This window comes from Ruditapes philippinarum, unplaced genomic scaffold, assembly GCF_026571515.1.
Source record: "Ruditapes philippinarum isolate M1 unplaced genomic scaffold, ASM2657151v2 ctg859_1_1_1_1, whole genome shotgun sequence".
In the NCBI taxonomy this organism is placed as follows: domain Eukaryota; kingdom Metazoa; phylum Mollusca; class Bivalvia; order Venerida; family Veneridae; genus Ruditapes; species Ruditapes philippinarum.
This window is the reverse complement of record NW_026862944.1, coordinates 186,437-249,276: the sequence shown is the minus strand read 5'-3', so window position 1 is coordinate 249,276 and position 62,840 is coordinate 186,437. Positions and strand designations below refer to the sequence as shown.

Here is a 62,840-nt window from a genome sequence, read left to right as displayed (position 1 = left end):
CCGTCAACACTGTCCCTTAATTGTCACATTTTACAGTTTACATGAGGCATATTATCTTGTTCTGAATAATCTACCAATATTTATCGCCTTTAAGGTTGACAGGACAAACGTTGTCGGCTAACTGTAACATATATTATCGTCTTTACTATCGGCGAATTACAACAGCATTTATTATTGTTAGATAGTATCTATCCTCTGTGTGGTCTTGTCACAGCGTCTTCATAACATACATGTTTTCAAAAATTATTATTTTAAGAATCTCGTTTTTTTTTTTTTTTTTTTTTTTTTTTTTTTTTTGTATATCCTGCAATGTGTGTTATAGTAGCTTTAATCATATCATTTCATCATTAGACGGCGGCACGCGCCGTCTAGTAGATATGCATTTGTCCGTATAGCAATGGGGAAAATTTTAGACTTGATTTTGTGCATTTTTTTTGTTTTATCAAAATCACATTGTTTTCAAATTTTCTAATAAAAATAGCTTTTCTGATGTACAACATGTCACAGAGCTTTAAGGGATTAAAATAAACGTTTAACTGAAGTGATAGTGTCATGTTTGAATATCAAATTCTTTTTATTACTATCTAATTTTATCTACCTAATAAATAACATGCCAATGAGCCAGTCTTTAGTCGATCGTTCTAAAGCTTAACCGTTGAGAGAGGTAACGACTGAAGCAGTGTTACTCACTTCATTTGCTCCGCCTCTGTTGAAGTTCGTCTCCGCCTGAAAGTGTCGCCAAATTCAATATGCTAGCATTAAGTCTTCGTTGACGGGGGTGGGGGGAGGAAACCAGAACAATTATGATCAATATAACTTGGCGAATTATTAAATTACAAGTTACAAAGCCTTAACTACGCCTACTATCAGAGAGGCGGTTCTGTTCAACACAGACCCGTCTATAATCTAATGACGGGCAGAGAACAAGAGGTATCACTAAAATACGTAACGGAGATTATTTTTACCATACCTAGATTCTAGGCGAATATGCAATCTTTTATTTATTCAAGTAGTTTAATCTTTTATAAATAAATACACAATACGTAACAAAGAATTGATTATATATATCAATTTATTCTCAACTATTATTTGATATTACAGACATATTTTCGCTATTTGTAAAATAACAGACAGGTCGTCCTCAAAATCATTCGAACATTATGCCATTCGAACCAATATTTAAATGGCCATATTCTCGGCACATATTGTCTTGAATTTATTTTGATTTTACCAATCATTTCAATTTCACTTGTTATCCAACTCATTTTGCTTCGACCAGACGTTTCAATCTTTGTTGCAACAGACAAACATTTAGAATTTCAGACACATACCAAGAATATGGAGAAAAAATTAATTAGTGCTTTGGATATTCAGCTGTAATATAGAACGATTTTCAATTCTGATTTTGTACATTAGCTGTGACTGTTCACGTCATTTGGCGGCGTCTTTGATGTGCAGCATCAACATTTAACTTGTTATATATTTTCATCACTTTTCTGTACATATACAGTGGAAAGTCAAATATGAGTCAGACAAAACAAATAGTCTATGTGCAGAATCTTGATGATATATGATGTATATTCTAAATTGATACATTGGTTATTATTCCCTGATTGAAATAGTTTAACTCGATTTACCGCTTTGATTACCGTAGGCGAAAAATAACTGTCGTCAATTATTGAGATCCGTGCCATTATAAAGATTGTCCTTTTAATTCTGGTTTATAAACATATCGGTATCAAAGTTTTATCAGTTTCTACTACCTTGTTAAGAAACATGTCATCCTAATCTTGGTACCTTTTAAGCAACCAATTAGGTACATCCATTCCTACTTTAATTTGTTCAGTGTTCTGTATATTGGGTAGCCTCCCCCCAGTATTATGAAGCATGGAATTGTATTAACTTACCTATTTATCGCAATCAAATAGGCGTTTTTTATTTGTCTATCTGTTTTTCTTTCGTGGGGGTAGGGTTGTTTTATTTTTTTTGCATGTGTATATATTTTATCAGTCTCTGGTGCCGCCTTTTAGTTGTTGGGATGTTTTAATGTTTGAATAAAATTCAACATATAATTCTGTTAGATTTTTCAAGATTCAAACTTTTATTGGCAATGACATTTCACAATATCCATCGCAATGTTCGGCGGTTCATTAAACAAATAATTAAAAATGTATGTATATAAAAAATAAATGAAATAATGATGTAAAAATTATTTATTATTTTTATATAGATTAATATACCATTTATCTTTTATTCAGTCAGCTTGAGAACTGGTGAATGGTTTTGTTTGTTTGTCTGTTTGTTTCATTTTACGCCTTTTCTCAACAGTATTTCAGTCATATAGGCGGGTAGTTTCCTAACCATCGTTCCTGGAGAGTTACATTAGTACTAGACTACCTTCCTCCGCGCTAAACTACCGAAGAATCTCCCGGGGATCGAACCCATGGTGAATGGTACATTGGGGAAAAAAACATATGAAAAAAATGCGTTCTATTTTTATTTTTATATTTACTTGAATTATACACATGTTGTATTGGATTGATCAGAATATTGACTTCATTGGCACGCCCTTTTATTAAATGCCAAGGTATACATGAAATATGTGATTATGTTTTATTTTTAGGGAATATTTTGTCATCTTGTACAATCATACAATAATATTTTGAATGTGAACATGTGTATTATTTATCTTAAAGATAAAGAAGACAAGAGTTAACAGAACTGAACAGATCTTTTTTTATTTCTGATTTGTACATAGTACATCATCATATACATAACATTATAATATTCAAGTAACATGTACTTTTCAGTGCAATCAATATAAAGAAATTAATATTATAAATAATATAAAGAGATTTATAATTGTAATTGTAACAATTGTAATTGTTCAGATATTAAGCCTCAGTTAAGTGAGGATGAACAGATTTAAGAAGAAAAATCAATATCAAAACTAATTTTTAATCTATCATTTAACTTTATTTTTAATAAACTAAATTTTGATCATTGAACATTATTTAACACTGTAGTTCTAACAGTCATAGCATTTTTGTAATATAGTGCTAATTTACATAGCTCATTTCTATTATTACTTTGCAGCAATGCAATAAATTTGTACATACTTGGGTTAACAAAATAATATCTTTTAATATAAAGGGTACGAATATTTGTATAACAAGGACATATAAGAACAAAATGAAATTCGAATTAACCCAAGCCTTCGTACACATGACCTTACTTGATCAGATGATAAATTTGACCGGTCAATGTGATTAAAAAGATCGTTTTAAAAAGTATAAAAATAACTGTTAAGTCAGCAAAAAAACATTTATCCATGCTACTATAATATGCAAACAACACTGACCTAACATGAACTTTAAATTATATAGTTCGACCGCTAATTCATTGACCAAAGCAGAATACTTCGTAGAATATCATATTGCATAAAGCAGACGTCAATACCAAGCGTTTATTGCGCCATATCTCGTACAGTGAACCCGGAGAGCACGGATTTCTTTAGAGTTGATAGCGTTCTTTAGCGTTTTAATATGAAATAATCTTATTATATGTAAAGATTTAGTTTCATTTTCACTGAATTTAAGCTATTGTACAATATGTTTACAGTTATTGTGACAAGAGTTATCTGACATGTTCCATATAAGACACAATTAATTTTATAACACAGTTCGCTTTCCATAATTTTATAATCAATAAAGAGAGAAACAAATTTTAGGCATGCTGGATTTTTTTTTGTCTGTTGGAGTGAACTATTTCAAAGTATTACATTCATATAAAGATATCTGTTTTATTTTGCTAATGTATATTTTATCAGTACAATCAGTTAATGAAGCACGCTGTAATAGAACATCTTGATAATAGTAACAGTTTTATCATGTATATAAAATTCACCATTTAAAAGACGATAACACATTGCACGCTGATAATAATGATACTATTCTGTGATATTAATCACCCAGAATTTCAAAGGAAAAAGTAATAATTGGAAAAGCAGAAACATTTAGTGTAAACACCCGTTTGTTCACAAAATCTCGGTCAGTGTGCTATCGGTAATAAAAACTGGGTTAATGTTATTAACGTAAGGTTAGGGTATACCATTAGTATTATATTAGTTTTAAATTTGTAACAAAAAACAGAGTTTTTTTCTGGGCGGGGGCGGACGGTGAGTGTGGGGATAAAGGGGTTGTTATGTTAAACTGACATTGTCAATGTTTTAAAAGACGGTCTCAGATGCTACTTTGTGTTATATGACTCCGGCAATGAGGTACTTTAGAGGCGCAACTTCTCTTTCGTATAGTTAAGCCTTCACTTTGCTTCGATTTGTAGAAGTGTGCGAGTATGCGTGCGAGCGTGTGCGTGTTATATATATGTTAGGGACTTGAAGGGCAAGTGATTCTAGGTTTTTTCATATCCAAATTAATACGTTGTACTGTTCTCTTTATATTTTTTCAAATATTTTCTAGTTTTTTTTCAGCGTTATATCCTTTCTGGAATTCTAATTTCTGTGAAGCGATTTTTTTTAAAATTCTAACGAGACTAAATAATCAAGAATTACATGGAACATGATTGCAGGAATTATAGTAGACCACATGTTCACTTTCTAAAGCTTACATACAAAAGTTAAGTATTTAATTTCCTAGATAAAAATTTTAATTTCAAGACGCCAGTTGTTCAATGAGGGTAATAACAGTTCTAGAATTTGATTCAGTGGATTTTAATTTCAATCAAATCGTAAACAAAATATGTGCTAGTGGCAGAAGCTTGTGTAAAACAGAATCATATCTGTAGAAATATCCTCTATTTTTGGATATCGTTATCACACTTTTGAGTGTTATTTCATTTCATATACGTATTTTAGCGAAGAATAGCTGTAACTGAACAAAATAACAAACATACAATGGAGGGTACAAGGATCGGTTTTGGTGCATTGACATCTGCAGATTTAAAGTTTAAGGATTTGATATTTTATTTAAGTAAAGTGTTTAAGATGTAACTTTTCAGCAAATATAACAAGCAACATAAAAAGAAATAATAAAAGGTTTTAAAAAATGAAAATATTAACATTATTGAGGCTTAATGTGTCTTTTAAAATCCTGTAACACAAATTTTTTTATTGTTTTATATCATAAATATGATGCTCAAATTAAGATTTATTAATTTTGTAAGTTCCAAAAAGCATTGTTTATAAAGATAGATCCCTAAATCTCCTGAACCTTTCAATCACAGCATATTTGAGATATTCCGGGCTGGTAATTTTTAAAACTTTTTTTAACTAAAATTAAATGTTAATTAAGATGTATATCCAGTTGAAGAAATGTAAAATTGTTATTTACTTATTTTAACAGGCAATCTTTGCCAAAGGCCAAAACAAAGAATTAGCTTGCATTTCTTTCTCCAGGCATTTTGATTTTATATATAATTGTTTTGATGACTATTTTATCTCAGTTTGTTTTAAGAAAATGCTGAATAAAGAAGATTTCATATAATTTTATGATTGTATATGGATTGTGCGTTTAGATAACGCAGAAAGTTTGCTCTATTAATATTAGAATGCGCCCTCTCTGTTTTCAGATCATAATAAAAAACATTTTAACATTATAACTGCAAACATATCTTTCAATAATGCATATTAATTTTTTCTCTGTATAGAGTAATTATCTCAGCACATCTAGCATATGTTTTATATACATACAATTTTTTATGAGTTTTATGTTCATTGTATATGTAATTGTAACTATCATTATCACATTCTCTTATATTATCATATAATAAATACGTTATATTAACATATGTATTGTACATTATTCTGCGTGATGCTATGATAAACCATCAGTACTTTTGCATACATTAATAAATGCCTACAATCTTGTCTCGTGCAGTTCGTAAATAATCACTACGTTTATATTTTTTATATTTTGACCGGGTCACACCGATCACTTACTTATTATGATAATATGGCGTTTTTCCCATTTTAATAATGGATAAAGTTCTCACGTGCCCCTCCGTGCATTATTTCAGGCACGAGCGGGGTAACTAAGAAGGACCACTGATCTTCCGTACGCTACCTTTCTCATATAAAAGAATCCAAAGTGAGGGATTTGAATTCAAAACGATTAGGGGCAAGTGGCTCACAGTCAACGACTTTTACTACTCGGCCACGGAGGCCCATTTACTTTTTTCTGTTTTTTGATGAAAACTATTAAAGGGGCTTCACTGAGGTAAAAAAAAAGCCTCAGGAATAAAATTTGAAATAAAGAAATATACTCAGAATTAAATAGAATATCGGTTTTTGTGTAATTCTTAGTCCGCATTAGTTTTGAAAGCGTATACATGTACAACCATTTCATTTTAGATCAATTTGCAAATAACAATAATTATTATGCCATGGGAAAACGGGTCGAGGGGATGAAGTGAAAAATTGCTCAAATGGTACACGGGAAAACCCATATCCTGGTCACACGTATATCCATAATCAGGGACAATATACATGTATATCATTGCATAGATCCCTGACCTGTCTAATGCTAATTATCAGATTAGTGGATACAATAAGAATTTCACCACAACATTTTGTTACATGTCAATGTTTGTAGTTAAATAAAAGGTCAGAGGGTAAGTTTATATATGGTCAGATATAGAGTCTATCAATGGTGTTATAGAAAATGTATATTTACAAACTGGTCATTCTTTGTATATTCCTGGTTTAAAATGGAAAATAGAAAAAAATAGAAAAAAGTGCATCATCGTGGTCATAGATAAAGTATATCTATGGTCATGTATAAAGTAAACCCATGGTCATGTATAAAGTAAACCCATGGTCATGTATAAAGAATATCTATCTTGATTATATCTTGTTCAATTTTTATTTAAACTGAAAGTTCTTTTTTTATTTCTGTTTATAGTATTCATTTGGTCATACCACTAATGAAACTATAACATTTGGTCGGTGAGATATATATTTCGATGTTACACGGAAACTGGTATACACTTTAACAAACAACATAGTTTTTATTTCAACTTTAGATACAGAATTTTAAGAGGGAAAAATCTAAATGCATAGCAGCTGCATACTTCTAATAGTGATAATCTTGTGCACATTATCTTATCATGTTATAATATGTTAACATTGTACTGATTTACACCCAGATACCGCAAATATGTCATGTGATTTTAAGTGTTAACGACTTTCCAAACTGGGTCATCACCATCCTTAATCCGCGTTTTTGAAATGTATAAAAAGAAACATTAACTGTTCGTTATAGTCAAATGTATTTGATTAGTAAATAAAAAAAACAAGCTGTATTGTGTTCGCGTTGGTTGTTGGTCTCATTTATTGATTTAAAGTTTACTGAACATCATTTAGTTAACCGTTAGTTATTTATTCATTTTATTTCATTTATGAAATCGTAAAGCTTGCATCTGCAGTTATTAAAGTGGATGTGTTACGTCATATTGTCGTAGTAGATTATTACGTGAGATGTTTGATAGTTATACATTATAACCTGCAGATTCACGTGCTTTTACATGTAGATGATAGAACAGCTGTGTGGGGTATTTGAGAAATAACAAATTTTCTCTGTTTATCATTCCATAAGCGTTTACAACAGAAAAAAAAAACAGTTTATACGTGAACGTGTTTATATTAATTACTACATGTGCAATAGGTGACAATCTCAAGGTCTGCGGATTGCAGCAAAATTTGCTGAGAGGACTGTTTATCGATTATCAATAAACAAAAAAATATCTTAGCGAAAACTGAATTGGGATAGTGAAAATATTCAAGTTCATATTAACCTAAATTTGGAAGACGAAGATTATCGTAACATAAAACATTAATTGCTGCGTCAAAAAGTTTCGATGGCGCCAAAGATTTTTCTGGGATTATTGTTGTTGGTGACTTTAGGACAAGCAGTAAATGTTCGGCCTCATATTTTGTTCATTGTGGCAGATGATTTAGGTGGGTACTGTTACATTTATGTTTACATATTTCAATATTTAAATGTATGCAGAGATGTTGTATTGACTTATATGATTAATCACTTTCCCTCGCCGCCTCAGGTTCGAATCCCAAAAAGGGCGCGTATATCTTTTGTGTATGTTTGTTTGTTTGTTTGTGAGGTTTTTGTTGTTCCTGTTATTGTTGTTGTTGTTGTTCTAGATGTTTCTTTTTCTTTCTTCTGCTTTATTATTTACGTACTCAGTGTATTACCTTTATATTTTGACTACTTAGTGGATCAACCTAGATTCTGTCTGTAAAGAACCTGTTCTTACTTGAAGCCGCCAGTAATCTATTGATCACTATTATAATTTACTAAATAGATCATTTTACTTTGCGTTTTATGTAGGATTATCTGATTGTATTGTAATATACAATTCTTTGTTAGATTTTTTTTGGAATTTCATGTACATTGTACATATAATATATAAAATTGCATAGAAAAGCCAGGAAATGTAGCAGATATCACACGTGGCCCCCGATCCTTCAAACATAAAATCAATTATTACGTTCAATTTAACAAGTGTTATGGTTTTACTATGTTACATAATATCCTTCACTGAAAGTTATATATTATCTTCGTGTTATCTTTAAAAGTCGTAAATTATCTTACTTTAATCATTTAACGTACGATAAATGGCATGTTATAGCGGGTTAATACCTTGTTACTAACTGCCTACAAACATTATACTAATACAGTCACCTGATTAGATTTCTTGTGACCGCTATTGACCTTAATTATAAGGTCATTTATAACGAAAGCGTCCTCTATTACTGTAACATTAATTTTGTTGGTTATTGAATTAAAAAATCATATTTACACTATATAATATATACATATGCTCTAACTAATTGCTCTTTATATGTATACTCTATCATAATGGTTACAATTAAGATAAAAAAAACTTGTACTTAAGCTATCATGAATTTTTCTCTGTCATGTTGACCCCTTAAGGTGCCATCAACGGGAAAGATAAAATGGTCTGCCAAATTAATAGTACTGAAATATGCATTGTAGAATGACGTCCTTATTATGCAAATATGAAATGTATATATATATTGCTCTGTTCTATTCTATCAGTCTTGTTTAAATATAACGCAAAGTTATCAAAAAAAAAATGCAAATTTGTCAGCATTTGTATACTGCTGCACGTCTGTCGGCTTTTATTGGGAAATCATAAAGTTAATATCTAATTACACTGCTGCTAAAAAATTCATTTAACTTATCTTTTCAATTAAAGGCACATTATGCCTCAGAAATCCATATTTATAAAATTATTTAGAAATGTCAAATATGTGTTTAATAATGTTTTAATAATTGATTAAGGGTATATTAGATGTTTCACAGCTGAAGAAGGTAGCGCTGATTGTGCATTAATGTTCCCTTAATGTAGCAAAATGTAAACAATGTAGTATTTTTTACTTCCATATCGAAATACGTATTCACTGTAATTATACCAATTGCCAATTAAGCAAAAGGAGCAAAGATAATTCATCTATATAGCAAAATTGTTTTGTTTTTTTTTGTTTTTTTTGGATACCAAAAACTGAAAAGTTTTTGAGAAATAAAAATTATAGCATTTCTGTTTAAAGAACAATATATTGGACAGTATTTCGACTACTGATATGAAATATGACCGTTTATATAAAAATATACGAGGTATTTATACAGTCGTTTATTCCGTCCTATACAAATCTAATCATATATTTTAAACATTGATTAAAGTCACATAAACTGCCTATAATAGAATAAATCTTTTATATCTGTAATAATATCTTCAAGAACCGATTATTTTCAGACTGTTTGACTATTTTAATCTTGTTTCGTTCTTACATTTACTGAGTTATAAATAATTGTGATACTTATTCCAAGTTCAAGTTCAGAACTTTGTATTTATTCGATTTCAATAACGATATTTTTTTTGTTTCATTTATTTCAAAATACTTATAAGATCATACTTTTGTGTTACTTAAATAACTTGATGTTTCTAGTATAACTTATTCGCACGGGCTATGGTAGGGATGGTTGGGACGTTAGTATGTCTATATGAAGTTTTTTTACCCTGTAAGCATGAATAAAAAAAATTGAATTCGAATACAGAAATTTGAATTATTTTTTGTTCTTCAATTTACAGTTATCTCGGTATCAATCAAAATAGAAGTGTATCAAATAAAACCTGACTTTCCCATTTTTTCCAAGATTTGAAAAAAAGGTTTTGTGTAATTATATATAACAATGACTTTTTTTTGCAAAAATGATATTTGTCTTCAATGCTTTTATTGTCACAGTGTATACATTATTTATTCTTTCTTAATTTAATAAGTGTTCAGAGCCATGCTTGTGTTTTCTACATGAGTAGTTTGTATATTCTACATGAAAACATTTTCTTATATAACAAGAATATATCTCAACTGGTTGTAACATTTTTCTGTAGGTTGGAATGACGTTTCTTGGAACAACCCGGACATAATGATGCCAACTCTTGATAAATTGGCTCGAAAAGGTGTCATCCTAAACTCCTCATATACACAACCCACATGTAGTCCGTAAGTTATAAAATTAGTGTGTGTGCAAATATTTTCAATATTGATAGCTTAAATAAGTTTACTCTATGTTTCGTCTTCTAATACATTGAGTACATGAGCCCCCATTTCTGTTTTTTTTTCCTGAAGAAAAAATACTTTTTTTTGTATACAAAATTATTGTGTTTTTTTTTTCTTTTTCAAATACATGTTTGTTTCTGATTTGTTATCTAAAGACAATTAAACATAAAAAGAGCTGACTGCAAAAAAGACTAGTAAATTGTGATGTATCTTAATTAAAGACGAGTGTGTTTAGCATTTTTCAGATTTTAAAGCAAGTAACTATGGTGGCGTAAAGGGGCCATCAGAAATATTTTATGTACCACGTGCGCACGCGATAGCTACTACGTGCGAACACGATAGCTACTACGTGTGCACAAGATAGCTACTACGTGCGTACGCGATAGCTACTACGTGCGCACGTACAGGCTATAACTTGCGCAGACGAAAACTTTTACGTGCGCGCGTAATGATTGACCAACGTTTGGTCTATCGCATGTGTTGCATGTAGTACCTATTGTGTGCGCCTGTAGTACCTATCGCGCGCGCACGTAGTATCCATCGCGTGCGTGATAGATAAAATATTTCCGATGTCCCCTCTATGCAACTGTACAATTAGTTTGCTGAAAAGTGTATTAATGATTATGGATGTACTATCACATTGGAATAAAAATGTCCATTTGTTTATATAACACTATGAGAATAATTAAGAGAAACGTCAAAATTCATTAGAGGTCTGAGAAACGAGTCTATTTAATGATTTTGTTTGGCCTTAAAGATCATCGCTGACTTTTATTCAAATTATAGCATCAATATAAATAAAAAAGAAACAATATGTAAACATATTATATAAAAGAAACACGGCATGATATTTGTTATAGGTCATATTATATTTATACTACAAGAAACATATCTTCTACAGAAGTCGAACACCAGATGTATCATTTACTTGATTTATGTTTTACTTTAAACTGCAGAAACATTCCTATAGCATTACAACCCCAGCAGGAACAAATGTAAACACTTTAACAGATAAAAAAACGTTTTTGTAACAAATACAGATAACGCTATATGGGTTATCTCGACATAGCTTTGACATACAGTGTGTGCGGTATGTTCGGATCTATTTATAAATCTTGTAGCATTTTGATTACTTTGTTTGATCAATGAACTACGAGTGTGTGCTATTGTTTTCAAAGATGATAAATAATTCATTAGATAGTATCAATTATGAGCAATTAAACATGCATTATCTTGTATGAAGTTTTATTATAATAGGTTTTGATGGGTGTACAAAAATATAAACTAAATAAAAAAAAGAAAAGTAGTTCTATAATTTTTCTAATTCCATGTATTTTGGTCAATGATTCATGCTTAAGGATCTGCATGAAGCTCCTATCTCATCCCCTGTGCCACACAAGAAGAATGCCAAACCTTCTTTTCAATATATTTCTTACCCTTGATAATATTGTACAGTATGACATGTGTTTTCGCGATATTTACACCCTTATTATGATTAACAGATCTCGTGGTGCCCTAATGACAGGATATTATCCATATCACATCGGCATGCAACATGGTATTGTTAACAGATATCAACCTAAGTTTATGCCAAAAGACAAAGAGACGCTACCGGAAGCACTGAAGAAAGTTGGTTATGCGACACATATGGTAGGAAAGTAAGTATATGATGTAATATTATTCATATTTTAATCAAACCATTGAAGTACATTTTGTACACATGGACTGGTTATTGATGTCAATACATCTGTACTGCCCTAAAAGCAGGTATTTGGAAACATTATCAAATGTGTATGCTGACATGAGCTGTAGATTGCCAGAGAAAATGGCACTACTGTTATAACTATAGTCAAGCAATTTCACGATCCCGAGACCAGGAATGACTTCAACTGACATCTAAGTACCTTCTCAAAAGATGGGTTAAATAAAAACATAAAACGAGATGAGTACACATATATAATTGCAATTTATTTATAACATAATACGTATATAAATGTTATGTTATGAACATTTATATATAAGATCGTGTGTGTAATAAAATATTAAGATTTATGTTATTAAATAAAATAACATATACAGGGATGTTTTTTCTTCTTCTGTTTTTCTCCGTTGATTTGGGTGTGTTGTTGTGGGTGCTAAATCACAGGATTTTCGTTAAAATTATTTAATTCTTTTACTGAATGTCCAAAATACTACTTATGCTGCTAGTGTTGTTGTTGTTGTTGTTGCTGCTACTGTTGCTTCTGTCGCCGCCGCAACTACTACTACTATTACTACCACTTTTCCTACTACTGCTGCTGCTGCTATTGATGATGATGATGATAATGATGACAATGAAGCTGCTGTTGATGATAATATGATGATAATAAAGATGACCACGATGATGATATTATAAGAAAACGAGTATCAGTAGAATACAATATTTTCATTACCTGCAACGTTTACGTTTTCCTTCTTTTATGATATAACCCTTTATTATTTTATTCTCTACTACATGGTTTCAGGTGGCATTTGGGATTTTGTAATTGGAATTATACACCGACGTATCGAGGGTTTGACAGTTTCTATGGGTTCTACTCCGGGGCCCAGGATTACTACACGCATAAACATTGTAAGTTTATTGAAAACATGTTTAAGAATTATTTCCTTCGGTACATACATGTACTTCATTTGTGGTTGCTATAGTTTTTGTCAGCTTATCAAATCTTTTTCAAGTGCTATACTAAAATGTTTTACTTTAATATTAAAATTAGATCATGTATTGAGATTTCTTGAGAGATAGTGAAAAGAATAAGGCCATTGTCTTATAAGCTTTTTTATCTGTCATCACACATGTAATTACACATGTGCTTGAGTTAAATGTTTACATACCTCCCTATTCTTTAACTAATGTTAATTGCTTTTAATACAAATAAAAAGTGCTTTATTTCATCAGGTATATAATAGTTCAATTGTCTTTCATACTTCTTTGGTCTGTCTGTTTTTTTGTTGTTGTTGTTGTTTTTGTTGGGTTTTTTTTTATTAAAAACAAAATACCAGGAATAAAAGATTTTTTTTTACTTACATCTTGTTTAAATATAATACTGATTCATTTACAGATGGTGGTTTTGATTTCCGTTTCAACAAGAGCGTTCATCATCCTCCAAAAATGCGATATTCTACGGTATGTTAACAATAAATATGTAGTTTTAATTTCGTTATAATTAACATGCCGGATTTAAAAAAAAAACTCCTGAAATAAGGAAAAAGAAATTTTCCTTTAGTCATTTAAATTGCAAGGTACTTTCTTATGCGACTTTTTAGCATAAACGTAACCACCTGTTTAATTATTTCGGTTAATTTAACCTTAATCTTCGGTCACCTTTGTCGGTGACATGTGTACCCACACACCCAATAGTTCATATTTAATTTACATGCGAACATGGTAAATATATACAAGATAAGCAGGTGTTCCTATTTAGGTTAAAATGACATTTGGTCTGGTTTTAAGACATACGATAAATCCGTGTTTGTTTCTTTATTTTTTTTTATTTTTTTATTTTTTTTTATTTTTTTTTTTGTTTTTGTTTTTGTTGTTGTTGTTTTGTTGTTGTTTTTTTGGGGGGTGGAGGGGGTGGAAGGATTGTTGCTGTTGTTTTCGTTTGATTTTTTGTTTAGTGTATGGATAAGGTCACCGGTTCTTATTATTGCATGTCTCCAGTACATGTAGAATATTATACATGTCGTCGGTCGGTCCAGTCCATACATTAGACCTTGTCCAACTATTAACTAAAGAACCATTGGCTTAAGGATTAGACCTGTTATATGGAAGTTAACCATTTCTACTTAATGTGCCCTTCTCTGTTTGTAGAATGTCAAGGTCACTGGGATGTTGACAAAAACGATTATCCGATCAATTACTAGAGAAAACTTTGGCCTACATGTGGTCGTGAGTTTGGTTATGATAAGTAAATGTACTCGTAACTTAACCATGAAGGGCTGGGGTCATACATGTTTGACAAACATTCCTAAATTAAGTTCGAAGTGTACAACTATGTAACACCATTGACCTATTGTTAGCATGTTACAATGGTACTGTTAAAAAATTATTATTTCGCACTTTGGTTTTGACGTCCTAAATGTTAATATTGTATTTAGTGACACGTTCCTTTTCCAAACAAAATATTGATTATTTCATTCGCAAAAAAAAAAATGTTCAAGTTTGACTGTATATGACATACCGTCCAGCTTTGTGTGCGTGTGAATGCTTGCGTGCGGGCAAGCGCGTATGCGTGAGTACGTGCGTGTATGTGTGCCTTTTAGACAAGAGTATTTGTATGATTATATGATAAATTATCTCAAAACACGCTATACCTAAGACCCTAATTCCATCATGATATTAAGTAAGGTTGTAATATGAATGGGTAGAAAATTATTTTCCCTCGCATATATATATAAAGTATCTGTTAAGGGATGGGGGTATAATTTTGCAAGGGATTTAAGTTTGGTTATAAAGTGGAGTAGTCATTCGGCTGAATCGAAATGATAAATCTCGTTTGAACGTTAATAATTTCCACTCCGTTATGATTTTGTAAATTATACATATCCTTAGTACCTTTGTATAATAATTATGTGAGTTCCTTAATTTCAAAATCCTTTTCTGTGTTTATGGAAAGAATGTTTAACGGCTGATGATTTTTGTTGGTAAAAATTATTTCTCTGAAGTTAGACAATGACAACATGACTCACTAGCGCAGAATGAGCTGTTTTTAAATTATGGATTACACTAGAGTGGCAATCTTTAATGCACTTTAACATTGATTTATCCTTAATTTCCGTGCAAGGTTTAATGTGAAATATATTGGTGTAAAGAGGCTACAAAGAAAACCGCGTCGACATTGTTCAAATTTATGCGCAAATAAATAAATTTTCACTTAAGGCTTTTGGTTACCCTCTCGGAAAATTTAACTGCTAATAACAGTTTTTTCCACTTGTAATATACAATGTTATGTTATATGATAACACCTCCACCTTTCTCTTAGATAATCTCCTTAGAGGTGAACATTTTGAAAACTGTTCTGAAAACATAGTTTTAGAATTATAAATTCGGGCAACATTAGAATTTTCTAAACAAAACCTATATGTAGATTTTCAATATAGATTCATGTATCTATATTGCAGGCGTTGTTTGGTAGACGAGCAGCCGACATTATTTTACAGCATGATCCAGATAATCAACCATTGTACCTACAGTTGTCATTCCAGGGCGTTCATACACCATTGCAGGTCATACAGTAATATATTATTTCTTTCGTATGGAAATTTTTTATTGTCACATTTAGTTTATACAAATAATTATCATATTCGAGTGTTAAGGAAACTATAGATCCAACCAGTACAAAGCAATGATTGTAAAGTTTCTTATTCAAAGAACTAACGGCTTCCCTTTTATATGGTTTGAGACTACACACTCGGCAATCCTTAGAACAGTTTAACACACATATCGTCACATGTCTTAAATGTTTCCTGCAAGCAAACAGATAACCACATAGACCATTGGCGTAAATACAAAAATAACACGAGTTTCTTTCAAACAAAGCAGCAAAAGAAATCTTGAATCAGTAATTCTTGTTTTATCTTAGTTACGGAAAACTCCTTTGTGCTAATGCCAGCTTTAATACATTTTGAACTTTTACCAATCAAATTACAACCTCTATACATTTTCAGGTTCCAAAGAAGTATTCGAACCAATATTCCCATATCAAGAACAGAAATCGAAGATTATATAGCGGTAAGTTGATAATTATATATCTTCAAAATATTTTTCCACAGAGAAATACCCCGAAACTAACCTATCGCATACTGATTAGATAGATCTACCATTACTTTGCGCTCTTGATTTCAAATAATGAAATATTTAATTATATGCAATATAATTAAAATCAGCTCCTAAATTACGCTATGCATTAGGATATAACATTCACCCTTCTCGTGGTCTTTCAAACAACCAATCATAGGCGAGCTTTCATTATTTTGAAAGCGATCCTGAGTGGGTAATTTTCACGAATTTCGAGACAAACATGACGTTTTCCGACAGGAAAACTGGCAAAACAATCTTGCCCATTAAAAATTGACTTTATTGATATAGTTAATTTGTTAAAAGTTACTTCAAACATTTCTTTTGTAACAAAATTCAACCATTAGTTTATCTTCCACGGATATCGGTATTTTGATAATTCTCCCAAAACCGGTTTGATTGCATGGCTGCAAACAGCTTTCTCGGAAATTCGAAATATAAAGAAGGCGAGTCATCAGATCTACATGGAAGAAATAAGTAGATCTGAACTTTAGTCAGATTGTGTTATACATGTATCTTAATTCAAGTTAATTGAACGGATATATGACTTGTTATTCTTAGTAAAACCATTGTGCCGTGTGAATAGTTCGTGGAAAGAAATTGAAATATTAAATTTCGATCAGAAAATACTTAACGAGTAATTCTTGGCTACAGTAGCACACTTGTTTTCATAAAGTAATTTTGCTCAAGTGCAAAATAGTCTATCCTACATCTATTATTGTATTATGTTATCATAAAAAAAATGTTCACATTGTATTATGTTATCATATAGACATGTTTAGCATTGTAAAGAGTTATCATATAGACATGTCTGTCATTGTATGTCTATCATTATATGTCTATCATTGTATTATGTTATCATATAGAGATGTCTATCATTGTATTATGTTATCATATTGACATGTCTATCATTGTATTATGTTATCATATTGACATGTCTAGCATTGTAAAGAGATATCATATAGACATGTCTATCATTGTATTATGTTATCATTTTGACATGTCTAGCATTGTAAAGAGTTATCATATAGACATGTCTATCATTGTATGTATATCATTGTATTATGTTATCATATGTCTATCATTGTATTATGATATCATATAGACATATCTATCATTGTATTATGTTATCATATAGACAAGTCTATCATTGTATTATGTTATTATTAAGACATGTCTATCCTTTTATTACAACAGGAATGATAACAGCTATGGACGATGCAGTCAGTCTTGTCATGCGAGCCTTCCAGAAGAAAAGTTACATGGACAACCTTCTTGTAGTCTTCACATCTGACGTAAGTGTTGAAAAAAATCAGTTTGACATAAGATGACACATACCACTGACGATAACGTATCAGTTATAACTGGGGGTGTCCGTAGCCGAGTGGTTACGGTCGTTGGGTCGTTGACTTCAAACCACTTGCCCCTCCCCGCTGTGGGTTTGGATCGCGACAGGATCTTTGGATTCTTTCATGTGAGGAAGATATCAAGCTAGCTTACTTCTAATCAGGTGCCCGTTCGTGCCTGAAATAATGCACGGGCCTTCCTCCACAAGTAAAGTTGGAACGTCGCCATGTGACCTATAATGTGTCACACACAAACGATCAGTTGTAACTACAGTTATGAAAATTGCAGGGTTGCATATTATTTAGAATATAAGTATACATGTACTTCGAGCGAAGGGAACGAAGGGATGCATTCGCGTGATCCTAAATCGAGCGAACGACGTTTTACCATATTCATTTATATGACTGATATTATCATGTCTCAGATATCTACATATCATTCTTGTAAATAAATTCATTTTTGTGCAGTTTGCCAAACAAATATAAATATGTGTTGAACTATTCACTTTCAGAATGGCGGAGCGTCTTACATCGCTGGTTCCAATTGGCCTCTACGTGGTTCTAAGAATACTTTATGGGAAGGGGGAACCAGAGTCCCTACTTTTATATACAGTAAAAGCCTACTCAAGAAGACGGGAGTAACTCAATCAGGGTATGTTACAATAATAAAACACGATAGATGTCTTTCTAGCAGCTTTATGTTATTTAATTAAACTGCAAAGAAAGAAAAAGTATGGTATTAAATAAAAACTAAAGGTGACACAAAAGCAGTTTCAATAACATGTTAGTGTAACTCAAAGAAAATACATATTTAAACCATTAACTTGCTGCAAACTAAATTGATAGGCCATTGCCTTCGATAAAAAGTCTGGGTGATAGGTCATTGCCTTCGATAAAAAGTCTGGTCAGCATTTTCATGCAGTTTGACCAAATTCCATACCGGTGGCTGACTACCTTTAAATTTTTTAATTTTCATCTGAATATCCCCTTAACTGGTGACTAACAGTTCCAAAAAAAGAGGCTGGACATGTATATTTAACATTAGTTAAAGGGTTATTATGTTCTCTTTTCAGGTTGGTACACGTGACTGACTGGTTCCCAACACTTGTACGACTTGCTGGCGGTGAAACAAGTAATTTATTTTTTTCTTTTAATTCAATTTCTTTCTCTTTTGGTTAAAAGCATATCCAGTTGCTAATGTCAATCTATCACCAAAAAAAAATATGTAAAAACTATGATTATATTCTGAATCTTAAATTGGTTCTTGAGTATGGGATTATATAGTTCTTCTGAAGTATTCTCTGAAAGTACATGCCTGTCGATGACTTTAAAACAAACATCAATCTCTTCATTAGTACTGACTACATTTTATGTACATTATGTTTTTGTTAGGTCCGTTCCTGGATGGGGTAGATCAATGGCTAGCATTAAGCAGAGGGTGGCCATCACCAAGACACGAGTTTGTGTACAATATAGATGAAGTCAAACGAACTGGAGCATTAAGGTAGGCTAAGTATGTTTATTATGTTCTAATAAGAAAGAAGTTTATATCTTAAGATAGATTTTCTTATTTGTTTTCTCTTTCTTCCAAGTTAAACAATTACGATTTTCATTGCATATGTTAATGTATAAATAACGAACAACCAATTTATTGTATGTATCATTCATTGAAAGTACAGTTTGAGAAACTGTTGGAAATTTATTCGTGGAAAGTAACTAATATGATGGTTTTTGAATGAATTAAGTACTTCACAAACGGCTGTAGAATGAGGAATGACATGTCACTCTTGATTTCATACAATGAAATATTTAGTAATATCTTAATTCAAGTAAAGTGTTCCAAGTGCTTGAGCGGAGATATGACGTGTAATTCTTTGTAAAACCATTGTGCCGTATATGATGGTGATGTGTATAATTCGTGGAAAGAAATTGAATTAATAAGTTTCGATCAAATAAATACTTAATGAGTAACTCTTGACTACAATAACACACTTCACAAAGTCATTTTGTTCAAGTGAATAGGAATCGATGAGTGAAATACCTCGTTTAAAATTCTCCTTAAAGTATTTGTGTGAAATTCAGGGAACGATAATGACATGGTTATTTTCAAATAACGCTGTGGTTTTAAAGTGACTAAAATAATGAATTTCTAGAAACACTTCATGTCGTCTGCTTCAGTTATAGTCTATTTCATTAGTCATTAAAAGTTGCCAGTACATACAAAATATTTCTAAGAAGAAATTCTTCGTGCGCGCAGTATGCTAAACTAATATCTTGATAAAATTAAGATTTCAGCCAACAAAACAAATCATTTCCTAATTTTTATCAGTTTTTTGTTCGCACTCGCTTTAGTTACATTTAAATATGATCAGACGTCAGCAGGCGAAAATCGTTCATACTGACAAACATATACAAAATAATGTAACTGAAAGAATTACACCCTATTACACATGATTTATCTTCAACGTTTCGATCGGGTGAAGCAGGGTAAACGTCCAACAATCACAATTTTTTTACAATTATCAGAGTAACTCCTCAAATTTGTGGAGATAAATGTAGTGTATAATTGATAGATAAGATTTGAAATTAAAAATTATCCAAAGTTCCTGGTGGTATTTGAACCAACAACGGCTAAGGACAAGTGATTCGAAGATTACGACTGTGATCACTTTGGTACGGAAGTTCGCTTCACAGCCAGTGATATTGTATCTCATAATGCCAAAATCTGTGTAATTTTACGTTATATCTTATTTCACAGGTCGGGAGACTATAAACTAATTGTAGGCAGTCCTGGTCGGTATAACAACTGGTACCAGGCGAAGACAAAACCTGCGTGTAACTCTAAAGAGGCTCGACAAGGCTATATGTATGAAGAAAAACAATTAAAACTAGCTGAGAAATTAGATCGTCAAGAACAAAAATCCGTCAACGGGTGGTGGTTTACATCGCCTCTTCAATATATAAAAGGTCGGTACAGTTGATGAACTAACGTTTATATTTACTCCATTTAATAAAAGTGTTATATCACATTTTTGCAACCAATATGAATCACTAGGCCTTAAATTGGGAACTGGAATTATATCCTAAAACTCAACGAAAGTAATGAGTTCGTAATACAAATACATAAAGGTTCCTTTCCCAAATATGTTAAATAGTATCAAGGCCATGATGAATTTTCATGAAAATTGATCATTTGTCCTTGAAGGTAAATGTCACTTATGGGTTAATTTAATTCTTCAATACATCAAAATCAAGCTCTCACCATGTTATTTATTTCAGCAAATAGGATGAACATGTTAAAATTGCCAACAATAACGAGAATACTTTAGACATTTACCTTTTTGTCATTTGTTTCATGCCTTATATTTACTCTAAGTGTTCATAATTCAAGGTTTTGCCAACAAAGCGGCGGCAGTATCTGGGGCATCATCAGCCTGGCGGTCAATGTCCAAATGGTACGAACAATATAGATGTGATAGATTTATGTCAGCTCATGCGAGGGAAGAGAAGAGGTTGAAGCCACCTGCTATACAACTGTTTAATATCAAAGGTAAATACTAGGACCGGGAACGCATAAGGAAAATTGGTATTCTAATATTCGTTTTCCATGTTCGAATTTATTCGAATAATCGTTTTCCAATATTTCTTTTTTAAGTAGTATCCGAAATTTATTAGGTCGAATACTATACTACTTTGATAAGTTTTGAATTATCGAAAGAAATTTCTTTTCATTCTTTTCTATACCTTTTGCATTTGCGTGTTGCAATTATAGTATAATATATCATATTTCAGATTACAAAGACAAAAGTAAACTTTTACCTATTTAACACACTGATGTGATAAAAAAGATAAGTAAAAATCCTATCATTATAAAGTAAGTCATGTTTATATTGTCAATTTTAGATGATCCTGAAGAAAGATTTAATCTCGCAAACAAGAAGCCGGTGTTGCTGAAGAAACTGATGAGAAAACTCAAGGCGCACAAGAAGACATTAGTGAAGGCTCAGAATCAACCGCACACCAAGCTAGCACATCCCAAACATTATGATAATATATGGTCACCTGGCTGGTGTTGAAATAGCCCAGGATGATTTGTTAATGATGATCTCTTTTACCGTACATTTAGGCAGCTTGTTTAATAATTGCTTATGCTTACAATACAATGATATTTACAGAATATTCACATTGACATAAGCGATGCTTATAGGAAGAAGGAAATATATAGTGATAGAGGATGTCTCCAAATATATGTAAGTTTATCTATGTTGAAAGCCAGGTTTTGACTTGGAAAGAACTGTCATTGTATGACAAATCTGATTGTATAGGGTATGACGGAACAGGGTTTTCTGCTTTATTTTTTAAATGTGCACTTTAAAGAGACTTGAATGTTTTGTCTTTTATAGTGTGTGTGTGTTCGTATGACAGAAAGCAACAGGTTTGTTTGTGTGTGTGTTTTAGGGAACTAATTTTAGAATTAGTTAGTGTATTGTCTGAAGTTTATTTTCTCACAACAGAAATGATGTCACAAAATGTCATGTGACAGCGAAATAACACTCTGTCATCAATCATTTATAGATAGCAATAGTAGCATTTAAACACATATATGAAGTGAATTATTTAAAGGTCAGAATAAGTATACGTGTTTTTATTTAAAGACCAGTGCTCTTACCGGTGAATTTTGTAGTCATGACGATGAGCTGACTGTAAGCTCGAGGTGGTTTTGTTTGTCATTTTGTATTATGAACGTTATTCATTTATTAAAAATATATACATTTTTGCTTTATCTGATTCAATATTGTTTAGAGACGACAACGATATTTCAGTGATGAAGTATATTTTTACCTAACACAGTAAGGAGTTGAGAATGTACATGTATACATGTATCATCAGTTTTTTTTCTTTTATAGAAAAATATGTTTAAAGTCAATAAAATGAATTTTGACTGGAGATATGTTTTGTTTTAACTGAAATAAATTATTGTTATATACGCATAACAAAGTCTCATTACAATACGTTCAACTAACCACTTCTTGATATAATTATTCAATGAAAGGCCATGGAAAGCCTTAAATTTTAGCGATATAAAACGAGCGTTGGCCTACATCGCTGTACATCCAAACTTTAATTATAACGGCAAAGATAATAATAATGACGACGACGATGATGACGGTGATGACGACGATGATGATGATGACATCGACGACCTTATATAAAACAGTTGAAAATCATCAATGTATAGAGCGAAAATATTGCAGTATACTATACGTTCTATAGGAATACAATTTATAAACACAAAAATGTGATTGAAAATGTTCGTTAGTTGTATAACAAAATAAAGGATATTACATTGTTCAACAATTTATTAATAGATTAAAAGAGAACGTCATAAATTTTGGTGTTTAGTGAGTTTGTAAAAGAAGTACTAAAAGTATTTTGACTATTTTCCTGCTGATAGCTTTTAAACCAGTATGTATGTAACGATTATTGTACTAATATTGCACCAAATAGCACCGAAACAACGTTAACAGTAAGGGTTTTAAACTTATGGTCCACATTCCTTATTTTCTGGTATCGACGGGAGCTCACCACTTGACCGATGTCGCTTTCGTCCAATATTTTCTGTAAAAAAACAACAGTAAAAGTTGAAATAAAATCACAATGCTTGTTATTATAATGCGGCATAACAGTCCTGTCAAATATCGATAGAGTAAGCTCCCTTGAAATTTATAATGCCGAACAAGTTGGTCGAAATACATATTTCATGTGATGGTTAAAAAAATACAAATGTATTCCTCTACATTAATACTTGTAAAAAGTTGTATATATTTACATGGAGCTAAATATAAGATGTATGTATATCTGTGATATTTATAATTTAACATTTCGCGCATTTCGTTAAAATATTATTGATTACATATTATAACAGTTAATTTTGAGAGAGGGTAGTCATTTAAGAAACCTCACAAAAAGATATAAACAACCTAAGAGTTTTGTGACAGAATTCGCAATGCATATAAACATTTGTTCGATCTGAATACCTTATTTTCCTTTACTTCATCTACCCCTGTTTAGTTTAAGACTAGCATTCAGAACATGGAATGTTTGTAGACTCTACACTTGCAATGAGTTGGTGTGTAATATTATTTTAATTTGACTTATTATGAGAATTACATATCATGATGATCGCTAAAATGAAGCAATTACCTTCTTGTACATGGCTATGAATTGTCATGAAAAGTATTTCTCCGTATTTAACACTTATTCCTTTAAAATCCTCAAGTGTCATTGAAACAAGATCAGTTCCAGAATGGCGGGAAAATATGTCTACAAGTAATTTCCGGTCACGTGTGTCTATGTTATATTCATTTGCCGCGCTTTTTATCCAATCATGAACTTCGATACAACTCCAGTGTTGTAGCTGCAGTGATTTCCAGAGTGGAGACGTGTGATAACTTGTACCTGCACCAGAGGTCAGATCGTCAAGTAAACGACTTATCTTAGCTGCATAAACGCTTGACCTTTCTGTGAGAAAATAGAAAATACAGAAAAATATTAACGTGAATGTTCGAGACCAATGCTAAGAAACAGCACATCATCATCACAAAGTGTTGATCTAGACTTACAAATTTTGTTGATGTTGTTGTCGTTGTAATGGTTGATTGCTTTATGTTGTTGTTGGGTTGTTTGTTGTTTTTTTTGGAGGGGGGTATTGTTGTTGGTGTTTGTTTGTGTGGGTTTTTTTTTCTTTTGTTGTTTTTTTTTTTCTTTTTTTTTTTGTTGTTGTTTTTGTTTGTATTTTTTCAATTCCTTCAAACTCCTGATTTAATCAGGATAGACTCAACACATTTTATGAGACTGAAAAAACTGTCGGAACTTCTACAACCGGCTCAATTTTAATCTTGGTTTAGAATTTGTGTGTAACATTACAAATCATTAAACTAACTGGATAGAAATAAGTGCAGATTTCAATTACTCAAGTTATTAATGTGAATGAGTCTGTAATGGAAGGTCTGTAATACAATGAATAATTAAGTTGAAAATATTTAGTTTTAGACATAACAACAAACCACTTAAAAACTTGTTGGAATATTGAGATACATGATACGATATAACATAGAGTCTATATTATTTTATATTAGATAATAGAATGTTCTAGAACAAAATATTCATCATATAAATGTTCAGAACAATTTTTCAACATATTTTTTAAACAACTTTACATAAGAATATCCAAATGATACATTTCTATTGCTTTGAACAATATTTGAAAATAATATAGAAAAATGTGCCCATGGTAGACCTATCCACTTTAGATTTGTAAAAAAGTTTTAAAAACACAATTCTTGAAAATGTGCCATATAACTTTAAAACAGCACGCCTCCAGATTCATGCTAATTTTCATGAAAATTTGAAAATGTCTTAAAAAAGTATAATTTTGTAAAGTTACCAAAAGACTGCAATTTACACATTATCAATGGCATTTACAACACATGTAAGTTACCAAAAAGAGGTCAAAATAAATGTACAAAACATCAAATGCGTAGTAATTGAAAGTAGAAATAAAAGTTATAAATGCTGAAAAATATCATGAATCGAACTGGGAAAAAATATTATAGCATTTTTGAATTCATTTTATCTTTTTCTAAAACTTAATAATTGTTCTTTCCCGTTTGATTTATTGAATTTTTTGCTCATTGGAGGGTGCATTTAATGTGCATGCAACAAAAATAAGGGAGGTAACTTGAAAATAAATATTTCCCGTGATGATGTATTATCTCCCCTGTTTGAACTTGTACAAAATATTTATGGCGTTCGAAGTGTTTGTTTAATAAAACATACGAGTAATGATTAGATATATTCATGTTCTAAAAAACTGGGGATAAAGATGTATACGGAAATTAAATTTATATTAGATTTATATTAGATTTAGATTTATATGGACAACAAATCTCAAAAAAAGGTTTCTTAAAATATATTTATATTTTAAAAAATACATGTTGGTCAAAAGATAAAATATACATATTTGACTATAAAAATGTATATGAACATTAATTGCACAAACTAAAAACGTATCTGTTATTGTTGTCGTCTTGGACTACTGTTGGATGAATGCACTGTTCTCATCAACACATGTACATATTCTTTATAGAGTGTTCAATCAGAGGCACGAACAACATACAAAAATCCACTACTGCACATAATAGATGATATCTAATGTCCATAAAATTAGTAGGGTGGTGAAGTAGGTTGACTAGACAATTATATACATGCACAACATACTGAGGGAATCAAAAAGGTGGACTTGGGTACAGAAGAGAATATACTTTAAGGAATCGAATAGATTTCCTAGGGCATCCTATTGATGTACACACATGGAATATTCTTTTTGTAACATACAAGAAAGAATAGAATATATTAACTAGGCGATCATATAGATGTACAATAGGGAATACTTGTACATAGTACATAATCATAATCATACATAGTGTGATAATACATTGCAATACATTACAATACATTTTCAATACTAATTTCGAATGCATTAAAACAAACTTTAAAGACAATGTCACGTTACTTTAGTTATTATTCTAGAATGTTATTTCAAATTAACAAAAATTGATATTATAGTGTTGAGGATAAACTGTTTTATCATAATTAAATATACATGTTTACATAGCAGACATATCTTCAGAAAAAATTTATACATAAAAATGTTGAACGGAATTTATATATTCTTTAATAAAGACATATATAAATCAAATTTATCTGACAGAATTAACAATAGTATTTCTGTAATTTAATGACTCTTTTATATATTTTGCCAGGTTAAATAATATATTCTTTTGATTGCTACATAGTAGTCCAATAAACTTTATCATGGAAGGCCTTTTATAGTAGTATTTTTTAATAAATTTTCTTCTAATTTCTAAGAAACATGGGCATATCAATATAAAATGGCATTCGTCCTCTATATCAACATTGTTACAGCAAAGACAATATCTTTCATTACGTGACAATCTATTTTGACCATACCTTCATGTTTGAATTCTCAGTGAATGAGCTGACATTCTCATTCTTGTAATAAAAAAAACTATAGTGTTTTGGTAAAATATCTAAGTAATTTTCATAAAATTATAATAGTGTTGTTTTACAACTTTTATAAAGATCCAAACTGTTTTCAATCGCTGTATTCCATTCTTGTCTATAATTATCTAACAGTCTTTGTTTAAACAATCTTGGAAAAATTTTACAATCAACTTTATTAATATTAACAAAATAATCGGAAAACCCATACATATCAAGCATATTCTTAACATCAGTAATCCAATTATTACAACCTTTATGACAATCGTATACACTTTGTTCATAAACCTTCTGCAAGATAATATTATCTGTAATAGATTTACTAGGGGATCATTTAGATGTACAATAGGGAATATACTTTGAAACATATAAAAGGGAATAGAATAGATTTACTAGAGGGTCATTTAGATGTACAATAGGGAATATGCTTTGCAACATATTAGAGGGAATAATAGATTTACTAGGGGATCATATAGATGTGCAATAGGGAATATGCTTTGTAACATATTAGAGGGAATAATAGATTTACTAGAGGGTCATTTAGATGTACAATAGGGAATATGCTTTGTAACATATTAGAGAGAATAATAGATTTACTAGAGGGTCATGTAGATGCACAATAGGGAATATGCTTTGTAACATATTTGAGGGAATAGCATAGATTTACTAGAGGGTCATGTAGATGAACAATAGGGAATATGCTTTGTAACATATTAGAGGGAATAATAGATTTACTAGGGGATCATATAGATGCACAATAGGGAATATACTTTGAAACATATTAGAGGGAATAATAGATTTACTAGGGGATCATTTAGATGTACAATAGGGAATATACTTTGTAACATATTAGAGGGAATAATAGATTTACTAGGGGATCATATAGATGTACAATAGGGAATATACTTTGAAACATATTAGAGGGAATAATAGATTTACTAGGGGATCATATAGATGTACAATAGGGAATATACTTTGTAACATATTAGAGGGAATAATAAATTTACTAGGGGATCATATAGATGTACAATAGGGAATATACTTTGTTACATATTAGAGGGAATAATAGATTTACTAGGATATCATTTAGATGTACAACAAGAAATTACTTTATTACATATAGAGAAGATAGAATAGATTTACTAGGGGCTAATATAGATTTAGTAGGTGATCATATAGATTTACTTGGGGATCGTATAGATTTACTAGAGGATCATATAGATTTAATAGTGGGGGTACACGATGTACAACAGGGAATATACTTTGAAAGCTATTAAAGGGAATAGCATAAATTAACTAGGGGATCATACAAATTTACAGAAGAGAATATACTATAAAATATATACTATATAGAATGTACTTTATAATGGATACAATGGGGCAGATAGGGATGTATAGCGGGGAATATACATCGAAGGATCAGATAAATGTACAACAGAGCATATCATAGGGGTTCGTATGGGTGTAATAGGGGGCTCTTTAATGATCATCTAGTACAACCATTTGATACATTCTAATATGAATGTTTGATATTCCCTTCTCTGATCAATATAACCCCAGGTCATTTAATATCCCCTCTTGTATGTTTGATAGTATATTCTCTACTGTATGTTTATATTATTCCCTTGTCCATCCATCTGTTTCTCTCTATATGTTAGTATATTCTCTGTTATACATTCAATTCTTTCATGGTACAATCTTGAATTTTCTATGTTGTTTATATATCTGAATGAACATATAGTCCTCCTGGGTTTTATAAAGATTATGTGCATATTGATTCCATTCATCCATCCATTCATTCATCCATTCATCCATTCATTCATCCATCCATTCATTCATCCATCCATTCATTCATCCATTCATCCATTCATTCATTCATTCATCCATCCATTCATTCATCCATCCATTCATTCATTCATTCATTCATTCATTCATTCATTCATTCATTCATTCATTCATTCATTCATTCATTCATTCATTCATTCATTCATTCATTCATTCATTCATTCATTCATCCATCCATCCATCCATCCATCCATCCATCCATCCATCCATCCATCCATCCATCCATTCATTCATTCATTCATTCATTCATTCATTCATTCATTCATTCATTCATTCATTCATTCATTCATTCATTCATTCATTCATTCATTCATTCATCCATCCATCCATCCATTCATTCATTCATTCATTCATTCATTCATTCATTCATTCATTCATTCATTCATTCATTCATTCATTCATTCATTCATTCATTCATTCATCATTCATTCATTCATTCATTCATTCATTCATTCATTCATTCATTCATCCATCCATCCATCCATCCATCCATTCATTCATTTCATTCATTCATTCATTCATTCATTCATTCATTCATTCATTCATTCATTCATTCATTCATTCATCCATTCATTCATTCATTCATTCATTCATTCATTCATTCATTCATTCATTCATTCATTCATCTATTCATTCATGTATTCATTCATTCATTCATTCATTCATTCATTCATTCATTCATTCATTCATTCATTCATTCATCCATCATTCATTCATTCATCCATCCATTCATTCATTCATTCATTCATTCATTCATTCATTCATTCATTCATTCATTCATCCATTCATCCATCCATCCATTCATTCATTCATTCATCCATTCATTCATTCATCCATTCATTCATTCATTCATTCATTCATTCATTCATTCATCCATCCATCCATCCATTCATTCATTCATTCATTCATTCATTCATTCATTCATTCATTCATTCATTCATTCATTCATTCATTCATTCATTCATTCATTCATTCATTCATCCATCCATTCATTCATCCATCCATTCATTCATTCATTCATCCATCCATCCATCCATCCATTCATTCATTCATTCATTCATTCATTCATTCATCACTTACAACAACAGTCACAAGTCTGACGATCCCATTTTATTTAGGTTGTCCAACAATTCAAATTATTCTCCAAATATAGATTTGTTATAATCGATTCTTGTGTTTATTTATTAAATTGTTATTTATAAATTATTTATTTATTATTATTATTATTATTATTATTATTATTATTATTATTATTATTATTATTATTATTATTATACAATAAGGTAAAGCTGGGGGAAATCAGTCAAGAGTAGGTACTGGTAAGGGCGGACAATCTGACTTTCTACAGTCCTATAATTATGTAAAATTACCTTTATAGTGTGGGGCTACATCCAGTATTTGCTGTAAGGCTGTAAATATAATCTCTCCAATATCTCCAAACTGAATCCGAAAATCTGGTAGCAACATTGCAAGCAGTCGTTTGCCGGTGTACCCGTGCAGTGACCCCGTTATCCTGGCTCGCAAATGCTCTGGAAAGTTGTATTTATTACACGTGAACGCCATCCATTCTTGAACAGAGGAAGTTGACCAGTTTTCCGGATGTTGACGGCTCCATAGCGTCTCGGGTGCGCCTACAGTTTCAGAAGTAAATTTTGTTATACTCAATATAAAAGGGAACACTTTCATTTTTAAGTTTTTAAGTAGTATGCCTCCGTTCATACATCAACAATTATCTGCTACCAAAGTTTAATGACTGCCACTTGTAGTAGTGCCCCCTACTTAAATCAAGTACTTTACAAAAATACGGAAATACAAAAATCAAGTTACAAATACGGAAATAATAAAATAATAAAACAAAAGAAAGGATATACAGTTTCTGGTATTTAATGTACCTGGTCAGAGTCTTTTAAACCATGTGATGTGTTTAAGTTTTTTTTTTTGTTTTTTTTTTAAATGAATTCTTTTTAAATGAATTTTTCAGACAAGTTGTTTATTTCAGTCCGTGTTTATCAGACCTCATGTATTAAACTTAATTACTGTTACCATAGCTGTATACGTTAATGTAAATGCAACAACATTTAGTTATTCTAGATACAAAGCATTTTTTTGTGTTTGTCACAAAGTCATCGGTAGTTACATAACGAGTTTAAGTAAATATTGTTAAACAGTATGAAATATTACGTATTAAATACATATTGTTTCTCATTATTTCATTATATTATTTTACAAAAATTAAGAAAAATGATTTACCTGCCGCCAGTTTTAAATATCAAAATAATTTTACGATGTTAATATTTTAAACGATTTTAAACGATTAAGTTATGATATCGGGGTTAAGATTTTTACATGATTTCTCCCTTTTTTAGACGGGAAGTTAAGGGTGGTATTTTAAAACGAATCGATTGGACGATTTGCTAAAGTCTGTTCCTGTTCAATAAACGTACACATCTCATATTTCCGTAAATACGACATTAGGTTGATTCGTATACAAAAATACTATAAATAGAAAGAAATCCCCTCGACAAATAAAGTATGGTGTCCTAGTAAGGTCTTAATGAAATAAATAGTTTCATACATATTTAGGGATAATAGATACGATAATAGATACGTATATAGATTTTTTTATTATTTTATAACATCATCATCATCATCATCATACCACCACCATCATCACCCTCATCATCATCGTCGTCGTCGTCGTCGTCGTCATGACTTAAGTGTTTGAAAACACATAGACGTGAACTACAAATAGGAAACTATTTAAGACCAGCCTGCGCACCCGCGCAGTCTGATCAGGATCCATGCTGTTCGCTATCAGTTTCTTTACTTGTTATAGGGTCTGTAAGCGAACATCATTGATCCTGATCAGACTGCGCGAATACGCAGGCTGGTCTGGATCCATGCTGGTCGCAAACCCATTATGTTGGTTTTGTCGTGACGCGGCTCATTTTTGGAAGACGATATCGCCGTCCTATGCCGTCGTTGTCATTTTCATAGATCCAGCAACTACAAAACTCTAGCACATGTATGCGCGTAACAAGTTTAAGTTAATCAGAAAATGCAACTTAAAAAGATATGCACAAAGTATTCAATTTCTTTTATTCCATTTCAAAGAAAAACTTTGAAAGCTTTGTATGGGGAAATACTTCAATACTCAATAGAGTAGCGTCACGTGACTAAATAACATATCTTAATTTAGGGATTGCTGAATAACTTAATCCGCACATATTTCCCAAAGAAAACAGTTGTTTTTAATGTGTCATAACAAAAAATGTCAATGCATTCTTTTTCAAATTAAAAAAAATCACCTTCAATCAGCATATTGTTATGCTTTAATTATTCGTCGCGTACAATGTTCTGTCTTGTTTTCCGTAGTATTTTTTATCGTTAACTAAAAACCGCTGTTACGTAACGCTGGTTAACAAAGCTACCCTATTGGCTCTTCAAACAACCTTGAAAATTCAAGGCTTTTCATTGACAGTTTATAGTAGAATAATATGTTAAAACAAGGAAGTGATACACATCCTGCTGAATTATTTATAGTCATATGAATTGTGACGTACACTCATTCGGTCGCTTGGTGTAAATGATTTCGTTTAATTTACAATGTCACTAAAATAATTGATTTTGATCAAATTTATTTTATTTGAACACTAAGGTTCAGCTCAGTGCTTAAATAGCTAAATAATCAATAGACATTTAGGACATTAAAAACATTATAAATGATAATACATTATAAGAGAAGATAGAGAAGATACGTGCACTTAGTTATCTAATAAAAGGTTAACTTTATCTCTGAGCTTATCCTATGTTTAATCTGGGAAAACAATGGGTTGACGCTATTCTTGTCTTGTTGTCGTTGAGGTTTTAATCTTACTGTACTCTTTTCGTTGTTAGTTTAAACAATATTTTATTTATAATCCACACATTTTACATAATAAAGTACATAAAATAAAATTTACGGATTGAGTAGGAAGCTTCATTGTTGTGAATGCCATTTTTTCTTTTCAAATAATCTACTGTTATTCACATGATAAAAAAACCACTATGTACAAGCGTTTTAAATGTATGCTACCCTACTTCTTGCAGATATGATCTAATGATACATAATAATAATAATAAACCGTGCAATATCGCTATCAAAAATGTTCCACGTGTTAATCGTACGATTTTGTATTTTAATCCAATGATACACAAATTTCATTTAAAGTTCCTGATATAAAATGCAACACACTGTAAAAAAAGCATGATTTATTACAATCGGTCACGATAAGGGAAGACATTTAATCAGGCATATTTCGTTATTTTCCATGTCTTATCAACGACATGTAAGCATATGTGGCCAAAGCAGCAACAAATTCTTGCCAAATTAACGTTTTCTAGAAAACAGTTATATATTTAACAATTATTGACTAGTTAGCCATTGAATATGATGTGATATTAACCGGCAGATAACATATTGACCGAGGCGATAGCCGAGGTCAATATGACTTTCTGCCGGTGAATATTATATGTTGATAAATAAGTGATTTGATATTGGCCTTGTTATTTGTCCGAGGGCAGTCGTATTGGCCCAAGGCCTTCTTATTTTAATTCAACATATTTTAATTATAACAAAGAACAACTGTAAAAATAACTATATTTTATCAGTTTGTATGGGAAACCTACATTTTGTAAGTTATATTGTAAATGTACAACAAAGTGTCAGACTGTGAATGTTTAGAAACTGAGAATATTTTGTTTCATTTATGCAATACACATTTACCGAGTTAAAACAAAATGGCTGCCATTTCCCAGTTTCTTGCAGAAATCTAAATCATTTTTGGCCCTGCTATATAAGCCAATCAAATTACTTCAAATGCGGGCTTTATATCTATATCACTTTTCGGCCCGGGGCATGGAGTGTAATTTTATGCAATGCTTTGATTTAAAATATCAGCGGTTGTAAAATGTATAATTTTGTATTGTGTATCGAAATTGCTAAACTAGTTTGTTGACATTGATTTTCCACGTGTGTAATTAGATAAAATGTGTACCGAGTGTGCAAAAGGCGTTGCATTTCTTGTGTTTATTTATAGTATAGAGGGGGTACATTTGCCGTTACTTCTGAATTATTTGCTTATATTTTTCAATTATTGATAGAATGTCAATCTCCTGTGGTACATGTATCAGAATTAGAGTTGGAGGGTCGGTACATAACTGCTATTTCAGCAGAGAACCAGCTGATAAAATGTTGTTTTTTATGTTGTTGTTTTATTTTTGTTTGTTATTTTTGTTAATTGAATGCGCCTTAAAGCGTAAAAACCTTATATCTGCTGAATAAAGTTTACAAAATGAATAGAATAAATCTACAGTTCTTGTAGGAAAGAAATATGTTTACATTATGTGTCCATATTTAACTAAGGGCGCACGGTGAGTGCACGAAATCATTGCTAAACGGTTTAACCATACTAAACAAAAATCCAGAAATTTCTATTCTATTTATGTATTTTCAAAATTCATGTGTAATAAATAACAGAGACATACTATGTTACAACTCATTCAATAATCGACCATATGGTTATGCACACAACATAATTTTATCACTTTAACTTTTTTTTTAGAAATATTTCATACCTTTCAGCAACCGGAATAATAAAATGTGAATTGATATTACTGTAATATAGATATCCGGTAAAATAAAACAAATGTCTTATATTCATGAGGACCTAGATTATACAAAGAAACAAATTTTACATTATCATTTTCTGATGATAAAATTACGATGACACGGGTAAAAAATCAACCATACAACAAGGTTGTCTATTTCATTTGAGAAGGTAAAGAAAACAATTGTCTCTCCTTTTTATCCAGGCGTGATAACTGTATAAAACTTTCTATCTGTAGTTTTAACCTAGTTTTCTCCCTTTGATAGTTCATGTATTTTGCTATTTGTAATCACCTCCACTTCGCCTGTTGCCTGTTTCTTCGTGTTGTTAATCATCGCTTTAGCAAGAATGTCAAAATGAACGGAAGAATATGTTGGAAACAGTTTGGTTAATGGAAAAAGGACGACTTTAAAACATGTCTCCATAGGACGTCTTTCTACCCTGTTACCTAGCAACAATCTGTATGAAAATATGAAAAGAAAACATACAAATAACTGCAATAAATGTTTTGTTAAAATGCATAGAAAATTGTTAGTTGTAATAGGTAGAAACGATAAAATCCATATAAGAAAATAAAAACAAAATTGGTTTCAATAAGGTCGGATGTTTCACTACAAGACAAACTCATCTCAAGTCTTTTAAATGCCAGTGTCTCATTGGTTAATTTTAAAACTATAAATAAATCCAGGTGACGCTTTCATATAAACGTGTAAAAATTACGTGATTTTGTACCTTTTGTCCATCAAAGTGTTATTTTCAAGTTTATGATACTCTAAAGTAAGAACATGTAAATATGAATAAAATCATTATTAAGAGCTTGACCCATATTTAAGATACATATGTATTTATAAATAAACAAACCCTGGCTGAAATATTGAAAGCCTTTTGAAATGTAAATCCTTTAGCCCCTCTTCAACCTCGCCCTGAAAAATTGACATAAATGACATTAAAACTTTTTTTATTTATGTAATACCAAATAGATTGTAGATTCTTTAACAAAAAGAACCACAATAAAGTCATGATTTATTCAAACTGTCCGTCAACTGTTCCCTCATAGCAGATCATCTGGTATTATCATTAATTATAATCTGACATTATACATGTATAACCTAGATAAAAAAAAGTCTCAAAATCATTTAGATAATGGTCTCTATATGGACTCACGGATGCTCACATTCATCATCAATATTTTCATTATAAGCCTAAGTATCCTTACTGCGCCTTATACCTAGTGTATATTTAAAGATCAAGCTTTCACTCATAGATTAATAACTTCAACATAATTAGTGTTACAAATGAGATACTATTTCACCTCATGTAAAATATACGTTTCCTAAACGCCGCCTTCCCTTGTTGATCTTGTTTATCATATTTTTTTTAATTATAAGTTGGAATGAATTTCCAAATTTTTTTAAAATATTGTAGTCATTAATCTTTCTACAACATCCACCCAATTCTAAAACTAAAACTATATAGTATACATGTTATATGATACGCTACCTTGACTTTATTGTACAAGAGAGAACTATTTTTATCAGACGTTGAGGCAGTCACAACTTGAAAATGCGTACATCCGGCTTCTTTAGCAACTTTTGCACTGTTTAAAACATAGTCCTTGTCAACTCTTACAAAATGTTCCTGTAATATTTGTCAATAACAGAATTATACACTTTAAATATAAATAGTATTTCTAATAAGACTTAATAGTACAATGCATTGACAATTTCGTTATACATTGTCTTGTCAAACTAATTATCTGTGTAAAAATGCAATGCATGTACACTGTATATCGAATTGCATCGTAGGATACCCGCGGCTTGTTAATCAACCATGGGTGACGATGATCGATTGTTAATTCTACAATTATTACAATGTTTATAGAACAGAACAAAACAAAATCTTTATTTGTACACTTGAGCTCTACGCCCCTCGTCTATATAAATATAATACATAAAATACAAAATTTTATAATTCTTAATAGCACAATTTCTGTAAAAATAATAACAAATATGTTGTCAAACTTAACAGTTCAATTTGAATTAAGATAAGATAATATAATATATAAGACTTGTGTAGCTTAAAAGAATAATTAGCATAAAATGTATGATACATGACTTGTACAGAATAATAATGCATTATTCATACAATTCATTATAATTTTTTGTTTTTGTTTTTGTTTTTGTTTTTTATAACTTACCGGTCCAGCTTTTCCACGTGTCGTTCCTAGGCAACAAAAACCAACATCACAATTTTTGAAATCTTCGGTATGTGTTTCCACCTTTTCAAAATCTATTACTTTTTGACTCTACAAAAAGATAAGACAACAAACAATTTTATTTCATCCACGATTGCACGTAAAAAGAAGTTTGATTCAAAAATTAAAAACATTAACTTCTTGTGGTATTTATTACATTGTTATAATTCTCCATTGGCTACATAACATTTTGATATCAAATATGAATATTTTATGTATCAATTATTTTCGGTTCACCTTTGGTGGGTGCAAAGAAACAGGTTGTTTTTTCTTGACTGTGAAACTCCTTTGTGAACAGATGTAATGGATGATGTACTTTTGGAAAAGAATAAGTTTATTTATGTTTGAGATAGTGCCCATTAGGGGTGTACATGTACAACCTTACTACCTAAACTTTCTTGTATTTCATGGGTTTTATCAAAGATGCATTTTAATGCTATTTGTAAGGGGACAAAACAACTTTAAAGTTGCATGTCTCAAGATGAGCCAAAATATTTTTAAAAAATCAAATTTAATTAAGAGAATTATTTACTAAAATGTTTTAAAAAGTAAAATCATTCAAGGTTTAAGCAAACATTAACATGCTATTTGCAACTAATGGCTGCTTTTCTGCTTTTATCATCATATGTTTACTGTAAGGGCTGTTTTTGCATATTTTAACATCTTTTGGTATTTTACGCTGATTATAAATGCCATTTGCAATGTAAAATTTACTCACTTTTTCCACAATATTTTCTTTTCAATATATTTTCAAAATGCATAGGAAATATGCATTTGATTCTGACCAAATTTATCACGAAAACATTTGCTTGTCAACTTATAATAATGAGGCACAAAAAGTACAAGGAACCAGTTTGTATTCCCATGTCATTATTATTTAGTTTTCATTAGAAAGGTATCGGTAAAATTTAATAAAAGAAGACCCACTGTCACTTTAATTGTTCGTCCAACGATGTTAAATAGAACCCTGAATCTAATCTAATGTCTTATCGAATGGAAATCATTTGTACCTGCATTTTAGAACATAGCACATATGTTTATGCAAACAAAACCCGATAACGCCTTTCTTACTTAATATATATACATGTATATTTGACAAGATAGAGCAAGATAAACGCTTTATACGCTTTAACATTTTAAGCGGTATTTTGGTAATAGTTTCATCTCTTAGCACACATTTAAAAGCACGTAACACATAAATATCCCAGATCAATGACCTCTTTAAGGTAAGTAACCTTATCTTTGATCTGTATATAAACTATAGTGTCTTAAAAAGTCATAAAATCAACACTACATAATATCCATGACATTACAATACCCTGAACAGATACCCAAACATAGCTTTCGAAAATGAATTTTAGGAAAACTCAAATTGTTGGGGTCAAAATTTAACACGATATTTTGATTACTTTATGTTTATTTTAGGAATTCATTCGACGCTATCTTAAGATACGACTGACAGGCTGTATTTAAAAGAAAATACTGATAACAATTTAAAGTATCTAAGTGTTTCATTGTTTCTATTACATGACGTTATATCCTTTACAATCTTCCCTGTACAATTTTCATCTCGTTTCACTCAAGATGTGTCTATTTTTAGCAAGTTTTAGAACTTTAACCCCTTCTCGTAGTGGCTAAATTTCAGTAAGTATATGGAAGTCAGTAAAAATCATGTAAGCCCCCAAAGGTGTAGATCATCTTGTAAAAGAATAAATTCCACTGCCAAGATTTACATAAGAACAAACATATATGGCTAATTTATAACTTACAAACCGACTATCGTCTGCAATTTGAAAATCTCCAAGGTCCACTTGTCTCCTTCCGATGAGAATAATGTTTGAAAAACTGTTGTCACGTGACAACTGTTTAATGACTGCCTTCCCTGTCTCACCAGTATATCCTAAAACAAAAACTTTCAGACCAGACGACATTTTGAATACCAAAGTCACGTTACAATTTAGGATTAAACACGTTTTGTTTACGTTTAGTTTAGATCAATAATCTGTATGTCCGTATATTATATTAAGATCAAATATAGCGACTTAAAACTTGTTTAAGTACAATCAGTCTTATATCTATCACATTTCAAATGATTCAATTCATAAAATATGTCCTTGCTATTTTTTTTTACATAACCCTTAGTTATATCAGTAATCACTGCACATATACATGTTTATTTTGCGTTCTTTTTATCTCTAGTCTTAACCATATAGTACATATTCAATAGTTGACGTTTTTATGACCTTGTTACATAGGTTTATCATATCAGCGCATAAATATTGTAACGACGTACAGGTATATAAACTGGAACGCGAGTCTTCATATTTTGACATGATAAATTAACCTTTCATCCCGCAGATGACAATACAATCTACCCATGTGACCAGTGCAGACCACGATCAGCCGGCACATCGGTGTCGTCTGTATTATAATGAACTGCACTGTCCGCTATTTAGTCAGTAGTAATTCTCCATACACAAACAACTTTCTTCTTGTTACTTATGTAATTGAAATGTTTTATATCCTTTCAGCAGCTGTAACGTAATAAAACGTATTCGCGAAGGTGGCACTTTTGGGCTTCCGTAGATTCCATATTAATTCCTCAAATTTGGATTAGGCTCCAACATTGAAACATATGCATGGCATAATACAGGATGTCACGTGATCAAGGTCAAGGACGAATTTCGAACACCGCTATTTCCATTTAAAGACGTGTTTGCGTGCGAATTTGACAAAATTGGAAATTTGAATTCTACCGCCAACACATGTTTCTCACCAGGTGCGTGTCACGTGACTTTTCCTGCCAAAATGTTATATTTTTCGAACAGATAAATGGTCAAGGTGGGGAACAAACACAAAGTTAACCATGTAGGAGACAGCTGCACTGCGTTTATACTTCCGGTTTTTTTTTAAGTTAGCCGCGCATACATCACCATAACAGCCTGCGCATGTCGTCACGTCCTGAAATCGCGTGCTCTGACGCGCGCTTTTATGTCACACAGCACTAAATCAGAATGTCATAGGGTTGAAACATCGCCAGTAACTGCCTATACGGACTGAGAGGCGACACTTTGAGGTAGGGGGTCTCTATGAAAATGCTTGAAAAGGTGGTGGCCGCCGAAAGGATATATTGTTATGTATGGATGAAACATTGATAAAGATTGTATCATATTATATTTTGATATTTTCCCCTAAAATGATGAATGACAAGTCAATTATCGATAATAAAAAAAGCATCACAAAAGTTCAAGATAAGTCATATTAACTAAAGACGTTTTAAAGATCATTTACCTTTAGAATAAATCACATGTATTTCCTGTTCTTATTTGAATAATAATTATTCATTCTATTTCATACCGCATTAAAATAGGCATTTTTAATGTTTGATTCTATGCTTGCATATGTCTTTTGATATCATAAAATGTCGGTATATCATGTAAACAACAAATGTTAATGTGCATTTTTTTTTAATATTTTAAACGGATGAAGAAAAACAGATTTAACTTATGTAGTAACTACAATATTCACCGTTCAACACAAGCTAACGGCGAACAGGTCCGACAACTCTTGATCACATTTGAATTTCAGAGTCAGGTCGAAAGTTCAACGGTAGCTGGAGAATAAATGTCTACGCGGAAGCTTTAGCAACCACGTATAATCAAAGGGCTGCAACCTCTGTGGTATTTTCTGATCTTTGCAATCTAAATCATACTGACTATCTGTATGTATTTTCCTATATAAGTTTATTTTTATATACTATAATTAATCTTACGCACCGACTGCGTCTATAACAGTTTGAGATTGATACATATGGAATTTTGCATGACTAGAGTTGCATCAAAAAATCATTTTCATTTTTTTATGACAGCCATACTTTATCCTTGCATATCGTGGCTACTTCCTTAAAAAAGACACTTCAAAAAAAAAAGTTGCCTCGACTGGGATTTGAACCTTGGGCCTCTCACACCCTAAACAACGCGCTACCTCTGCACCACGGTGAAGTAATACATATGTAGCTTGAATAATAACAAATACATTGTAATTCTAAATTGAGAATTTCCATTCCGTGTTTGTAATCCTTACTAATTTCGAGGTATTTCTTCACTATAAACCTGTTGTTTAACACTGATGAAAATAATTTAGCGAAAATCTTCTCGCCAAAACAGTACGACATGTATATATTCCACTCCTCGACAGTCAGATTTATGTGTACTACGCTCTGGAGTATTCGGTAATCGACATAGCTAAAAATAGCATTTTCATTGATTAAGCTTTACGGAAATAGCTGAACATTTTTCATTGGGTAAAAAAGATATTCATCCGCGAAATTTGTGATTGTAACCTCATATTTATATTGACTATTCTAAACTTTTAATGCACTGTAATTCGTTAAATGCATACATTAAAAATTATTCTTTATTTTAAATTGCTGGTTTTTAAGCAGTTCTGAGTGAGAACTACTTTGCGTTGTTAGGTCTGTTAGGAAAATTTGTGTTAGACCGTGGATGTTAGCTATGTATTTACTGATCTTGCGATCAGAAAATACAAAAATGTTATATCTATGAAGAATAGTGTTGCATAATGACATGAGTTTAATTGAAGTAATTTTAGATGTTGACTGATCTTTTATTGATGATGCTGATAAATGCGTTGCAGAGTGAATTCCCTTTGATAAGAGGTAACCATTTGTAAATTGATTTTTTTTCTAATTCACTAATCACGCGGCAACGGCGCCGGTGTTTACATTGGTCGAAATTGATCTTTATTTTTTTATACACCTAAAAACGTTTTCACCCAAAATATGCCAAATCTGTGAGTGTCTCAAAGCAACAGAACGGAACTTTAGTATTGATATTAAAATTCTGAAGGTTTGTTAAAAATTGTGAGTGCCTGAAACAATTATCAGTTATTAAATGTTCTTCTTTTAGAAACAAAATGATTTTGTGTGAAAAAGGTAGTTCGAGTGTGATAAGTTAATAAAACTATTATGTGGTTTGTTATTTTAGCATAATTATGTAAGTTTTAATAGTGTCAGAATTGTTTGAAAAAAAATTCACAAAGCTCCTCATAAAACTCTTAAAAATACTTCCAGGGTTCCATGTAGTCAACTTCTAAAGTCAAATATCTAGGTCCAGTCATATAACACTTGGTCAAGTTAAAGAGAGTGCTGCATTATTCCTAGAGAAACATGAGACTATACCAGTCTGATTTTAATTTTGAAGCAAGTTTAAGTGAGGATTTTTTTCTATTCATTATTTTTAGAAAATATAATATACAGTTCAATCGGTAAAGAATGAACTCTTTATTCCATCCAAATACAGATTTTATAACGTTCCCATTGGTTGGTTCAAAATCTATAAGTTAAGTTTAGCACCTATATAAGAAGCTGAGCGGCGTGTTCGATGAAGGTTGTACATAAATTTTCAAATTATTTCAACTTAGATTTAATCTAGCTTAACTCAATAATAACCACACTTCCCTCTCGATACACATATGACATTTGCTACATTTGAAAGTTTATTGTATTTTTCAGGCTATTACAATGTGAGACATTTCGTCATTTCTGGTACTTATAATCCTTTGAAGAGATTAAAACTAATAAAGACATTGTTGATCATCAGCTACCGTTAACGGCGCTGACGTTGACATGACATATAGTGAAGTTCATTTTCATTTATATGGAACATAAATCTGCAATTTATATGATTTGAAGCATGATTTACGTTTCCCTAAATTATAAGAATAAAATAATTGAAATTGCGTAAAGATATTACATGAAATAATAAACAATAAGAAACGTTGTTGATATATCAAAATAATTTAATAAATAATTTATTCATTTATTTATTTACATCATGATTAAATGAGACAATGTTATCACATAAATTAAAATATTTTAGCACATTTTTTTACCCACAAAGGGGATATAATTCACTCATGTTTAACACTGAATTAGTAAAGATAATTTCTCTTTTGCTATTCGGCTGGCCAGGGCTTATGGCTGGTGCCATATTGGTCATCAATATATACGCAGACGATAAAGGCGCACACAAATTTTTCATCGCAGACACTTTTTTTGTTTTTCGACAATGCATTATAGAAATGAATCCGTCCAGAATTTGACTAGGTGTGAGTAAGTTTTCTTCATTATGGCACGTGGTGTATGACGTAAAATGTTTCATGTATTATGATCTTATTTCTGGGTTTAGAGGTTTTCTCGTGCGCATTCTCTCCAGTGTGGCCATTGAAAATTTATATACAAGTCGTCTGCCTTCAACCCGTTCTAGAATGCCTCTCTTGTAATAATGTCTGAAATAAAACGAAAACTATCACAATTAACGGCCTTATTTAATGTTATAAATATACTTTAAGCAATTCTTCAAAATGTTGTTCTCATACACGTAAAATTATCACGATATTTGTTATCGGCATAAAAATATAAGTAGCCTATTATGTCACAGCATTATATTTTTCAATATGTCAGATTTTTCACAATTTTTACCAATTCTTTTTATTAAAATATATAATAAAAGAAAGAATTAAACGATAATAAAACTGTAAATAAAAATGTAGACTAACCTCATTGCTCGGCTCAATTTTTCGTACGTCATGTTTTCGTTGCTCTTCAATGTACCCCACAGTTGTGCGACTGATTCCGACTGTACAAACCGGAAAACGCCCTCGTTTTGGTTTTCCCATTTCAATATGGATGGATTATAAAGGGGGTTGTTTAGCATGTCGTAGATGAACTCCCATAAATGTTGACTCTTCACTGAAGAAAATAAGGAATTACTTTAATGATAATAAGAAATGTTTTTGTCTAATGAATATAATGTTTAAACTTTAATTTTTTAAGGATTACTTCCCTTGTTACGTGTTTTGAAATTAAGTAAAATCAAGGGAAATAATCACAAAATTGACTGTTTGATATAACAAATGTATATGAAATATATGTGCATACAGGTGTGTTACATTTACATATTATATAAAGGTTTTCATTTTATTCTAGATATGCTAAAAGGTTATGTACTTACTTTTCTTTTCCCGCTGTGCCTGTAACTCTTCCTCGGTTGGAACGCTCTTAATGCGTGGCCGACCAGGGCGTCGTCGTGGCGTTCCATTTGTATCGTAGCGCTCTCTGGCGGTCATCTTATACTGAGACTTTTGGCTAAGATGGTACTGACTTCCTGTGTATTCGTATGGATAGTTTAAAGGCTGCATGCCCAGTGAATATGATGATTGAGGAGGCAACATGTTTCCGGTATCAGACGTTTGGAATGACTGAGAACCATTTCCGTTTGCTAAAAATAGAAATAATTATTGAAAATAATAGATATGGGTGGATAAAGGTTCGTAACAAAAATACTTTATTGATTTATTTTATTTTATAATATCTTTTTATATATAATACATAATTCTGATATACAGTAAGAATTTACGAAAGTTTCGGGATAACATTTTTATCTTTGGTAATATATATACATTTAATCAAATGCTTTTTACCATAAACAAAGTCATATGGTGTCAGTCTTTCTGTTCCCGGGACATACATGTCAGGACTAGTTTGAGTTGAGCTTTGACTAGGACTAGTTACATGACTATGTGATAACTCACTGGGACTCGTTGCTATGGAAAAGCTGCTGTTTCGAGATTCTGTGTAGCTGTAAGTTTGGTCAAATTCGGATTGCTCTGAGAAGCTAGAGTGGGCTGGCAGGGGAAAAATTACTGGAAATTCAAAAATTTGAAAAAAATAACTTAAAAAAAATTTTAAATTTTTAAACCATTAATGAAAAAAACTTATTTAAAATTTTTAATTTTGGAAGGGACAAAAAACTTTATTTTGTGTTTCCGGGGGATAAAATAATTCCCTTGTATGAAATAAAATTTTAAATTTTTGTTTAAATTGTTGATAACTTCTGAAAAAAAATTGCAAATTTGTTTTTTTTAAAAAAAGGATATATTTTTTAAAAATAAAAAATATATCCCTTACACCCTTTGACCAATTGTGGGAAAACATTTTGTAAAGAATTTCTCCAAAATATGGACCAAAGGGTTTTTAAAAATCTTCGGGACCCATTTGAAAAAGAAAATTTTTTCCGGAAAACCGCCCCTAAAAGCTTCCCCAAAGTAGTAAAAGTGGGCCCCATTTTTTTTCCCGGGGAGTAATATAACCAGTCTAAAACTTCCGTTGCATTCCAATTCTCTGGATGCTTGATTGTCCAGCTCATTAATTCAGATGACGTTGTATCTGTAAAAAAGCAACATAGACATAAGAAAGCTATAATAATGTTAAATATAAGAATTGAACTATACATTTTGAGTTCGCAAGAAACAAAATTTATATTAATCTTACTAATATGACTAAGATATAAAGTTTTATCTAAAGATATTGTGTAGTTTAGAAAAATAGCATTTTACATACCATTGGAATCTTCCTCGTAAAAGTTATGGGTCTGTATAAGGTTTTGGTGCTGAGAATGTGAGTATGTCACTGAATCTTTCTGTAATGACGTCGATGATTGTGACATAAATTTTGACGTCATATCCGGTAACTGAATGAGATCTGAATATTGTTTTAATTCATCAAAATGTTTAATATAATCTTTACTGGTGTCGGTGTTTAATTTTTCGTTTACACGAATCTGGGTGTTTACAACATCCATACATTTATTAACAGAATCACAGTTGTTGTCTTTTACAATGTTTTGTAAAGATATTGCAGACTGTACGATATCTTCAGGCACAATAAAGTCTCGCTCAGGCACATCATATGGCGTAGACGAACTATTTGTACTTGCGGAGGAATATTGAGACGATTCCTCTTTGTTTTCTTTTGCAACAAAAGAGAGATATTCATTGTCCATGTCAATTTGCTCTACCAGATCGTCGGCAATACTTTGTGTATGTTGAGCTTCCGACGGAATCTGATGAGTTTGAAATGACCTTTCCGGCATAAAAGAAGCGTCAAAGAATGAATGATAGGTACTAATTCCGTCGTCAAACGGCGACAAGGCACTTTCGATTTGCTCCATGAGATCAGAATGCTGAAAAGACAAAAAAATCCTTATAAAATAAAACAGTCATTACATAAGCATTATATAATAATTAATTCATTCTCAGATTAAAGAAAATGGGTGAGATATCAACTTTTTGGTGTATGCTTACATTTTTGTTTTAGATCTATCTTATTTCTATTTGTACATGAACATTCCTTTTAAACAATGTGTTGAAATGATTATTATATAAGAATATACCAGAAAATAAGAAGTACAAACAAAATCGTTTATAATAAGACAGCGTTTATTAAATAAACCATGTCTATAATATGTTTCTTCCTGACAAGCTTGAAAGTATTTAAAACTTAAATATATATTCAGAACTGTAATTGGATATTAACATCCAATGTTGTGTAAATCATATACCGTAAAACCCAAGCAAAGAAATGTGAAAATATGAAAATACCTAAATCATACCATTATAAAATATGTGAGATTATATATAGATAAGAAAAATAACATCCACAACCAAATAAATGAATTAGAATAATACCTCTTCAATATCAGCCGACGGCATTATTGAGTCTAATTCACCGTCGGGAGACAACTGAAGCAGCTTTTGGGCCTTCGCTTGTTCGATTTCATCTAGGACACAACCAACTAGGTAGAATAAATCTTGCTGTTCAGCCTCAGCTGTAAGATAAAATATAATACTTGTTGTCTTTTTTTCTTTTCTCCTAATATAATATGTGTAAATTAAGTTTAGCTCAGTGAATGAAACTAACTTTTAAAAAGTGGTTTGCGTGTTTGCTTCATCTTTTGAAATAAATAATAAATATTAGAGTTGTTAAATGAGAACATTATTTTCATTCTCAGTCATTTGTTATTATCGTTCTTTTGATATCATTATTATTAGTAGTAATTGCATCATCATCTTCATCATCGTCATCATCATCATCATCGTCGTCGTCGTCATCATCATTATCACCATCGTTATTATTATTTTCATTATTTTTATCATTATTATTTTTTTATCATTATTATTTTTGTTTTTTTGCTATAAATACACTGTAAAATTTTTTAATTAAAGTTTTTTTCAAACCCATCACCATCTTCAAAAATATCTCATCATCAACAACAAACAAAACCATATCATTTAAAATATGATTTGATATCATGATAAGTTTTAACTCATTACAATTTTAATTAAATATTCCATTTTTGTTAAAGTAAGGAAAAAAAATAGAATTTATTTTGTTAAAATATCCAGTTACTATAAACGGCCCGGTTTTGTCATATTTTTTCTTTTCCTTGCAACTTGAAAAAAATTAAAACAAAAAATAAATTTTTTAAATAAAATTAAAAAAAAAATAATAGACAATCACCATATCATGCAGTTCCAATGTACCAAAATTGCAAGTGGTATATCAATAAAAAAAAGAAAGAAAATTCCAATGTTAATTCAAATATTTGAAATAATAAATATAAAGATTAGTTCAATCAAGTGCAGGATTTCGGAAGTAAAAATCTGAAAAGGAAGACGGTTATGAAAATTACCTGAGTCTAAATCCAGTGTTTGAACCATCAGGAAATCTTTCGAGGAAATAGAATTTTAAATTTTATCCCAAGTTCCTTCTATTTTATTAAAACATTCGATGTTTCCTTATTAGAAGTTCATTTCAGTTTGAGTAAAGTAAGTGGTAACATGTTATATACAGGTTTTTAATGATGAACTTTTTCAATTCGGCTGCTGGCAATTTTGAAAAAAGTGGGCGGGATTTAATTTTGATTGTCAATAAGTCGTGTAATTAAATATTACAAGTGGTATACTGTTAAAAATGATCCATCAATATTGACAAGATAAAATCAATAAAAACGATAATTGAACGAAGAATCACCTGCGGGAATTGACTATACGTCTAACGTTAGGATGGTCTAGCTCCGAGGAACACGGTTGATGCAAGGGGTCGAGGGATAAGGACAGGACCACGGATTGCCCTAGGATCGCTCTATCCATCAAAAAAAGTGTTGTTGTTGTTTTATATAACGGATTGTCATGATAAATTAATAAAAAACAAATGTTCTCACAGGTCGGCCCTTATTTGTTCTTTACGTAATTTGTCATTGTTCTGTCTAAATGCAGACAGTTTCGATGATTTCTTTAAATGTTGTTTTAATTTATGATTAATTGAAATAGTTTTGAACTTTCAAGTTCGCCGCAATAGTCAAATTTATTTTTTTTAAGTGACCACCTATTTTTCATCAACTTTAATAAATATTTTTACTAGTTATTTCAGAATAGGAATCTTACTGAATTCGGTCGTTATTTAACTATTAATGTTTTACTAACATTTCAAGAAGAAAGAAAGATCAAGTAAAACAAAAACATCAATAAAAAAGATAAAAAAGAGCTTCTATTTCACCTCAAAAAACTTAACCAGGTTAAAAAGCGAATAAATAATATGACTATATTCAAATTTGAACTTCTATTTCACCTCTATAAAAACTTTGACTGGTTCAAAAGCGTATACATATTATGACTTTATTTCTTATTTTGTTTTATATTCGATTTAAACAACTTTTGCATCTTATTTTATTATTGCAATAGACTGTAAGCTACACATTGTAATAAAAACTTATATTTTTATGTAAATTTCAATAAAATGCAACAAAATTAGTCAAGAACTTTTCTCATGATGGTATATAATTCATGATACTTTCTTTTAGGGCATTTCTTTTTTTATTTTACTTCGATTTGACCATCATTTTCCTACTCGTAAATAACCAAATAATCTGTTTATTAGATGAGATTTTCTCTGACTTAAACAGTTACAATGTTGACAACATAGAATATATGCACTAAATGAGCATTCCTAATTTGATCTTCTAATGAAATTACCGGATGTGCATGAACTTGGATTCATTACAATTTAAATATGAATTTAAATTTGATTAGTAATTGATATGCTAGAATTTTTCTGAATTTATCTACGATTTATCTCGTACTTTACTTTTTTTTAAATAAAATTTTTCATGTTTTGAAAAACAAATATTTTTACAACCAAACAAAGAACTATAAACGCGGTGTATTTTAAAGGCATTAATACCAATTGAAAAGTCAGTTTGTTTTGATAAATGTGCACATAAATGTAATGATAAGTAAAGATAAGAACAAATCATGTATTTTGTTTCTTGTTTGTATTTATTGATTTATGGTGAACATGATTGACAAATTATCTGTTATAACGACATCACCGCCGTCATACAACACCATCTTTGCCATCGGCTTATCGTCTTCAAGATCATGTTTCATGTTGTTGTTGTTGTTTTTGTTTTTAGGGGGAGAGGGGTGTTTCTTTATCTTTCTTTTCTTTTTAGTTTTGTTTCTTCTGTTTAACAAAAGACATAAGTATATGTCTATATAACATTTATACTACTTCTCAAAATAACTGTCTTTTTAAAAGAAAAATAACATTCAAGACCTTAAGTTCAAGAATAGAAGTATTGTTGTTTTTATATCAAGCAGAAAACAACAGCAGACGGCATAGTCCTGCCTGAACACAATTTTTTAATAGTTTGAGGAAAATATAATAAAAAAACTATGTTTATATTAAATAGAAGACATATAATCTTAAATATTATGAACGATGATATGGCTATATTTCGTAATAATATTTCTAGGCGGTAAAGTTTTTTGTCGATTTAAGATGGTTGTATACTTCTGTGTCACAATAAAGAAGTAATTAAGTTACTTGACATGGAGCCAGTGTCGTGTTGAAATTTGTAAAGATCTGCTCTTCTTTCTTCATCTAGACTGGGCTCTCTTTCAGTAATTCAATCAAAACGTCTGACTTTCTCCAAAATAAACTGTTTGGCATTAAGAGTAACACAACCTACTTTAAGAAAGCTGACATTTTGAAAAGTGTGGTTTGTTTCTGATAAATATGTCTCTGTGAGTGTTTCATTGAAATAAAACTTTTGACGACAGGATGGGTAAACTGACAAACACTTTTTTGTTGAGGTTTGTAAATTGTATATGAGTCGTTGTATATTGTTTCAATCAATGACGACATGTAGCAGTTGTTTGCCAAATTATTTCTAATTCAGTCGCAAAATGATAGTTTAAATTGGCACAAAACAACTTTTTATTTTGTTACATCAAGATTTTCACCATGCGCTCTATTTTTAAACATATTTGAATGTTGAATAGACATCTCTTTAATTGTATAGTTATCTTTCATTACAGATCAATGTCCTTGTTGTAGCATCATTTTTGGGTTATTTCTGAGCATGTTTCTATGAAACTGACCATCTTGACAGTTTTGATGGCGGTGTTTTGCACTATTTACTTGCGTTTTATTAATATTTAGTAACCTTAAACTTGTACATGTAATCTTCTGATATAACTTACCGTAACAATAATTTCACAGACAACTTACTGTAAAACTAAAAAAAAAGTTTCGGGATCTTTTTTTCTCTCTTAAAGTGGATTGGTCTAGAATTAGCTCAGTTCCATAACAATTTCAAATATCAATAAAAACAAAAAAAAATGTATCATTTGGATAATATTTTAAGATATTTCTTGAAAACAGATGTTGATAATGTTTTATTGGTTTAGTATGAGCATTTATGCGACAATATATTGTTTTTTATTACAGATCAATTTAATATGTTCTATATAAAGATATGTAATATTGGATCAAATATCTAACAGTATCCATATAGAGCGGCTATTATTCTTTTGTGGTTTGATGTTACGTATGATACTTCCTTCTATCGGCATAATTATTTATTGTATAGACTAATTCACATTAAAGATAGATAAAAACAAATCAATGATGATACTTCAAAATTTTGTTTAATCAAATAAGTGCTTATTAGTATAAGATGCTTATTTCAAATGATAAACTTTGTGTACAAGGTCATGACCTTCACCCCGGGGGTCAATGTAAGATGGTTATCACTGGTGTCATATAGCACTAAAAGTTTCATATCATAATTTTATTATAACTTGCGTAATAATACCACTAATGTCTTCCTTAAATACATAAACCTTTACTGTTGACACTTGCTAATTGTTACATTTTTTATTGCTTTCTTTATGGCGTATCTGTGATGACAGTGTTTTCTAATACTCATTACTGTTCATATTAATTTTGAAGCATGTTTTATGCCAAAAAAAACAGTCTATTTAAGTATTATCTGTTGAAATAAAACTATATGTTTTATTCAGAACAATTGTAAACTGATCATACACAGCGTAAGAGTTTGTTGTCACCGTATGTTTCCACAACGAACTTAGATATAAAAGCTTGGCAAATAAAGAAACAAACCTTGCTTGTTAATGTATTTTCTATTACCTGATTAAGTATCTTATTGTATTTTGTGTTTACATGTGATAATTCTTATGTTTATCTATTTGTATGGCGATGTACTAGTTTAAACCTATATTTAAGTCTCATCATTGTACAGTTCATTACATTTATACATATACATTGCACAGAGCCATTCTAAAATAGAATTGTAAGAGACTACTTAGCATTATTTACGGACTTTTACACATTTGTACACAAACTCTTTAAAATAGAGGTTAGATATTCCTTGCTAATCCTGCAGCTACGTTTTTACATAACCAGTTTATAATGATATTATAATTGTTGCATTTGAATAAATATAATAATAATTAAAAAACAAAAACACAGGAGTCTAGTAGCAAGCAGATTAGCAAGCAATTTCTATCACAAAGTAAAACCTTAACAATGGATAATAATTCAGCATATATACAAAATTAAAACATTAAGTAATAGTTAAAAACTTATATTTTACAGAATATTAAAAAAAATATGACAATGATAGAATTCAGTTTATGTTTTATGTATATACGTAGTTCAAAACGTTACGTAATAGCTAAATACTTATTGTATAGAGCATTGTTTTCTAGTTTTCAACATATTATAACAGGTTGTTGCAGTTGTTCCAACCATATCAGGGTTGGAGAACAGAAATTATTTTTTTTTTTTTCTGAATCATTTAATACATTGAAATTACAGTTAATATTACATGCTTTATCAAACATAATTTGTCTGCCCCTAACATACATTGGGCATTTTAGCATACAATGGAGCTCTGATTCAATACAATTATCACACAATTGACATATTCTTTGGATTTCTGGAAGATTTTCATGTCTCTAGCCTTATTGATGCCACGCCACACATAAACTTAGAGAAGGTAGATCTATGAGGAAATGGTAAATTAATTTTACTATGTACAAGTCTAAGACATAAAATGTTTGTCTGTCTGTCTGTCTGTCGATCTATCTGTCTGTTTGGCTGATAAAGAAACGAGCTCTGACGGTTTAAAACGAACACACAAACCTTGGTTGGTACAGGGACGAAACTTGTTACAAAGGAAAGGAATTTGGCAATCAAGGAAAAATTAAGTTAAACGTAGTAAAAATGCTATCTTTAAAGTAAATGTTTCAATAGGTAAATAGTTAAAATAAGGCGATGCATTAAGCTATCTTAAACAGTTCTTTTTATATTTTTGATAAATTCGAAATTGTGGTTTATGTCAATCAAAAGTTTACTTTTAACGCCTTAGGGTCACGATATAACTGTCTCGGTTCTTTATGTAACATTAATATTAACTAAACGCAAACTCCTACTTTAAAGTAAATAAAAACTGAAAAAACTTTACATTTATGAACTCTGAGAAAATACTGTTATATTCGTTCCACTATTGTAGTTTCATTGCTGTTCTTAGCACCTAATATTTACAATTGCTTACTGCCATTGAATGTTCTAAAATGAACCACTTCTTTACTTAAACTTTATCGATACATTGTTATACAGTAAGCTGCACTTGAGTTTAAGAAAATTAATTTATCACCTTCTATATAGCTTAGTTTCTCGTATAGAAAATTGACAACAAATAGTTGTTCCTTCAATGAAATCTCAATATTAGAATAAGAATTAATCCAATCTGTTTTATGTTATTTGGTATATATGAATCGAACATACATATTCATTAAGATAATACTATAAACCAACTGCTTACATTTTTTTTGTTTAATGACAAAAAATGTGACTGAGGCTTCTATATATTTTGACAAAGGCTAATATTTCTTTATAACAATTTTTGTCCACGGTTATGGACACATTCGTATAATATATTGCCCTAAAACGATGTTTGGTAATAACTGACCGACCTTTAAGTTACGATATTGACTACCAATATTATAAGTTGAAAATTTCAATACTAAATGACAGCCTGATTGATGAACTGTTTATTTTTTAACAGTTAGTTTCTATTTAAACAAATTAGTGTGAACATCAAAAAGTGTTGAATGTCAAAATATACCGGTATTTCAAAGTTAAAACAAGGTGATGCATCAAAAATAAAACTGAACTTTCAAAATATTTACACAGCCCTTGGGATGATATAAATGTTTAATGTATTTTGTTATATATGTATTTGTAGTTACTTTTTTCAAACAGCACATTTTATCGAACAGTATCACTTCAAGACTTGAATGTATTTCTCCAAGTTTAACATTTATAAACTTTTTTTGACTGTTTTGGTCCATAATGTCTTAATCTAAACTAAAAGATAAACATTGTATACAAATTAGTGATTTTTGAAAAGTCAATTTGTTTTGATAAACATGCACATTAAATGTAGATAGATAAAAACAAATCTTGTATTTTGTACTATGTAAGATTTAATTGATTTATGGTCAATGTGATTGACAAATTATCTTTTACATGTTCATCAACGCCGACATACAACACGATCTTTGCCGTCGACTGATCATGAACGGAATCAAACTTTGTCATCAGTAAAGCACGAGTTAAATCGTTATATTACAAACATTGAAAACAGCGTTGAGAATAAAATAAATAAGTTTTTCATAACGTTATATTCATACATATTCTAAGAGTCATAATTTCTTTTTCATAAATTTTTCAGTTGCAATCCAATGAATTGTCAAATTTAGAGCTGTATTCAGAAACAAAGTATGGCGTTATAACTGTTTATCTCTATAAGGACATTTTTGAATATTTAAGAGTGATTATCAAAGAGAAGGCTGATTCTGTACCAAAAGATTAGCATCGTCACAATTTAAAACCATGTTTATGTATATTAAAGATACAAATTGCAAAGAAAGTGATTTGACAGCTTGCTCAATAGTTATTTTTAACAGTTAATTTCAATTAAACAAATTAAATTTAAGACAAAACGTTTGCTCAAAGCATACTGTCATTTTAAACCATTGCATTTTTCTCTTCAAAATTTGACAACGTTTCTGGATAATCTTACAGGGTACTTTTCTGAATCATGTTTATTTTGCTTATATTTTTCAAACAAAATAGTACGCTATTGTTAGTATAACTTTCTCTAATGTTAAACCTAATTTTAAACTTGATTTCTTTCTATTTATTGTATATTCCTGTAATTATGAATTATTTTGCTTGAAATTAATTTTGCACAATACACAAATGCAAATTTGAATACTACTATCATCGATTGTACGTCTTGTGAAAACGACGACGACGACAACAACAGCAGCAACAACAACAACAACAACAACAACAACTTTTATCGCACAAGAACAATATACTCTTATTGAGTTTGGTTACATAAAATTTAATGTAACATTGCATTGTGTCTTAATATATCTTTACCCTTTACAAGTGACAGCTATTAGTTTTTTATAGAACAATTTTAATCAGAACAGAACATATTTTTAAACGTATACAATACATGTATCTTGTTAATACATCAAATTAAAAACATACAATGTAATGCATATTAGATTTTACAAGATACAGCGTGGTTTGCTTAGAAACTACTTTGAAAAGGCATCTAATATTATCTGTTTACATTTCAAGTGGTTTTTACAAGTTTCTTTAAAGACAAATTGTTATCTTGTGCTGAAAGTATCGCCTGGATATAAATTACCTGATAACATGAAGTATAGAATGACATGAAAATTATAGGGTTTGATTTTGTCATGTTCAACATTGTAAGTTTGATTAGTTAATTTAATTTTCAACTCCTCATTATTTCACATGACCAATAAGGACATACAATTCAATATATATGACAAAACTATGTACAAATATATATACATGTACAATTAATTGCGTGACAAATATTTTGGTATTAATAATGCAAAGTCAAAAACTAGCACTTGAACTCAATTTTGCTTTTAACTTTAAACTATTTTCTTCTCATGTAAATAGCACGTCTGGTGTTCAGTCTGTGAAGTATATTACGACCTTATTATTTCTAAACATAGTATTCCTATTTGTAAAGTCACTCTATTAATTGCTAGGACGTTAATCAATATGATTTGAAATAGAATAACCAAGCGACACGTTCGTGTTATTCTAACTTTGTAAAAATGGTAAAGAAACAAACTATGATTAAAAACAAAACAGAATATTGTGTTCTTTGAGCAATTTCAAGAAAAGCCGAAATAGAGTGATGTTTTGTTTGTTTCTGTGACATTTTATGTTTAGATATAAAATAATTTTATATGTCAACATATATCGGCACTTTATGGTAAGAAAAACATGCGATGAATTAAAGTTCGAAATGGAAGCTATGACTTTGTGATGTTTCATCTATAATTTCACCTTATAGAAATCGTGTTTATTCTATTTTCCCCCACAAAACATGTTACATAAGCGCAAGGAACAATAACGGTCATTTTAAAGCCCATTTTTTTCTTGCCGTTTTCAAACATTTTTTAAACTTAGCAGCATTAAGTCTTCAAAGTTACTTACAACATTAATGTCAGTTTCGAACCAAATTAGTTTGATAGTTCCTTTGAATAGAACTATTATCTTAAGAGAAGTCAATTCATTTTGATAAATGTGAACGTTAAAGATAGATAAAGTTAATAAAAAACAAATCATGTATTTTGTACCATGTTAAAACTTATTGATTTATGGTCAAGGTGATTGACAAATTATCTTTTACATGTTCATCACCGCCGACATACAACACGATCTTTGCCGCCGGCTGATCGTGAACGGAATCAAACCTTATCCATCGGTATAGTACTGTCTTTGTCAAATGACAGGGGCAATAACTGAAGCAGGCGACAAAAAGCAATAACGAAGAAACAATGATATGATAAGATATGATATGATATGATATGATATTATATATGATATTATAAGAGTGATATATGATATCATGATGTGATGTGATGTGATATGATGCGATATGATATCAGGTAAACATGATGTCAGGTCTATTCTATTTGATGTCAACATGATAAAAGGTCTATATAAAATGATTTGATATGAGGCCATCATAAAAGCTAGTGTACATGATATGATGTGATATAATTTGATGACATGTGTTGCGATGTTTTATAATATGATATGATGATCTCAGGTCAACATGATTTCAGGTCTATATGATATGAGGTCAACATGATTTCAGGTCTATTTGAAATGAGGTCAACATGATACTACATGATTTATGTAATTTATGTAGTATTTAGATATACTTAATGACAAGAAGATAAAGATAACTAAGTATAATGTGTATCTTACTTTAAGACAATTATATTATTGCAGTCTAAAATTAGCATAGCTTCTATCACTGCATGAACATCAAATATTCGTACTACACTTTATCCTGAGATTACAAATGGGAGTCGTGAAACTTGAATGTATTAATTGAATACGTTATTCGTTATATTTAACCATTATTGACAAACTGCTAATACACATTTTAAGCAACCACAAAACAAACCAAAAGAAAGGGATAAGTAATTCTTGGTTCTTCTGCAATATCTAAACTTTAAATAAAAACTTCAAAGCAACAATACGAGTTGGGTAGAATTTAATTGACACGAATAAATTCATTCTGAAAAGTTAATTTGTTTTGAAAAATGTTCGAATATTTTGTTTCATTTTTTCATTTTTAAGTCTTAAATGGTACACACCATTAATGTCAGCTTCTAACCAAATTATCTTGATAGCTCCTTTGAAAAAAAATGATATCTTAAGAGAAGTCAATTCATTTTGATAAATGTGAACGTTGATGGTAGATAAAGATAAAAAAAACAAATCATGTATTTTGTACTATGTTAAAACTTATTGATTTATGGTCAAGGTGATTGACAAATTATCTTTTACATGTTCATCACCGCCGACATATAACAAGATCTTTGCCGCCGGCTGATCGTGAACGGAATCAAACTTTTTCCATCGGTATAGTACTGTCTTTGTCAAATGGCAGGGGCAATAACTGAAGCAGAAGACAAAAGGCAAGAACGAAGAAACAAGAAGGATGGACATGTATGATATGATATGATATGATATGATATGATATGATATGATATGATATGATATCATGTGATGTGATGTGATGTGGTGCGATTGAAGAATTCAAACAAATTTAGGCTCTGTTTTTATTTCAAGACAAAATATATATAGATCTATGAAAGTGGACATAAAGTAATATCTTTTATCATATGGAAAGAGATTCAAGAATGTAGCTTATGTTAATATTACTGTGCATCTAAAGTGTGCTTTACAAACATAAGCTACTTGATGTTATTAATGTATAATGCAATGTCTAAACTTGTTAATGATAATAAATATTAACATAATATTAGTTTTGTTTTGTTGAACCAAGTAACAAGGTCATGACCTTCACCCCGGGGGTCAATGTAAGATGGCTATCACTGGTGTCATATAGCACTAAAAGTTTCATATCATAATTTTATTATAACTTGCGTAATAATACCACTAATGTCTTCCTTAAATACATAAACCTTTACTGTTGACACTTGCTAATTGTTACATTTTTATTGCTTTCTTTATGGCGTTTGTGTGATGAAAAATTAAATACATATCATATGTTAAGAATATGAAATAATAATATGGATCAAACAGTCTTCGTGTAATATATGTTTCCTTTATTAAACATGTTTGTACCTACGTTTTTGTAACCAGTGAAAGTGCTTGTTCACAAATGAATAAAAATAAGGTATATTGATAAAGAACTTGTTTTCCTTTGGTACACACCCCCAAAAGTGTTTTTAATTAAGTCGTATAAAAGATTACGTCATAAAAATGTAACGTAATACCTCAGAATATGAATCGGGATTATGAACAAGGAAATTGTATGTATATAGTTACAGAAAGAAAAATTATGTAAGAGATATCAATCGATATTAACGAAATAAAGAAAATATATATGGTATAAGAAATGATATATCCACAAACATATTTTAATTTGAAATAGATAAAATAAATGACACAAAGTTATAAACTTAAAATTTAGACTGCTAACGTTACACGATGCCTAAGGACGTTTTAGAAGTAAAACTAATTTCATAAGTTTATGTACATGTATATAATTAACTACTTATATAATTGTGATGAAGTAATTCCTCGCCATTTTAGAAAGTTAAAAAACATTCTTACTTGTTAATATAGAAATATATCCACTTGATACTTAAATTTTAAAAATCAATTTGAGAAAATAATATCCAGGATACCTCTTTATATTTATGAATCAGAGATACGCATTTGGAAATATTTAGTGGCAAATAATCGGAATTCCCCCATATTTTTCTCATTCATAAAAAGATATAAATGAAGACGATATTCAGACTTCAATGTACTTCTCCATAGGACGTCGTAACCTAACACCCTTGCATTTGTATTCGAGCTAAATAAAGCTCTCTTAACCACTATCTCCTTCCGGTTCACATCATGTACACGTCATTGTACTCATTTTGTCTTTGGGTGCAGTTCTTGTAATAAAACAAATAAGACAAACGCTTTGTGACAGTGCGTTCCTAATTAACTTGTAGAACTTCAACAATAACAGATATGATTATGTATGTTGACCAAACCCTTTATAATCAAGAATATGAAGGTCTATTCAAAGGCTAAATTACATGTCTGACCATAGAGCACACACAAAGATTCACCTTAACTCTTTCTTCTACTTATCTTACTTAACTTTAATCTTTAAGATATATTATGCTCAAATTTCATTTAAGAAAATACTGATAACTGCCATATAGTATCTTTATGAAGGTAAAATAAATATCTTCTGAATACATACAGCGTTTTAAACACCACAACACATATATAGGTGATCAAAGTATGAATACAAAGTGTCATTAGAACCAGATTAACTTGTACATTCTCTTTTTTCCAAATAAGACATATATATATATATATATATTCAGTAAGAAATTCCTATGTTTTAATAATATTTTTACAATAAAGATACAGAACTTCATTTCACAATTTGTTCAGATTTATTTTCACATAACTGCTTTCACATGAATGTTTCCTCAACAGACTATATAGCTCGTTGCAGAAGTAGGATTATGCATTACTTGCCTCAATCATGCTTAAATGAACATCAAAACCTTTGAATAAGTGTAAGCAATTAGTCTTAACAAATCGACATGTATATATTAGACAAAATATATATATATAATGAAACAAATCTTAAAATAACATTAACAATTACAATAACAATGGGTATCCGTAAACAGACAAACGTTTTGGATTTTTTTTCAATAACCAAACTTATAAGTCTATCATTTTTAACTTATTCAAAGGCTTAAAGTATCGACATTGTGCTCCGTTAGTACAAATTGTGTTTTATGTTTAGGAGTTCCATCAATTTAAACAATTATCTTTTTCTACACGTTATATAAATATTTGTATTGTAGTAAGACTACTTATGGCAATTTGAACGATATTTAAAGATATATCAATTTCTGAGAAATACAAAATATTACAATTATCAAACACTTTAAAATGTAAAATATACCGCGTTCAAGATATATAAATATACATGCTGGCGATACATCAGCCTAAACATGGTATATACAAACATGTTGATAGAGCCGCAGGGAGTTGATATTTAACGGTCAACACCACTCCTTGCGACAGTAGGATACGCAATAAATTAAAATACGTATAATTCAATACAATACAATACAAATACTTTTATTGCAAATAAAACATTATTACAATGTTTATAGCAAAAACAAAACATATATATACATTCATGAAAATGAGATCTGACATGGAATGAAAAAAATAATAATAACATTATTTCCTGAAAGGTCTTAAAATACTTAGGAAATAGCAGGTTGCACAAAATGTCTTAAATATGATATTGATACTACATCTAGATGTTAATATGATATTAATTAATACTACATCATCAAGATATTCTATCTTTATTTGCAAAATATAAAAACTTCGAAAGGTTGTTTAGCTCTATTTTCGATTTAGAATTTAATAAAGACTCAAATTTATTAATTGTTGGCCACCTACAGAAATATCCCTTTAAAAACTTTTTTTCTAAGCTCTCTATATCTAGGACACACCATCAAAAAGTGAAAACTCTGTTTCAACTCTGTTCATATTACAGGACTTACATAACCGTTGCTCTCGCGGAATATTCGTATATCTTCCGGATTCTATAAATAGCTTATGTGCAGATACCCGAAATTTTGATAAAGTTGTCATATATTTTCTATCTTGTATACAATCAATATATGCCTCGCGTTCAAAAGTGTGTTTAAATAAACTATAGCTTTGTAATCGCGGAGAATTATTTATTTCTGCATACCATGACTGCTTATAATTATCCAAGATTCTACGCTTTATCATATCAAAGGTAACATTATCTAGAACTTGGTTGTGCCATACGTAACCGAAACCATGCTCTTCGAGTATAGTTTTTACATGTGAAGCCCAATTTTTGTTTCTATACGTGACATTGTTATCCGCGTCAAATTTTAGGACACTGTATGTTTTGAACGTAAGCGATAAGTTGTCATGCGAAATAAGTTTTCTCCAATATTTCAAAATAGTTATTTTTCGATAAATATTTAAAGGGACTCTACCAAGCTCCCCATACAAAGCTGATAAATTTGTTGATTTACGTACCCCTAGGATATACCTCAGAAACTTTAAGTGTATCATTTCAATATCAGTGGCTCTATGTGTACCCCATATTTCTGAGCTAAAATTCAGCAGGGATCCAACACATCAAATAAATGAATCTTTTTTGCGTTGGGCAATTCAATTTGTCGAAAAATAGAAAACAAGTTATGCAGTGAAAACGAGGCATGATCGGCAATTTGTTTCTGTGTGCGTGCCCAGTTACCATTTTTGAAAAAATTTACACCGAGATATTTAAAGGAGTTCACCAGTTCAATTTTTTGACCGTATATATAGAAATCTGCGAACGTACTTCTTCCATTTTCAAAAACCATGGCCTTCGTTTTGTTAACATTTATTTTCATACCCCATGTAGAGCAGTAATTCTCGATATCGTTAAGCATAGACTGAAGAGATTTTTTGTGATGTAGCAAATAAAGCCATGTCATCCGCGTATAATATCAAAAATAGTTTGACGTCATCAATTGTTATGACATCATCTAAATCACTGTTAATGTTTTGTGTAATGTCGTTTACGAAAAACATAAACATAAGAGGCGAACTGGGGTCTCCCTGTTTTAATCCAATGTCAGAAGATAGAAAGTCAGAGACTTCTGAATTATAACGCACGCATGACTTCACCGCAGTATACATGGATCTTAACGCCATGACAAATTTACTACTTACGTTTTCATTTATCAACTTTTTGCCACAAAAAATTGCCTGTCGATTTTATCGAAACACTGCTCGTAATCGATGAAAATACAATAGAGTTTTTTGCTTGGAATTTAGTATCTTAGATATGACGGCGTTTAATATAAAGATACAGTCAGTGATAGATTTTCCTTTTTGAAAAACCAAATTGGTTGTTTGACAATTTATCATGTTCTTTCGACCATTTACTCAAACGATTCAGTAATATTTGCGAATATATTTTCGCTATTATATTAATCAGTGTTATCCCGGATAGTTCTTAGCAACGTTTATATCACCCTTTTTAAATACAGGGGTTATAATTCCTTGTCCCATGCGGTGGGATATTCTTGGTCATTAAAAAATCTTGTTGTATAATTTATTGAGAAAGGAGAGATTATGTCAAATGTCGATTTAAAAATTTCAGCGGGAAGATTATCTAATCCCGGAGCTTTATTACTATTTTGCATGAAAACAGCGTCACGGATTTCTGTATTAGATATTTCCAAATCCAACGAAATATTATTAGAATTCGAATTTTCGGGGATATGTTGGTCGTTATCGTTTGTTAAACCGCCGCCGAACATTTCTTGGAAATGTCTTTTTAGCTCATCAATTGTCAGAGAGCTTGCGATTGGAGTTTTCTTTTTATATGACTTCTTAATAGATTTCCAAAAGTCACGCGGTTGAGAAGATGCCAAGCTACTAATTCTACGACCTTCTTGTATTCTATAATTACGACGCGCTTTCTTTTTTACTTTATTATAACTAGTTCTCGCGCTAACATAGGCGCAACGGTTATCGTTGTTTTTATTTCTGTTATAAATATTTCGGCATGCACTAAACGTTCGTTTGGCTGTAAAAACAGCTGTCATCAAACCATTTTTTATTTGAGAAGTCACATTTATTTTTGTTTACAGTAACTCGTTGTGTTTTCCCGAACACATCGTATGTTTGCATTTTCATGAAACTACAAAATCCGTTTACAGTACAGTCAATCGGTTGAGTGCACACTTCATTCGTTAGGCGGCTAAGTATGTCATGATTATTCATGAGTTTATCACGGAACAGCGGTATTTTACCTGTATCCCAGACAATTCGATTAATTTCATTACCTGAATTAATTTCCTTATTTTTGTCAATATTTGTTGTGAACGATTCTGAATTCGAAAGATATACAAGCATGATCCGAAAATTCATTAAAATCATGAACCGTAAAATTAAAAACATTATCAAAATCTTGGTATTTCAATAACAGGTAGTCAACTAAACTTGCACCTAGTCGGGAGGTAAAAGTAACAGCCCGATACCTAAATCACTGTCAAGCCTACCATTGGCTATCAAATAATTTGTCGCAATGCACATTGCTAGCAAACTCCGCCCACTATGATCTAGCACGTGGTCTTGACTTATTCTAAGCGGGATAGATGTAGTGTCAATAAATGGCTGATCACTATCTAAATATTTATCAAAAGTCAAAAAATCACAGCTATCGCTGGAACGAGCATTAAAGTCTCCAGAAATGAAGACTTTACCTAACAATTCGTACTTTAAAATACCCTTTTCTAC

General features: G+C 30.7%; 4 protein-coding genes across 4 annotated transcripts; 1 reads left to right on the top strand and 3 right to left on the bottom strand.

The window, feature by feature from the left end:
• The first annotated feature begins 7,318 nt into the window (after positions 1–7,318).
• On the top strand, positions 7,319–22,687 carry LOC132720704 (arylsulfatase J-like). Its single transcript, XM_060704890.1, has 14 exons — positions 7,319–7,972; positions 10,447–10,558; positions 12,118–12,273; positions 13,120–13,226; positions 13,714–13,778; positions 15,776–15,880; positions 16,322–16,385; positions 17,649–17,746; positions 18,310–18,449; positions 18,871–18,929; positions 19,190–19,301; positions 20,556–20,764; positions 21,189–21,347; positions 21,701–22,687. The coding sequence occupies exons 1-14, from the start codon at positions 7,873–7,875 to the stop codon at positions 21,871–21,873; spliced, it is 1,659 nt and encodes a 552-aa protein (XP_060560873.1). The 5' UTR covers positions 7,319–7,872; the 3' UTR covers positions 21,874–22,687.
• Positions 22,688–23,289: 602 nt separating this feature from the next.
• LOC132720703 (uncharacterized) lies at positions 23,290–31,137 on the bottom strand. The gene is made up of 4 exons (XM_060704888.1): positions 30,977–31,137; positions 30,097–30,357; positions 24,002–24,319; positions 23,290–23,416 (listed from the first exon to the last, which is right to left on the bottom strand). The coding sequence occupies exons 2-4, from the start codon at positions 30,287–30,289 to the stop codon at positions 23,340–23,342; spliced, it is 588 nt and encodes a 195-aa protein (XP_060560871.1). The 5' UTR covers positions 30,290–30,357; positions 30,977–31,137; the 3' UTR covers positions 23,290–23,339.
• Positions 31,138–34,187: 3,050 nt separating this feature from the next.
• On the bottom strand, positions 34,188–39,746 carry LOC132720702 (oxidoreductase HTATIP2-like). Its single transcript, XM_060704887.1, has 5 exons — positions 38,398–39,746; positions 36,572–36,679; positions 35,875–36,012; positions 35,236–35,297; positions 34,188–34,833 (listed from the first exon to the last, which is right to left on the bottom strand). The coding sequence occupies exons 1-5, from the start codon at positions 38,557–38,559 to the stop codon at positions 34,620–34,622; spliced, it is 684 nt and encodes a 227-aa protein (XP_060560870.1). The 5' UTR covers positions 38,560–39,746; the 3' UTR covers positions 34,188–34,619.
• A 2,894-nt stretch (positions 39,747–42,640) lies between these two features.
• Positions 42,641–48,224, bottom strand: LOC132720696 (uncharacterized). Its single transcript, XM_060704880.1, has 8 exons — positions 47,182–48,224; positions 46,178–46,317; positions 45,051–45,672; positions 44,619–44,876; positions 44,132–44,353; positions 43,663–43,929; positions 43,208–43,400; positions 42,641–42,937 (listed from the first exon to the last, which is right to left on the bottom strand). The coding sequence occupies exons 1-8, from the start codon at positions 47,207–47,209 to the stop codon at positions 42,814–42,816; spliced, it is 1,854 nt and encodes a 617-aa protein (XP_060560863.1). The 5' UTR covers positions 47,210–48,224; the 3' UTR covers positions 42,641–42,813.
• Between the last annotated feature and the right edge of the window lie 14,616 nt (positions 48,225–62,840).

Coding starts and splice junctions, on each gene's coding strand:
- LOC132720702 (XM_060704887.1), bottom strand. CDS start 38,559: ATGTCGTCTGGTCTGAAAGTTTTTGTTTTAGGATATACTGGTGAGACA. Junction 35,298..35,874: donor TCTTGTACAATAAAGTCAAG/GTAGCGTATCAT, acceptor TCAATTTTTCAG/GGCGAGGTTGAAGAGGGGCT. Junction 34,834..35,235: donor CTTTCAATATTTCAGCCAGG/GTTTGTTTATTT, acceptor ATTTTCATACAG/ATTGTTGCTAGGTAACAGGG.
- LOC132720703 (XM_060704888.1), bottom strand. CDS start 30,289: ATGGCGTTCACGTGTAATAAATACAACTTTCCAGAGCATTTGCGAGCC. Junction 24,320..30,096: donor TGTAGCCCCACACTATAAAG/GTAATTTTACAT, acceptor ATTTTCTCACAG/AAAGGTCAAGCGTTTATGCA. Junction 23,417..24,001: donor TCATAGCCATGTACAAGAAG/GTAATTGCTTCA, acceptor GTTTTTTTACAG/AAAATATTGGACGAAAGCGA.
- LOC132720696 (XM_060704880.1), bottom strand. CDS start 47,209: ATGGTTCAAACACTGGATTTAGACTCAG. Junction 44,877..45,050: donor TTACGAGGAAGATTCCAATG/GTATGTAAAATG, acceptor GCTTTTTTACAG/ATACAACGTCATCTGAATTA. Junction 43,401..43,662: donor GGCACAGCGGGAAAAGAAAA/GTAAGTACATAA, acceptor TATTTTCTTCAG/TGAAGAGTCAACATTTATGG.
- LOC132720704 (XM_060704890.1), top strand. CDS start 7,873: ATGGCGCCAAAGATTTTTCTGGGATTATTGTTGTTGGTGACTTTAGGA. Junction 15,881..16,321: donor GCGTTCATACACCATTGCAG/GTCATACAGTAA, acceptor ATACATTTTCAG/GTTCCAAAGAAGTATTCGAA. Junction 17,747..18,309: donor TTGTAGTCTTCACATCTGAC/GTAAGTGTTGAA, acceptor ATTCACTTTCAG/AATGGCGGAGCGTCTTACAT.